This window comes from Dermacentor silvarum, chromosome 1 (genome assembly GCF_013339745.2).
Source record: "Dermacentor silvarum isolate Dsil-2018 chromosome 1, BIME_Dsil_1.4, whole genome shotgun sequence".
NCBI classification, from domain to species: Eukaryota; Metazoa; Arthropoda; class Arachnida; order Ixodida; family Ixodidae; genus Dermacentor; species Dermacentor silvarum.
In genome coordinates, this window is record NC_051154.1 from 438,983,483 (window position 1) to 439,044,860 (window position 61,378).

General features: G+C 47.3%; 1 protein-coding gene and 1 long non-coding RNA gene across 5 annotated transcripts; both read left to right on the plus strand.

The window, feature by feature from the left end:
- The first annotated feature begins 15,700 nt into the window (after positions 1–15,700).
- Positions 15,701–25,227, plus strand: LOC125942611 (uncharacterized). Of its 4 annotated transcripts, XR_007465260.1 has the most exons (5): positions 15,701–16,252; positions 17,201–17,286; positions 18,310–18,395; positions 19,412–19,497; positions 22,137–25,227. It is a non-coding gene; the product is annotated as an uncharacterized LOC125942611 (long non-coding RNA). The 4 variants fall into 4 exon arrangements; XR_007465259.1 differs by lacking the exon at positions 18,310–18,395 and having other exon boundaries at positions 15,708–16,252; XR_007465261.1 differs by lacking the exon at positions 19,412–19,497 and having other exon boundaries at positions 15,710–16,252.
- Positions 25,228–28,135: 2,908 nt separating this feature from the next.
- Positions 28,136–52,742, plus strand: LOC119448834 (uncharacterized). Its single transcript, XM_049664326.1, has 11 exons — positions 28,136–28,370; positions 29,970–30,028; positions 30,116–30,257; positions 31,667–31,834; positions 32,634–32,767; positions 37,999–38,084; positions 45,955–46,118; positions 48,807–48,865; positions 49,588–49,729; positions 51,335–51,505; positions 52,024–52,742. Exons 1-11 carry the CDS (start codon positions 28,230–28,232, stop codon positions 52,708–52,710), a joined length of 1,953 nt encoding a protein of 650 aa, XP_049520283.1. The 5' UTR covers positions 28,136–28,229; the 3' UTR covers positions 52,711–52,742.
- The last annotated feature ends 8,636 nt before the right edge of the window (positions 52,743–61,378 follow it).

The window sequence follows — 61,378 nt, forward strand, 5'->3', positions numbered from 1 at the left end:
TCCGTAGGAACCAATAAACATTTTGCGTGCTATGTTGTGCACAGGTACACATTTAGTGTTCTGCGCCTGCGAGCCGGCAACGAAAGAAGTCAGCCAGGGTGTCTAAAACGCAGTCAGTGGACAAGGCCGACAACCTCAGGCTGCGTGAGGCATTATCAAGGGTCGCGAAGAACCCCAAAATGACCAAGAGCGCTGCATTGTAGACAATTTGGTTGCTGGTGACGCCGGGTTTTTACCAACTTTTGCACGGCCAAGTTCAACAACAGGGCAGGAAGATGAAGGGAAGGAGATGGCTGGAACAGATACGAAAGTTTGTCCTCGGTCTGTATTTTCGCAACCCCAGAGCTTACTGCCACATGTTGAACTTCCTTGCTTTGACAACTTCCGGATCACTCCGAAAGCTATCGAAAGTTTTAATCGCCCCCGGAATTGTAACTGATGTTACTGATGCACTGATTACCACAACAAAAGACTGGCCTGAAAAAAATCGCGCTTGCCTTAAAATATTCGTCTTTGTTTTTTTAACATTTGTTAGTAAAGTTAGTGCTTTACTACTTGAATAAATGTTTTGAGACCTCACTGACATGCGATAAGTGAGGCCCATTGGTATCGATTGCAGTGTTGGCCGCTTATCGATTTAAATTGTACAGTGGTAACATTTGCGGACGGAGTGGCTGTTTCCTTTTAGAATCATCACGCTGGTTCGTCTTAAAGCAGTTTTCTTTTTAAAAGCACTAATATCTTGGTCAGTTTATGCGTGAGACTTTAGATAGCCGCCACCAAGCTAGAGTGTTTTAAGACTGAATTTTATCAGCTGCAGCGTTTCACTGGCATAACGGCTGCACGGATTCCATCGTTAGTTATCTGTCGCGTCTGGTGGCGTAATGACGTGTTGCTTGAAAAAAGTTACTAGCTAACGTGAAAATTTGTCGCTGTAACCGAGTACAGTCTGTTTGGGGACTACCCACGAAAGCGGATTAACCTTACAGTCTGTGGGCAGGCACACCAGTGAGTAAAAACCACTGTTTCTCATTTTCAACTTTGAACTTCTTCGCATGCGAGGCGCATAAAGCAGTTTTCTGTAGTGATTTCTTAAAAGTGGGAAATAATAATTATTATATGGTAATTGCCCTTCAAAGGCAATGCAACGATTCTCTTGTTATTTTGCCGCGTTTCTAAAGCTCCTAACATGCAGTACAGCATAAGTGATAAATACTTTTGGCTGTTTCTGCATAAATGATTCATGGAGAATAATTACCCTGTTCATTAGTGGCAAATGTACTTCCAGTGATACATTTAGATTAACTTGTATTTGAAACCTAATAAGATGACTGTTTTCATTACTAGTATCTGACAGAATCAATTGTCATCTAATCGAGGCTGGACTGAGCACCGCACACACAAGAACATCATTATGCGTTATCTCTTTGCCCTACTCAATGTTGTTAACATAAGTCCGTTATCTTTAACACTTCCTAGTTACCCTATTGCATACTTATGTAAATGCCTGTACCACAATGTCTATAGACCGTTCTAGCCCACTCCTGTAAAAATCCCTGATGGGATTGACAGTATCACAAGATAAATAAATAAATAAATAAATGCACATGCAAAACAGTGTGGTGTGTGCTTTTCTGTCATGGAGCCTTGTGTGCGCTGTTCTTAGTCAGGCATGAACCACTAACTCACCCACGCGTCCTCTATAGTAATTGAGGCTCTTTTTTTCTTTTGATTCCAGCCTCGAAGACGCTCCTCATATTTATTGACCCGTTACCCATTATCCCTCTCTTGCGCTAGCGTATTTCAACTTGCGCCTGCAAATTTCCCAATTTTGTCACCCCACCTAATTTTCTGCCGACCACAACGGCGCTTCCCTTCCCTTGGCACCCATTCTTTAACTCTAATGGTTCACCGGTTATCTGCCCTACGCATTGCATGGCCTGCCTAGCTCCGTTTTTTTTTTCTCTTAAACTCAAAGAATATCGGGTATACCCGTTTGCTCTCTGATCCACACCGCTCTGTTCCTGTTTCTTAACGTTGCGCCTAGCATTTCTCGTTATGTCACTCTTTGCGCGGTCCTAGTTCTCGAGCTTTCTTCTTAACCTCCACGTTTGCCCCTTAAGTTAGCACCAGTAGAATGCAAGGACTATACACTTTTCTTTTCAACGACAGTGATAAGTTCCGATTCATGATTTGGCGATGCCTGCCGTATGCACTCCAACCCAGTGTTGTTCTTGCGTAAATTTTCTTCGTGCTTCCTGGTGCGATATCACTGCATGTTGAAAACGAAAATTGAAGGAAGAGGCAAAGTATTTTTCAAATACAAGAAAAGTGTGAAGAAACTCACGTGGAAAGCCGCTTCACAAGGACCAAGACAGACCATTTTACCATCGTGTCGCAAGACGCAACGGCTGTTACGTCCCTAAAGTGTATAAACCCAGGATTAATTTATACCTCTGTCACTCAGGCACTTTGGCGAGCTCTCGAGTCCGATCCAGATCGGGTACTTGTACACAAGCAGTTTCGACCAGAATTTCTCACGATCCGGATCCAGTAGATTGCCATCCTAGGCTGTCGTCAGCATCTTAAAATTGCCTGAGCTGACCCAACTCGATCCTGATTGTTGAACCGTGCAACAGCTATCATTCTCGATCGCGACCGAAAAATGTTATCCCTATCGCGATTGATCGCCATCGAAAGTGCCCTTGTTGCACCAGTATTAAAGAACGACCGAAAGCCAAAGCGATTCAAACCGCCACTGCCCACCTCTCGCAGCACAACTCGCGGAGTCAAGATGCAACACAGAAGGATCCACATTTTTTAAGGAAATGGGCTACCTAATCATACGCCTGTGCGAACGCGCTCAGCTGCTTACAACTTGCTACTACAGAAATATTACAGATCAAGCGCACGTTGTCCGACAAACACGAGAAAATACAATGTATGTCGCACGTGCAAGTCAGCCGACGTTCAATGCGTCACTCAAAACACATCGAAGGAGAGCTGCAGCGATATTCTCATCTCGAGCAAACTGTCATGGCTAGCTACATTGTGAAGTAATTGACAACCGTGCCGCGAATAATAGGAAGCATTAAAGGGCCCCTGAAACGGTTTGTACTAATTAGATAGACGCGTATGGTACAGCTAGAGTAAAACATTAGTGCCCCAATTTAAGTGAAGCGTATCATAATAAGAGAGCTACAGACGATTACAAGTTACCCTCCTCCCTAGCCATGCTTTTCCTCCTCTACTCGTTCGCCGAATGCTTAGGGCTAAGCTCCGCCTTCACTGGCTCGGCGTCATGAAGTGACGTCCTGTCGTCTACTTCCAGTTGTCTAGGAGCCAACGCGCGAAGCCTCTCCAAACTCTCCGCTAGCCGCCTCGCCGTCGATGCCTCGTGAGAGCTATCCAAGCAGAGTGCGTTACGAGCGTTCTGTCGCAGCGCCGAGCATGCCCGGTATTCCGGTAACCGTAGGCGAGCTGGGCGTTTTAGCGCATGGTCGGAGGTGTCAACTACATGCTACTACCACTGTGAGGAACGGGCTTTAGCCTAAAGGTGAGCGGCCTGAGCTTCCTGCATGGTGTAGCCACCTGGTTTTCTTGTACATTCAAAATACAATCCGACGCTATCATGTCTGAAGGTTGTGGCTAAGTCGTACTTTACGATTTTTCTTACCGATTCTACTAATATTTCACTAACAACCCTGCGCCACGCGGAGGGCCTGCGTGGTCGGAGTAGCTCGGTATTAATATCTCAGCCGCGCACGCCGACGTCAGTGTTTCTGCGATATGGGGCCTTTGACGCTGTCGCGTTAAAAAAGCAGAACCTGCTGCACTCACATTGCACACCTAGCAGGCGTTCGTAGGCTCCCACTTGTCGCGTTTAATGTTCACCGTCCATAGAAGACTTCTTTTTCGATCCCTCGGAAATGAAATCATTCGCCAGCCATTTCTCGGAATTATTAGACCACTGCGGCATGCAGCACCCAGTCATATTGCAAAAGTCACAACATGGCTGGCAAGGCGTGCCACGGCTACTAACCACGCACGCGCACGGCGGCCATCGGAGGTGAACTGAAAAAATGGCGGCCAAGAAAACTGGTTTCGCGGTGGTTTCTTCGGTACGGTGGCTAGATGGGTAGGTGTGCCGACCGGCGCGTCTGGAGCGTAGTTCACCGCTTCTCCGCATCATGACGCAAAATTGGCTCTGTGGTCAGTAGAACGGTTCCGCAGCGCGCGTCGTCTGATACAGGGGGCTGGCAGTGAGCACAAAAAAAAAAAAACAAAGCCCGTATTGGAATAGTTGTATGTCGTCTGTTCGTGTCAGTTTCAAAGGTGAAGAGCTCCGCGTCTCTCGTGCTGTCTGCAAGTTCCTAAGCGATGTGGAATGTTCCAGGTCGGAAAAATGACCGGCGAGATTAGCGGCGGCATTGCTCCACCAAAGAACACCACCAAGGAGACTTACTGCTTCGCTCTGAACTGCAAGTCGGGCTTCAGGCTCTAAATTTGTGAGAAAGACAGCGGAAATGTTCCGCTTTCTGACAGCGGAAATGTTCGCCCCGGGCTGCTGAGAAGCTTGCTCATCATCGGCGACGTTAATGAGCAAGCCGTACACCGAAAAGGGTACGTCGATGAGCTCCTCGACATTGGAAATTTTCAAGACGCACATGAGGTGCTCAGTGCCTTCGACATCGAGCACCGCTGCACTGCTACAGGGAAATAAAAAGTGACTCTAGGCTTATATTCTATATAGCAGGCTATGTAGCAAGAAAGTTCCTGCAAAGAACCAAGTGCTCCGATTGCTCAGGGATATTACTGAATTCAACAGAATGAGTAGGTCAGGGCTGTTTCTCCCTTCTGAAGCACTAAAAAAACTGGTAGCATCTCTCGAAGACGCCTTCAAGCTGTGCTGTTTAAGTGAGTTACGAAGGAACAGTATCGCCGACTTTCCATCCTTTCTGCAGCTGAATCCTCCGAATTTGATCGGCTGTGAGCGGCACAAGAAAGAGCTCACAGACGATGTTGTGAAGTTCAATTAAATTACACGCCATTACTTCCTTGTCAAGGGCAAGAACATGGTGCGCGAAAGCAACAGGGAGAAGAGGAATCACCCGAAGCGGAGGCGTGTGCTGTTAATAATGTTATGATGTGGTGGACCAAAGTGGGGACCTTGCTGGCGCTAGGCTATTTATGTTGGTGCGTCTGCTGGCTCAAGTTATGAGAGCGCTTCTTGTATTTTAAATATATTTATGAATCTAGCCCAAGACGTATTGCTTTATGTTATTGCAACCAAACAGTGAACCATATGCACTTGCCAACACAATTCGTCACGTAACAATTTAAATACCGTAACTGAGGCAGCAATAAACACGATAGGTGGAATTCACAAAATTGAAACATTAGAACTCACTAAATATCACGTAAACACGTTTCCATACACCGTATAAAACCACTGCAGTATTGTTTTATGCATGGAAAAAATGCATCTACGTATTTAATGCAATGGGCTGGAGCACCGCGTTTATACAAATAAATATGACCAATCGCCAAGCTAGAAAACTGACTTCAGCATATCGTGTCTTCTTAGACGACAGTAACAAATTCCCCATTCTGGCTTTACCTACACTGCTCAAAATGGCATTGTATAGCGCGTACTTCACAGTTAGAGCAGAGGCAGCGATACTATCAAACACGCTGCTCGTCTACACAGCGCAGCCGATGTTGCGCGCAGCTCAGCCGTTATACTGTCCGCAGCGCCACTTCTGCGTCATGATGCGGAGAAGTGGTGAACTACGCTCGGTCGGCACACCTACCCATCTAGCCACCGTATCTTCGGCATCGACCCTGTGAAAAAAATTCAAGCAGAAACTCCTCCGGGAGTTGTCTAAGTATGCGTAAGCATTGTGGCACTTGCTCATCTCCACGCAGCCCGGTGTCAATGTCAGTGTTATTAGACTTCATCCGGACAGTACAAACGACAGCACTTCGGCGACCCAAACTGGTGTGGGCGGGGGCTCAAGGTGCATTAATAACGCAAGCAAAGTATTGCAGGTAGTGGCGCCATGTGCGCTGATGACGCTCCGATCCTCATAAGCCGTTATCGCTCTTTAGCTCCTCGTCCATCCGTGCCAAACCATTATGAACCGTGATCAAAGGACGCCGGCGGCAACATGGACCAATCAACCGTACTCTGGCACGGCCGCACGGACCGTATCTTGAAAGCGATCTGCACAGCGCGCAGGGATTGCCGACTGCTGATAATTTCGCGCGCTTTTTCGCCGCTTCGCTTGCGGTGAAGCGACAGGCGGCACGAAGAGAAGTCGCTAGCTGCTGCGGGCTCTATCTGGAAAGCCATCGTCTTACGCAATGGACGGACGGACGGACACATGGACATTTTTCTCGTTGGGTAAGCATATAAATGCTCACGCATTTAAATATGCCACCACCCGGCATATGCAAATGTGCACTACCCAAATGCAAATGCACTACCCGGCACGATGCAAATGTGCATCGAGGCCCCCTAGTACAGATCGTGCCAACGCCAACTCTTAAATGATTGCCGCGTGTGCGCGTGTGGATGATGAGTATGATTTATATAAGGGCAATGCCCACAATAAGGGATCGGCCAAGAAGGGCGTTCGCGTTCTAATTATGATTATCACTATAAGGAGGATTTCTATACAACAGTCCATACCCAAGCCCATAGTCAAGAAGTGGGCATTACAATGGTACATGCTACAACGGGGAATTGGCAAGAAGCAGGAGGTGCATTCTGGTTGCAGCTACAAATGGCGCATATATATATATATATATATATATATATATATATGACCTATAGCGCAAAGAACTAATGCAAAAATAGTGCATGTCTGCGAGTTATCTTTTTCATGTTATCTCGTCTTATTATTTCATCATGCTATCACTGTATCCTTCAGATGGCATTAGTGCTATGTATACTGCAATATAAATAATTCATTAGAAAAGCTCTTTTTGAAATATTTATTACTTAGCCACTTGCTTGGAGTGTTTTATTCCTTCGAGTTTAGGTTAATGAAGTGCATTAAATATTTCGCTTTAGCAATATTTCTTCCCACAACATACTTCACGCTTTGTTATTACACAATCTGTACCTCACATCGCTAATGAATTGTGCCGATGTGAAGCCACAATATTTTGGTAATTCTTAATTCAACTTGTGCATTTCCGTGTGATAAGCACTGACTTTTTTTTCATTTCCCAACAGCCATAGTTATAAGTGTATTCCTAAAATTTCTTGCTGTGGGTTACTGTAAGCTTGCTGGCCGCACACAGACCTTTTCATTTTTATATGGCATACTGGTATATCTTACTTTTTTCCTAGCATTACTTCAATTCTGAAAACATAAGGGAACCGCCTGCCCTTTTTCTTAGCCTTGTTCCGCCGTCTTTCCGAGGGCACATGCGAAATGTTTATGGAGGTGAAAATGCTGGCTTGTAAAAAATTTAACTCACACAAGCATGGCGTTGCAAGCCATAATCAAACCTTGTTACCTGAATGTTCAAAGTACAGACAGACAGACAAGAAACTGTATTTTGTCTTAAGGGACTACTTTGACGTAGTCGCGGGCCGCACCTGCACCGGGTGCGGAAGACAATGATCTTCAGCCCTTTCGCAGGCCCTTTGGACAGCCCGAAGCCGGACTTGAAGGTCGTCGCTCTTGACGGCGTCTTCCCAGTTGTCTTGCCTGTTGAAAGGCGAGTGGTGCTACGCAGAACATTGCCACAGCATGTGGTTAAATGTGGACCTTTCCTCGCCGCAGTCGGGGCAGCGGGGATCCACACCCGGAGCGTAGTGGCTCAGCCTCGATCGAGACGGAAATGAGCGCGTCTGCAGCATTCTCAACACCGAGGCCTGGGGTCTGCCGAGCTTCGGGTGAGGAGCCGGGAACTGCCTGCGTCCCAGCTGGTAGTGAGCCGTGATGTCGTGGAAAGTAAGCAGCCGGTCCGTGGTCCGGTCAATCCCCTGCGACACCGGGCCCCTCAGACCGGCGCGATTGACGAGACCTCGCCCCTGGTCGTGGGCCAGCTAATTGGGGTTGATCGAGCCGGGAGAGACGTTCCGGCCCATGTGAGCCGGGAACCAAGTGATGGCGCGACGGACCGTGCCTGCCTTGCGGCTCCTAAGTACCGCCGCAGCCTCGGCCGAGACTGAGCCGGCGAGAAAGGCCATCGCCGCCGTCCTGGAGTCCGTGAAAATCTGGGTGCGCCCGGGATCGCACAGAGCCAGCGCCACTGCGACTTGGATGGACGCTGCATTCAGGATATTGCCCTGGAGATCAACCACCGTGCCCGCGTACGAGTTTGATCGGGGATACTTTCGCCGCGTCGACAAAGGACGCGAGCTCTGGGTTCTGCAGTGCAGTCTTGATGAGTGCTCGGGCCCTGGCTGCGCGCCTGGCCTCGTTGTGTTGTGGGTGAACGTTCCTCGGGAATGTGGAGACTCGAAAGGCGTCCCTTTCTTCCTGGTGGAGGGGGACGGCGCACGACTCCGTGGCTATGGCGTTGAAGCCCGCCATCTCGAGTATTCGGCGGCCGGACTTGCTGGCAGACAGGCGAACGATCTGTGTCGTTTTCTGTGCTTCCACGATTTCTCTCAGAGTGTTGTGGACTCCGAGCTGCATCAGCTTATCCGTGCTGGTCGTCACAGGGATACCTAGCACTCGTTTAATGCTCTTCCTGATGAGTGCGTCAATCTTGTTTTCCTCAGACCGCGACCAGTATAGTGCGGAAGCCACGTAGTTGATATGGCTCATGAGGAAGGCGTGGTAGATCCTAGGAGGTTGGCTTCGCTGATGCCACCCCTCAGGCTCGTCACTTGTGAAACGAGTCTGAGCATGTTCTCCGTCTTCGCCGTCAGGCGCGCGATCGTTTGCACGTTGATGCCCTTTGCGTTGATGACCAGTCCGAGCACCCTGAGATAATCAACCCTCGGTATGCGCTGACCCGTCTTCGTTCTGAGATGAATTGGTACTTGATACAGCGGCGTGTCGAACTTGCGGCCCTTTATGTCGGACCGATACAGCAAGAGCTCCGACTTAGTCGGCGAGAGGACCAGTCCCGTGCCCTCGAGGAATTCTTCCGTGACGTCCAGGGCCTCTTGCAGAACCTGCTCCACCGCTGCGTCCGACCCGACCGCCCCACGTGATCACGAGAGAGCGTGATTGAGATTGACACCCCCGATTTCGTCGAGTCAGACCGATAGGTCTCTCATGGCGATGTTGAAGAGCAGTGGGGATAGCACCATACCCTGAGGCGTGCCGCGGGCTCCCAGCGCGTATCCGTCCGACTTGATCTCGCCCAACTTGATCGTGGCCTTTCGATCCCTGAGGAAAGAGCTGACGTACGCGTGAAAGCGTTCGCCGAGGTTCAATCTCGACACGCAGTCGAGGACGTGCTTGTGTTTGACGGTGTCGAAAGCCTTCGCGAGGTCCAGCGCCAAGACGCCTCGGACGTCTCTCGTGACCACGTCGACTATCTGCCTCTTGATCAGTAGCATGACCTCTTGAGGGGACAGCGAGGGTCTGAAACCGACCACGTTCGGTGGGAGGAGCTGTCGTTCCTCGACATACCTCGATATTCTGTTGTGGATGATATGCTCCGCCACCTTGCCCACGCAGGTCGTGAGCGAAATGGGTCGCAGACTGTCTATGGCCGGTGTCTTGCCTGGCTTCGGAATTAGGATCACTGTGGCTTCCTTCCAGGCATCCGGTACGGTGCCGGCCGCCCAGGCCTTTTTGATTTCCTTGGTGAGCAGTTCAATCGAGCCGTCGTCCAGATTTCAGAGAAGTCTGTTCGAAATTCCATCCGGCCCGGGAGCCGATCTTCCGTTGAGGCCTTGAAGGGCCGCTCTGACTTCCGAGACAGAGAAGGGGGCGTCGAGGTCCTCGTCCGCTTTGCCTCGTCCGCTTTGCCGCTTTTCCGGGTCCTCGTCCGCTTTGCCGGGTCCGCTTTGCCGGGCCGGGTAATCTTGCGGCCCGGACTGCCCGATGGGGAGGTAGCGACGCGCGACTTCGTCCATCACTTCGTTCGTATTTGCGCTTTTGCTAGTGAGCTTGTGAACCAGCCTGTCGATGGCCAGAGTTTGGTTTCTCTTGGACTGCGTGTCGTCCAGTAACTGCTTGAGGAGGTTCCATTTGCCTCCCCCGCGCATCTGTCCATCGACCGATGCGCAGACTTCGTTCCACTGCTGCTGGCCGAGCTCCTTGCAGTGCGATTCGATCTCGCGGTTGAGGGCCGCGATCCTCTTCCGGAGGTTTCGATTCAGCTTCTGCGTCTTCCATCTGGGCGTGAGGGAATTCTTGGCTTCGACCAGGTGCGCCAATCGAGCGTCCATGCGGTCGAGCTTGAGGTCCTTTTCGACGGTTTTGGTGACTGCAGCCACGTCCTTCTTGAGCTTCAGTACGAGGTCCGCGAAGGTCTCGTATTCTTCGTGGTCGTCCTTCCTTCTCTTGCGGAAGGCGTCCCAGTCCACTATATTGAAGGCCCTCTGCGGGGCCGCGCAGACCGGGAGGGAGATTTCCACAATGTAGTGGTCACTGCCTAGGTTCTCTTGTAAGTTATGCCACTCCGCTCTCGGCGCGTTCTTGACGAAGGCCAGGTCCGGGGTGGTGTCTCTCGAGATCGAGTTTCCCATGCGCGTGGGGTAATGGGGGTCGGTGATCAGTTCTAGGGAGCTGTCAGTTACTGCCTGCATGAGTCTGCAGCCTTTGGGAATGCTTCTCACGTAGCCCCAGGCTTCATGAGGCGCGTTGAAATCACCGGCCATAACGAGCGGCGTCTCTCTCGCCTTGGACGACGCCTTGGTCGTTAGGCTGTAGAAGGTCTGCCGGTTGTCCCTAAGAGAGCAGTACACATTGATAACGTAGACGCTGTTCTCGAGCCAGCTGTTGGGTATGATCTCGACGAGCGACGCTTCCAGCTTGGTGTTGCCAAGGCGCAGATCGCGCTCCTAGAAGGCACACGTCTTTGCAATGAGTGTCGCGATGCCGTGCCCGTTTTCGACTAACGAGGAGACGGCTCGGTACCCCGGGAGGGTAATTGTTTCCATTCCCGTTTCCTGTAGCAAAATGATGATGATGATGATGATGATGATGATGTGTGGTGTTTTATGGCGCAAGGGCCAGTTATGGCCAAAGAGCGCCATGCCAGTGTTTGTGAGTGTGCAGTGGAGCGATGAATCTGAGAAGTAGATGAAGTGTGGCTGTAAAGGGGCCTAAAAATAATCGCTGTAAAATGCGTAAAATATACATGCACTAAAATCATGGCAATGACTAATGAGGTGTACTTTGAAATGAAGAATGCACTGACAAAGAATGACACGATATTTAAAATATTTAAGATGTAGTAGTTGGAAAGAAGCACTACTGCCTAAACAGAGCCCTTGAATCACAAGGGCCTGGAGGCATGTGCTTATACAAAACTACCATCACAGCGGCATCCTCTGGAGAGAGGATGCGCTATGAATTTGTTGGGCTTACAACATGCAGTACCACGTCATTTAAGAAAGCGAGGACTGCTTTAGTGCTAAACAGTGGTTCCTCACCAAGAAACATACTGGGATGCAGAGGGACATGATAGCGGTAAGCTAAAGGGAAATGTTTTTTTCTATCTGCTTCGGCATCCCGACACTCCAGGAGAACGTGGAGGACGGTTAGCCTCTTACCACATCTACCACAGGTTGGTGGTTCATCCCCGGTTAACAAAAAACTATGGGTGCCAAATGTATGACCTATTCTGAGACGACAGAATAGGACATCAGTTCGTCGTGTTTTCGTTACGGGGGGCCAGAAACCTAACTGTGGCTTGATCAAGTGAAGCTTATTATTTGTTTGTGCATCCCACAGACGTTGCCAATGGCTTCGCAATTTCTTACGGAAGAAATGTTTCAAATCTGTTGCAGAAACAGCAGCTGTAGGATTAGTAGTGTGCGATGTTATTGACGTAGCCATTCGGTCAGCTAGCACATTACCCTCAATGCTTCTATGGCCAGGCACCCAGCATATAATGATATGCTGGTTAGATACATATGCTCTACACAGTACGGAATAGAGCTCAATGAGTGTAGGATTTTTCTGTTTACAGGGTGACTTCAAAGCGTTTACGACACTTAGAGAGTCTGTAAATATGATTGATTTTTGAAGTTTAGATTTCCTTATATGCCTCACAGCTGACAATAAAGCATATGCCTCAGCCGTAAAGATACTTGCTTCCGGGTGGAGTACACCGGATTCCGAGAAGGATGGGCCGACGGCTGCATACGACACCCCGTCACGTGACTTAGAAGCGTCTGTATAAAACTCTGTGCATGTGTACTTGGACTGGAGTTCAAGGAAATGCATTTTGATATGTGCCTCTGGTGCGTGCTTAGTGACCTCCACGAATGATGTGTCACACTCTATGAGCTGCCACTGCCACGGCGGTAACAGTTTCGCTGGAGCCATAAGACAGTGTTCAAGCAACGGAACACCCATTTCCTCACTAAGATTCCGCACACGCAAAGAGAACGGTTTTCTCGATGCCGGTCGATTTTGAAAGAGTGTGGCAGTGGTCATGTCGTTTATGGTTGAATAAGAGGGATGTTCAATGTTCGCGTGTACTCTAAGAAAATATGTAAAACTATTGTATGAACGCTGCAGATGAAGTGACCACTGATTCGACTCTACGTAGAGGCTGTGGATCGGACTTGTTCGGAAAGCACCGGTCGCGAGGCGGATGCCCAGATGGTGAACAGGGTCTAGAATTTTTAATGCACTTGGCGTTGCGGAATTATAAATTATAGCCCCGTAATCAAGGCGTGATCGGACAAGACTGTTGTACAAGTTCAGTAGGCATTTTCGGTCACTACCCCATGTTGCGCGCGACAAAATTTTTAAAAGGTTCATCGTCTTCAGACACCTTGCCTTCAAATATTTAAGGTGGGGGATAAAGGTGAGCTTTGAGTCTAGAATTATTCCCAGGAATTTATGTTCACTGCTCACGGATAGTTCCTCTTGATTAATCGTGAGATTTGGCACTGGTGTCATGCCTCTTTTGTTTGAGAAAAGTATGCACGCACTTTTCTTTGCATTTATTTTAAATCCATTTGCATCAGCCCATTTAGACAGTTTGTTTAATCCAAGCTGTACCTGCCGTTCGCAGATAGCAATGTTGCATGATTTGAAACCTATCTGTACATCATCGACATACACAGAATAAAACATGCTGCGTGGAATAACTGTATACAGGGAGTTCATTTTTACAATAAAGAGCGTGCAACTAAGCACACCCCCTTGTGGCACGCCAGCCTCCTGGGTGAATGTTCTAGATAAAACATTGCCCACTCTTACGCGAAACGTCCGGTTAGACAAGTAGCTTTCGACTGTGTTTAACATATTTCCACGGACCCCCATCGCGGAAAGATCTCGCAGAATCCCGAAGCGCCATGTCGTGTCGTACGCTTTCTCTAGATCTAGAAAGACCGAAAGTAAAAACTGTTTATGTATAAACGCATCTCTGATGTTTGCCTCGATGCGAACAAGGTGGTCTATTGTTGACCTACCTTCTCGGAAGCCACACTGGAAGGGGTCTAGTATTTTGTCATTTTCTAGGAAACAGATTAGGCGCCGGTTTATCATTTTTTCATACAACTTGCACAGGCAGCTTGTTAGCGCTATTGGCCTGTAGCTGCTAGCTAAAGACGGGTCCTTGCCTTGTTTAAGAATCGGGATGACTATGGCTTCTTTCCACAAGGAAGGAATATATCCATCCGCCCACATGGCATTAAAGAGAGAGAGGAGTGTTGTCAGTGTTTCGGGGTGTAAGTACCTAATCATTTCGTAGATGATACGGTCGCCACCTGGCGCTGAGTTGTTGCAACGAGCGAGAGATGCTTTAAGTTCGGCTAAGCTGAATGGTCGGTTGTAAGCCTCATTTGATGAACCTTTGCGATTAAGGGGCTGCCGCTCTTCGCGTTCTTTGAACTTCAGGAAAGATTGTGTATAGTGCGATTCACTCGATACATATTCGAAGTGTTTGCCTAGAGTATCCGCCTGGTCTTCCAGGCTATCACCTTGGCTATTTACTAAGGGTAGGGGATGTGACTCCCGACCTATTAATTTATTCACCCTATTCCAGACTTTCGTTTCATCTGTATACGAGTTTATGCTGGAGATGTACTTTTCCCAGCTCTCTCTTTTAGCACGTCTGCGCATTCTCCTGCCCTGCGATTTTGCTTGTTTAAAATTAATCAAGTTTTCGGCTGTTGGGGAGTTGCGAAACAATCCCCAGGCCTTGTTTTGCTTTTTACGTGCTTTTTGGCATTTCTCGTTCCACCAAGGCAGGCGACGCTTATTAGCTAGTTCATTAGTTTGTTGTATGCACCTTTCTGCAGCGTCAGTGATAAAACGTGTTATATACGCCACAGCATCGTCTATGTGAAGAGACGCAATGTCATCCCGGCCTAAATAAGTTATTTCTTTAAAAAGTTGCCAGTTAGCAGAGTTAACCTTCCATAGGGGAACATGTGGCGAGCAACCATCTTGTTTTGTTAAGCTTAGTATAATTGGAAAGTGGTCGCTCCCAAAGGGGTTCTTCAGAACGGACCACTGCAGGTACGGAATTAGTGTACTCGACACGATACTCAAATCTATGGAGGAGTATGAATTATGCGCCACGCTGTAGTACGTTTGCTCTTTCTTATTAAGTAAACATGCTCCCGAGGAAAAAAGGAAGTTTTCAATTAGGCGACCTCTTCCATCACAACGCGTGTCTCCCCACAAGGTGTTATGTGCATTGAAATCTCCGAGAACTATGTATGGCTCCGGAAGCTCATTTATGTAGTTTTGAAATTCCGTTTTATTAAGTGGATAGCTGGGAGGGATGTATATGGAACTAATAGTGATTAGCTTGTCAAACAACACCCCTCGGACAGCAACTGCCTCTAGGGGCGTACGAAGTTTTAATTCCCGGCAGGCAATACCTCTATCGACTACAATAGCCACACCACCGGAAGACACGACTGTGTCATCGCGGTCTTTACGAAAAATGGCGTATTGCCGGAGAAAGTTTGATTGTGTAGGTTTAAGGTGTGTCTCTTGAACACACAGCACCTTAGGATTAAACCTGTGTAGGATTTCTTTGACGTCATCGAGGTTGTGTAGGAGTCCTCTGACGTTCCATTGTATTATTTGTGTATTCATGTTGGAAGTGTTTTTTGTGCTGTGTGTTTAAAAAAGAGACTAATTTAACTTACAGAGCCCTTGTCGGGCCCTGTGATGCGGGCTTTTTCTTTTTTGGAGCGATCGCGAGATTCTCGCGGCTCCTTTGGCGCTTGCGGCGCTGTCTGGCAGGTTGTTGTGTCCATCGCCTCTTGCGAGGCGATGGAGCATTATTTACCCGTTCATTACATGCACCAACCACCCCAAATTAGCACTACACTAGATAGATTGCAGTGCACTGCATTGCAACACAGGGGCACTGGGGTTTGCCATCCCCAGTAGGAAATCGGACGCTTGTCTGGTTGACTTGCTTGCCTTTCCTCTCCTTGCTTTTTCTATCTCTTTGAACAAACTGCACTACCTTGTCGAGGAGGAAGCGTTATCCTCTTTCAGAGTTAAATAATTTGTCGAGCAATAATTTTACAGTTCCAGCAACTACAGCATAAACTGGAAAACGAAACCGAATCTGATTTGTTCTCCGTGCTCACAGAGCGCGTCACCAGGGGGCACCGTGCGCTGCGCCTCCGGTCTCGAAGGATCTAACAAGCGGTTGATGCAGCTGCGAATGTGTAGTCAGTCGGTTTTTATCGTTTTATGTTGTGCAGATTGTTAGTTCACCGTAAATATGTCTTGATTTGTACTCAAGAATGGAGCAAGGCCCTAAGGAACAGAGATTGACGCAACGGGAGCGAAGAACAGAAGCGATGGATGGTTACGCTGGTTGACTCTCGGCATGTTCAAAATGGCGAAGTTCCGAATTTGTCGCTGTGTGACGTGCGCGTGTGTGCTCGTGATGTGCCGTCATAGCGCGGGGATATTTGTGCTGAATGTGTTTCACTTCGTCTACAAAACTCTGCACGCAATGGCATCGAAGAAGTCGTGTGTTCAGGTGCACGTATGTGCATGCTTGGATACGGAAAGCCTGCCCTCAACGGTAGCGCTGAGCTCAGCCGTGTTGGCTCAGCGCTACCCCCTCAACGGATGTTCAACAGTCTACGTGCTCGTAACTTGCTGACGAGGTAAGCCCGTTGTCATCTTGTTTGTATGTGGTAAGCCGGCGTCGCGATCAGAAATACTGTTTAGAAAATGCCAGTAAACGGCGTCTTACGGCAAAAAGGACGCGTGAATGGGAAAAAGGATTACGTTCGGGGTAGATTATTCGTTGGCGTCACCTATTCTCGCACGGGCGCGTTACGTCGGATAGACATACTCACGACTGCGGCGCTCTTGCTGTATCAGTCATGCCGGATTATATAGCTTTCTCGCGCCTCTGCCATCAAAATAACATCACTGATTTTCCCGGGGGAGCAGTAGGGGCCGTAGTGGAGACCGTAGCTACTGTCCTGGAGCAGTATTTTCGCTCATGCCAGCCTTTTCGTATGTGTTAAGCTTCTCTGCAGCCTAAATTGTTTGCAGTTAAGGCTGCATGACATTATACTTGCTTGCATAAGTGTCACAGCTGTCATCCGTTCGTCGTTGGCGCGAAGTCAATCGACGGGGTATACAAGCCGGTTGGTCGTTCCGTATGCTCTCCGTGACTTTTCAAAACATATTAACTCAAAGAAAATGCCTAAACTGCTCCCCCGGGAAAATCAGTGATGGTATTTTGAAGGTAGAGCGCCGTAAGGCGTGAGAAAGGTATAATCTGGCATGGCTGACCTGCAGGTGCGGGAATGGCTGTCCGAAATACCGCGCCTGTGCGCGGAGAATAGGTTACGCCAAAGAGGAATTTACCACGTTTTATCTACATGGTAGTGCGGTCCCCTCGATCGCGATCGAAATTTTCTGTGTGACGATTATAACCTCTTGGTTTGTGATTGCTATATTCAGCACTTTTATAAAACAAAGATGTTGAATCAAAGGTAAACAGAGGTTTTACAAGTAAAAAAGAACATGAATTTTGTGCAATTGTATTGCACATATCCGTGTGATCATTGAAGCTAACACGAATTGTCATCTGTTTACAGACCTCCTTGCTGTTGCAACTCTGAGGACAATTGCTTCAAATGGGAAGGAACAACCAGCACTGCCAGCGCTATTTGTACATGAGGACGTATGTTCCTTCACATTTTTGTTAATGAAATCGGATCTAAACAATGCTGTAATTCCTCAAATGGCTTCAATCGTAGAAACAGTTTGGCAACTGTATAAAGATCCAGCTGCTTTTTTTTTAATGTGAACATGTTACCTAATTTCCACCACCTATTTATTCATTTTTATTCATTCATGCTACTGGTAAAGGCCCTCACATGGAGTGTATTACATGGGGGGGGGGGGCGATACAATCATTAATAAGTGCTGTACATATTAGGAAGAACAACAATACATGTATAAATAATAAAGAACAGCAATTAAATCAAGTCAATATACAAAACGTAAGGATGAACAAACGAACAATTTTGAACTGCTCTTGCACTCGATGTGAGGAGCATCTATGCTGCAAAAATGACCTTGCTTGGATTACACGGGTTATTCGAATAATGCTGGGTTGTGTTAAGCTTCTCTACAGCCTACATTGTTTGCAGTTAAGGCTGCATGACATTATACTTGCTTGCATAAGTGTCACAGCTGTCACCCGTTCGTCGTCGGCGCGAAGTCAATCGACGGGGTATACAAGCCGGTTGGTCGTTCCGTATGCTCTCCGTGACTTTTCAAAACATATTAACTCAAAGAAAATGCCTAAACTGCTCCCCGAGGAAAATCAGTGATGGTATTTTGAAGGTAGAGCGCTTTAAGCCGTGAGAAAGGTATAATCTGGCATGGCTGACCCGCAGGCGCGGGAATGGCTGTCCGAAATACCACGCCTGTGCGCGGAGAATAGGTTACGCCAACGACGAATTTACCACATTTGATCTACATGGTAGTGCGGTCCCCTCGATCGCGATTGAAATTTTCCGTGTGACGATTATAACCTCTGGCTTTGTGATTGCTATATTCAGCACTTTTATAAAACAAAGATATTGTTGAATCAAAGGTAAACAGAGGTTTTACAAGTAAAAAAGAAGAATTTTGTGCAATTGTATTGCATATGTCCGTGCGACCATTGAAGCTAACACGAATTGTCCTCTGTTTACAGACCTCCTTGCTGTTGCAACTCTGAGGACAATTGCTTCAAATGGGAAGGAACAACCAGCACTGCCAGCGCTATTTGTACATGAGGACGTATGTTCCTTCACATTTTTGTTAATGAAATCGGATCTAAACAATGCTGTAATTCCTCAAATGGCTTCAATCGTAGAAACAGTTTGGCAACTGTATAAAGATCCAGCTGCTTTTTTTTTTAATGTGAACATGTTACCTAATTTCCACCACCTATTTATTCATTTTTATTCATTCATGCAAGGCCCTCACATGGAGTGTATTACATGGGGGGGGCGATACAATCATTAATAAGTGCTGTACATATTAGGAAGAACAACAATACATGTATAAATAATAAAGAACAGCAATTAAATCAAGTCAATATACAAAACGTAAGGATGAACAAACGAACAATTTTGAACTGCTCTTGCACTCGATGTGAGGAGCATCTATGCTGCAAAAATGACCTTGCTTGGATTACACGGGTTATTCGAATAATGCTGGGTTGTGTTAAGCTTCTCTACAGCCTACATTGTTTGCAGTTAAGGCTGCATGACATTATACTTGCTTGCATAAGTGTCACAGCTGTCACCCGTTCGTCGTCGGCGCGAAGTCAATCGACGGGGTATACAAGCCGGTTGGTCGTTCCGTATGCTCTCCGTGACTTTTCAAAACATATTAACTGAAAGAAAATGCCTAAACTGCTCCCCCGGGAAAATCAGTGATGGTATTTTGAAGGTAGAGCGCCGTAAGGCGTGAGAAAAGTATAATCTGGCATGGCTGACCCACAGGCGCGGGAATGGCTGTCCAAAATACCGCGCCTGAGCGCGGAGAATAGGTTACGCCAACGAGGAATTTACCATGTTTGAACTACATGGTAGTGCGGTCCCCTCGATCGCGATCGAAATTTTCTGTGTGACGATTATAACCTCTTGCTTTGTGATTGATATATTCAGCACTTTTATAAAACAAAGAAATTGTTGAATCAAAGGTAAACAGAGGTTTTACAAGTACAAAAAGAACAAGAATTTTGTGCAATTGTATTGCACATATCCGTGTGATCATTGAAGCTAACACGAATTGTCCTCTGTTTACAGACCTCCTTGCTGTTGCAACTCTGAGGACAATTGCTTCAAATGGGAAGGAACAACCAGCAGTACCAGCGCTATTTGTACATGAGGACGTAAGTTGCTTCACATTATTGTTAATGAAATCAGATCTAAACAATGCTGTTATTCCTCAAATGGCTTCAATCGTAGAAACAGTTTGGCAACTGTATAAAGATCCAGATGGTTTTTTTTAAATGTGAACTGACATGCTACCTAATTTCACCAGCTATTTATTAATTTTTATTTATTCATTCTACCAGTAAAGGCCCTCAAAGGGAGTGTATTACATAGGGGGGGGGGCGATACAATGATTAATAAGTGCTGTACATGTTAGGAAGAACAACAACAATACATGTATAAATAATAAAAAACGGCAATTAAATTATAAGTCAATATACAAAACGTAAGGATGAACAAACGAACAATTTTGAACTGCTCTTGCACTCGATGTGAGGCGCATCTATGCTGCAAAAATGACCTTGCTTGGATTACACAGGTTATTCGAATAATGCTGGGTTGTGTTAAGCTTCTCTGCAGCCTACATTGTTTGCACTTAAGGCTGCATGACATTATACTTGCTTGCATAAGTGTCATAGCTGTCACCCGTTCATCGTCGGCGCGAAGTCAATCGATGGGGTATACAAGCCGGTTGGTCTTCCGTACTCAAACGAACAGAGTGAAAGAGTCAGAGTCGGGAGTAAAAAAAAAAACAGATATTTTTCGCCAGATAAGTATACACAATTAATAAAATAATAAAAAAGACACAATACAAACAAACCTGGGGCGCTATAACGTAAAATGATTCCAAACAGTTTTGATTGCAAACTCCTGATGTCACCGATGCAAGCATCGGGTGGTGACCCGCGGTGTTGTCTGAACAACTCAATCAAGCACTCTCCTCGTTTATAGGAGGTCACCTTTGTTCGCTTTCAAAACCAATAACATTGCTTATACTCAGCGGTTTTTCTTATCTAATTAGCTGACAAGAGGAGCACGCTCTAGTGGAGAGGCTTTCGATGGGGCCGAGCCAGCACAGTGAAAATAGATAACCGCATGAAGAGGGTGGTGCCGGCTTCTCCGATTGGTCCGCTTCGCCTTACTTAGCTTGCGGTGGCTGGTCGAAAATAGCGGGGGCGTGCAACGGAAGAATAAGAATGCCGCTAAAACGGATCCTCAGCAAGGAAGAGTTGGCAGAGCGATGTTGTATGCATGGCGAAAAGGCTCGATAACGTTTTACTCATACAGAAAAATGTTTATCATGCGCAAATAATTACATGCTCACCGGCAGGTACGAGTAGCGAGAGCCTGAGTGATCCGCGGGCAGCCATCTTTTATTCCTTTCGAAATGGGGCAGTCTGTGGCTATTAAGAGAAATTTTCCGTTTTATTCAGCATAATTCATTTTTTTTCGCATACACGTCACTTTGACGTGGTGAGTTTTCGCAGTTTTGTGAGGTCGCGTGACAGATAGGTGAAGTGGGCGTATCCAGAAAACATTGGATAATAGCAGACGGCTAATGGTGAAAAGGCGTCGAATCAGGAATGATTATTTTTCTTTTGTGCGGTTTAATCATGCATAATCAGTGTGTACACGTTATATCAGATGGGGAGCTGTCGCGGTTTTAGTGACGTGACGTGACAGACAGGCGAAGTTGGGAGTGGCTTGAAAATGTTTTGGACCAATCGTGGAGGCTGATTGCAGAAATTGGAATCAAAACAGTTTGGAATCTTTTTACGTTATAGCGCCCCTGAAACACAATGATGACGGAGAAATGTGATGAGCAATTAACAATACATACACATATGAAACAGGGCGCGGATCAAATATACAAGAATAACACATAACAGCATTTCACTAAAATAATGTTCAAAAGAAAACAACGATGTCATACGCGTGGCCGGGCAGCAGCAAGACCATAAACCGTGAAGTCGGCGCGCGAAGCTTTCCGGAAGAATGCTGGCGGGCCGATCTTGCTGAGGTGGCTGCAATTGCTGGGCTGGATTTCCTGGGAGTCTAGATTTGACGTCTTCTCTCAAGCAGGTTGAGCTAACTTAAGGCGATCTACCATGAGCTTCGTTGCAGACGTTGGTTTGTAGTCTCGTACGTCAACTAGTTCCTCGAAATTCCGACGTGGCCAGGCAGCCCAGGAGATACTGGACGGCACTAGCCCCCTGATGGCTTCTCAGCAGCACATAGGTTCAGCTTCTAGAATAATTAGCTGGGACCAAAACGTGCGCTTAAATAGCCTCTCCTTTCTCTAGTTCCCTATGTAGGGGAACTGCCGGTATGCAGAGTTCACCTAATTAATTCATGACTCCCCCCAAAAATCTTGGCCGTGCCCCTTTCAGCATGGACGAAGGATGGTAGATTGCCCTCTCTCCAAGGTCGAGCCCCGGCACTGCATGCACCACACGGACGCACACCTCTAGGTCCGTTAATCGGCGTGTCGATGTCTCGAAACGAGATGCAACCCCGTGGGGCCACGACATTTTTGACGCCCAGTAATCGGCGGCCTGTCACCTTCTCGAAATTATACGCCACACAGTGAGGACACGACGTTTTTTTTGGCAGCCGTTAATTGGCGTCAAAACCACTCGAAATCTCTCGAAAATATGCCGCTCCGTGACAAGCATAGCAACCCCTTTATATTGTGCTTACACAAAAGCATTAATATACTTTCATGATCAGTAAGCTTTCTTTGTTGTCATTGCAGGACGAGAGGGTTCCACTCACCCCCTGTGTGGTGTATTCTGGCCACAACCTGGAACAGGCAGAGTTTCTCCACCTCTGTGTCGACAAGGAGCGGCTGTTCATGGTCAAAAATGCGGAGGAAGGGGTCATCGCAATCATGAGTGCATTTTTTTATTGAACATAGTATATGGGCCTAAATACTTCAACACCAGTGCAGTACTGGAACGATTGTTTTTTCGTTTGAATGTAATAATGCCAAGTGGTTGTTACAAAGTTTGTGAACAGAGTTGTGCAGGCAATGCGACACCGAGGTTCATGTACGTTACCATACGAATGCTAGCCTGACAATTTTTTGCAATAGCTTGAGCAATAGTTTTGTGCAATTTTTAATGTATCATTTTCTTTCTTTTTGATCACGATAATAGCATGATCCAGTAACTTCCGCTGCTTGTGCCAACCACCTATAGACTGCACCTTTTTTTGTTCTGATGACTTGACAGACAATGTAATAGTGCCCAAGTGAAGGTCAGCAAAAAACAAACGGGGTGTACTGTAGTCTGCACGTACTTATCGAAAACGTTGCTGGGTGTTGCTATGTGCTGAAAAGAATATTACAATACGTCTAGTTCTAATGAGGTCTGCCTTAACATTAATGTGTGTGAAACAATTGTCAGCAGTTTTATACAAAGATTATAGCTTGCTTGCTCTTCCTTAACATAGTTTGTTTATGAAACCTATTGCCAGTCAGGGAACAATGTCCCAGCTTATAAGTACTGCATGATACAACTGTTAACGTTTGTATTCCCTTATAGGGCACATCAACACTGGCAGCCAGTGCTCAACTTTTCGTAACATGCTGCTTGGTCAATATTTTATATTTTGCGCATGTGTTGCATTGTGTAACCTACCCAATACAAGTGAAAGTTTTTGTGGTTTGACTGTCCTTTGATGAACTATGTTTTATGTTTATTATGTATAACTTAGCAGCTGAGGCCTGACATACTAGTCAAAACGCAGCAGAGTATCCAATTTTTATAAGGTTTTACAAGGTTTTTACAAGTTTTGGATTGTAAAACAATGTTGCGTGGAACAATTATCAGGCTGAAGTACTGTTACATTGTCATGAATACCGGCAGCCTTTGCTTAACCTTTATGAATCTGCTGGCAGGCTGTAGTATATTTAGCTCGTTTAGTTTTTGTACATGTGTTGCCAATGCCTCATCCGAGTGAAAGCTAGTCGCTTATATACTACATATACTGGTGTTTCTACAAAGAATTTACGTAATATTTAAATATAGCCGTTCTGAAGTACAAGGATGGCTCGTTAGAAGACAGCAATGCTCTCAGTGGTGCCGACCATGGGTGGATGGGTGATATCTGGTAATTAGTTGCTAATTAACAATCTAATATATCTTACTTTTAGTTTCAGCAGACTCATTGTAACCAGGAAATTAAAGCAAGCTCTCTGCACAAGACATGTGAACTTTTGGATCTGGAAAAATACAATTACCCGCAGAACTGTGGCGTGATGAATTTAGGCTGTCTGAGCACGCGAAACTGAAACTGAGATGCTGCTGAAACTCAAGGCAACATTTTGCTTACGTCGCCCAGCAGCGGGCTACCAGCACACTGCACGAATCCCTATTGCTGCCCACTGTTGGGTGATGTGAGCAGAATGCCCCCTCGAAGGGCGCGTCTTTGTGCTCACTGTAGCCTCGGGTACAGTTTCGCGTGCTGTGATAGCCAAAGTTCATCGTGCTGCAGTTGTGTGGGTAATTGCATTTTTTCCAGATTCTAAAGTCTATATGTGTTGTGCAGAGAGCTTGCTTCAATTTCCCGATTACGATGAGTCCACTCAAACTAAAAATAAAATGTATTTTATTTTTGTTATTTAGCAACTAATTACCATGTATCACCCATAACCTCGTGGTCGACGCTGCTGGTGGCATGTCTCCAAAGGAACCGTTGTTTTATTTCAGAACGGCTGTTTTTACATATCAGCAATGTGTTTGTAGAAACACCCTTACAGAGTTGTGTGATATACTGTTGAACAAATCTTATTGTGTACTCAGGTGAAATATGCACAGATGAAGAGCAGATATATACGTGGTGTCACCTCTAATAATGTACTATAATTTTTTTGTGTGAAGGCCACCACACAGTTTTTTTTTTGCAAATGGCTGCTCTGTTTTTACTCACTCGTACTCTCTCACTTGTACTCAGTATACATGTATATTATACCACAGATATACTGTGATCCATGTGAATTACTGTGATCAGTTGCAAACTATATATTGTTAACTGCAGTGATACTTTACAAATAATGTCTGTATTTTATTGCTCCTTGTATGAAATACAATAAAGTTCATTCACATTTTCTTTTCAAATTGTTACATATAGGTCTCATATATATGCTTCACCATTTAGTTAAGCTTTGCATTTTTGTACGAATGCAGCAGTGACTTCTTTTGCATGTCCATGGAGTGAAGCAGAATACATATTAGCCAGAGATCTAAGACATGCTAAATGTGATGTTTTTGTGTGTGTATAGTGCATGTGTACGATACGTATAACTTGTGTTTGAATTGTATAGCTTGAGCAAATTTAAAAAAAAAGTGATACATCTCCGATGACTGAGACCATGATGCATATTGAACTCCTGCATAAGACAACATGCACTTTTCAAAGCACGGCTCATGGAATAATATTTTAAATCTCCATATGCATTATACATATATATTGTTTAACTATAATTTAACTTAAAAAACATTTAAGTTCAGGCAACTGTAAGCAATATGCCATAGGTCTCATTCATCTATAAAGTGTTCCACTTTAAAGTTCGGTTCAAGCTATTTGACATCTGGTACAGGGGCTGTACACCCATCTGGCACCCTCCACAGTGGGTGTTAAATAAGGAAAAATAAATGAAGGGTGTAGCTGCCACCCTTCGGTTGGGGTGTTATCACAACACCCTACAGTTTCTTTACATGGGCACCCTTGTTTTAGGGTGTGCCGAAAAGGCACCTTGTAAAATAGGTGCTAACTTACACCCTTAGGGTGTCGTCTCTGCGACAAGCCTATTTACACCCTTCTGGGTGTAAAAACTTTTACTGTGCACCAAAGAATGTTCAACTTGGTGCAAAACACGTCAGCATATCGCATGCTCGACACAAGCCAGGCTTCACACCTCCGCAGACCAGCGCGAGCACTCAAACCTCCGAACGAACTTCTGCAGGAGGCAATAAATTTGCAGTGCCATAACCCCCACATGGGATGCAGCCGCAGTAAAGAAGGCACGCAACCGGAAGCGCTGCCGGTAGTGCGACTCGATCGCAGCGCCGTAAGTTTTCGCGACCGCCATGGATCCCATGTTCTAAGCGGAGCTGTGAAATTCAATTCGTTCTACTAACATTGGGTAGAAGGACGGCGCGCTTTCTTACCGCTTTCCTCGCTTGCGAGCGCGAGATTGAGCCGCCAACGTCGGCTCACCATCACACGCTTTCACTTGCGCATACGGCAAACGGCACGATCACGAGACGAACCCCGTATGTCCATTAAACACAGCATCCGTAGCAACTGCCAGAGGAGGTCAACCCTGCGCGCCTCCGCCCACCCTCTTCCTCCTCCGCGAAGCTTCGCCTCTTTTTTCCTTCCCTGTTTTGTTCAACGCCACCTAGACATTCCTCTACGGGGCTTTGCTTTGCCGCACGCTCAGCGCGCTCCTTCGTACTTTCCCCGGCGCGCGATTCTCTTTCCCACCTCCAAGCGCCTTCCTAGCTCCTTCGCGGCTTCACACTTCGAACATCGCCGACTCTAAGGATCGCCAAATGACGGCAAAGCATATGTCGTTGGTTAACCCCTTTCTTTAAATCCTTGGTTGAGATTACGTGAAAAACCGTGTACATTGTTGCGTTTGTGATAGCTAATTAGAAACCATTCATGAGTGTGAATATTCCATTCTGCTAAGTATTCATCAGAACATGCTTATTTACCGCCTTTCCATCAAACTTTACCCACCGTAGTGGCTTAGCGGCTATAGACGAGAAAAGGATCGCCAGACGACTCTACTGCGCCTCCTGACAGCGCCCCCAATGTGGAAAAGTCAAGCTGCGCGGTCACGCCGTGGTGCAGTCTCCGCTTTGTTTACACGGTTACGTCCGCGCTTTCCTTCGCTGCTCGTGCTCACGCCGCTCCGTTTTCGACGGCGGCCGATCGCCTGCTTTCGGAACAGCGATGCAAAGATTCAATCCGGTTTCGAGAAGGTTGCCGACGCCGACAGCTTCTTTCATGTCGGCAACCTCAAGAAAGGGGAGCGTCTGCTTCCACACGTATGGTGTTGAACAAATTGTCGACGGTGATGTGACAGTGAAAGCCAAGTGCGTGTCGCAGGCGTCCGACAACATCGTATACGACGTCGAGTTAGAAGTACACACCGAGTTCAGTAATTTACTCACTTTTATTGCTCTATGATGCAGTCACAAAGCGCTCACGCATGCTTGCAGATATGTGTAGAGACGGTGACGATTGCCGTTGGTTTCGTTGGTAGCTAGGCGCGCACGCACGGCTGCTCTCCTTTTGTCTCCCAGGGAGTGTCATCAGCACTTTGAGCACGGAAAGAAAGTGCAACGTGCATGGCAGTTACCGTAAAGCATGCTTGGATATTGTGAACCTAGAAAGCATGGCCAAGCAACAAACATAACGCGCACGCCTCGAGCGGCTGCTTTCCGATTTGCCGCTTGCCGACGCAAGCGACGACCGAGGTTTGCATTAAATACGGATTGCCACCACACAAAAGACAAGTAGCGTGCGGCCCCTTTCGTTACCCGCACAACTAGTAATTTAAGTTGCAACGTTTGGAAAAGGGAAATAATTATTGTGCTCATTCTTGCCGATCACGAGAGAACGGACAGCACAATCAAATAAGTTCGGGAGTTTTACGTGCCAAAACCACGAACTCATTATGAGGCACGCTAAAATGGGGGATCTCAAGAATAATTTTGACCGTCGGGGGTTCTTTAACGCACACAAAAATCAAAGTACACGGTAAAATGGGTGTTCTTGCATTTCTCCCCCATACAAATGCTGCCGCCGTGGCCGTGAATCGAGCTCGCGTCGTCGAGCTTAGCGGCGCAACACGTATGCATTTACCGCTAAGCTAAGAAGGCGGATGGCACTGTACGATTCAACTACGCGACAAGACTGAACAAACGGCGATGCGCTAAATACAGGCATATTAATATTTCGTTTTTTTTTTGTCGAACGGCCGTGATACTGCACGCGAATGCTAAAGTTTGTGACTTACTTTACTGGGCGCACTGCAGTTATCCAAGCTTGTCGTCTGTCCTTGTCGTACCACCTCCCCGGAAATCTGTAGAACTTCACGCGCGGCTTTTTCACCGATGTTTTTGTTTGGTGAAAAATAAAACACTGACTGACTGACAACAGAATGGCGCGCCACATTTTCCGGTTGATGAGGTCGCACTCGTCATCGAGAAAACAACGCGCACGAGCGCTCGCGCCGCACAGATCACGGGCGCGCGCTGGCACACCGAAGACTAAGCTTCGACACTTCCATCCGTCCGCTAGGGGAGCATTCGTGGCTGGTGACGCGCGGGCAAACTTCAGGTTGTCTCGTCTATGGTGCTGTGCACTAGGTCGCGGGTACATTTCCCGGACGCTGCGGCCGCATTTTTGTGGGGGTAAAATTCAAAAACGCACGCGTCCCGTGCATTGGAGCACGTTAAAGATCGCAAAGTGGCCAAAATAAATCGGGAGTCCCTGACTACGGTGTGCCTCATAATCAGATCGTGCCTTTGTCACATGAAACTTCAGGATTTCCTTTCCATCGCACTTTCAGTGTTTATCAGGCCTTTATCTTGCCCTCACGTGCAAAACGTCAGTGACACAGCAATGCAGCGCTGTTATAATGAAATGGTGCTCTCGTAAACAGCAAGAATAACGATTCGCCGACGCTGGATGGCGCTCGTGACGCCGCCGCATTGGTAACGCCCCCTCATGCGCCACCTTAAAATGAAGTGGTGACGCTCGGGCTTGCTCCCTTCATTCTCTGATCTGTTTTGCACCAAGGCTTGTCTTGACTTTTCTTTCAACCGCCATGACTGCTATTCTGTACAGCGTCCCCGCAAGTACCTCCTGCCTCTTCGTGCGCTCACTGGCAAAGCACATTGGCTTCGATATAAGTGTTAAGGACGTGGACTTCGCTAAAAACGAGCACCTCACCGAGGAATACCTGAAGGTCTGTGGGCCTGCTGCCGTTTCCGGTTGTATTTCTGACTGTTTCTTCTTTCAATTTTATATGGAATCGACTTCACGAACGCGTATATTCAGAAGGACGAAAGCCCCGATAAGTTACGAATCACGGGTTTAAGCATCGAGAACGGGTTTAGTGTACAAATGCGGTGTCAATACTGCACACTTGTGCTCCCTTCGACTTAGGTTTCTTTAAATGTTCCATACTTGAATCATTTAAAGGTGGTTATCTAACACTGCAAAATATCCAAGGTTACGCGCCTTACAACGCACGCTTTTCGGGTGCCAGGGGTTGGCGGCATCTTGCCGTATGCTGCACGATCTCGTGTTTTCTCTAATCTCATAGTTAAAGATCATGGCTACTGCATGTGGTTCTATGCTAGCTAGTTTACTCTTCGAAACATCGAGCCTGTTAGTCTTATCGCTCGTATACGAATAGCTACACTCTAGGTTACGTCTGGCTCGTGCAGTGTAAGTGTTTCTGTTAAACCTTTATTTCCTTCGTTTCTATTGGCTGCGCTCTTATCCCGAGTGGCGTTTTTTGTCGATTTATACGGAGGCTAATCTTTGTCCTGTTCAGGCCTTAAACCATACCACAAGAACAAGTTTTCTTATGCTATTGTTTTGAGCATTCGCCAATTCCTAGCCCAACAGCAAACTCACTCGATCTGTCCACTCGTCGTCTTGCTGCTTTCGCGTACCTTAAACACCTGTCTTCGTTGTGTATACTTTCCCGCCTTCATGACCTTTATTCGTTTCATTTTCGTCGCCTACAGTGCTTAGAGATTCAAGCGGGATAATCGAACTGCATGGCGGCCGGCGCGTTGTTTCGCCGGTCAGCACCGGTTCATCGCTGGAAGGTCCAATGTCGTCACAGCGAATCACGAATACTCGCTTTAATCCTCTACCGCAGTGCGCATCAGCTCGGTGTCGCCACTGACCACTAAATGCGCAAACGGCACCGGCAGCCACGCGCTCACAGTATCTCGTTTCAATCACTGATCCCAGTACATTGGCACCCACGTCACCAGTAAACTGCTCAGCCGCCTTCTACAATCTCAGCAAAAAAAAAAAGGGGGAGGGGGGGGGACAAGGAACTGATAAATTCACCATCGACTATCGTCTCTTGCTGTTGACTATTTTCGCGCACTTGCCCCAACTTTTTTCCGCGATCGCGGCTCAAACTTCGTCGCTTGCATCCACTGATGTAAAATAAGAAATGAAGCATCCCATTTCTACGTTCAGGCGCCTTGTACAAACTGTGTGGTATTCAGTACGCTTAGTATGAACTGCTCCACCTGCCAGAACATTTGCGCATGCATCTTACCGCAACCATGCCACGTTTTCACCTGCATTGAGGCATCTGCTCTCCCCTGTTTATCTCTTCTTGCGACATTACAGGATCTGCCTACTTCGGCACATAATTTTCTTCTTAGCTAACACTATGCCGATCGTACGCGTGCGGTTTCAACTTTTGACGTGTTCTTGCATCTGCTGTCTAAATTCTTTGCCGTCCCCTTAGATCTGTCGCCGCGATTGCTATTCTAATGTTTTTTAGTGCACTGACCATTGCATCTGCTTGCAGCTTAACCCCTTCCACAAGGTGCCCACCCTCGACGATGGAGGCTACGTCGTTTACGAGAGGTGGCTTAGTCCTTGCAATCTTCACTTCCGTTTTTCTTACTTCGCTACACAGTACCGTTACGTTCACTTCCACGTTTCTCTTTGCAGCACCGCCATCGCCTACTACATGCTGCGCAAGCACGCCCCCGAGTCTGATTTGTACCCCAAAAGCCTTCAACTCCGCACCCGTGTTGACCAAGTCCTCGCCACCGTCGCCACCACCATTCAACCCAAGCATTTGTCCTTTCTCGTGAGCATTTCACATTTTCGCAAGCTCTTTCCCCTTGCTTCTGAGAAAAAGCCAGCGGGCTATTCCTGAATTGCACCTACTGCACTTGCTTCCGCTACCTTCAGCTCATCGAAACGCACTCTACTTGCCATTACCTAGTGACCATTCAAGCACAACTCCGAAACCAACTGTATATACATCGGCTAGCGACCTGCGCTATTTGAGCCAGTGTAGCAACGGAGCAGAAACAAAACAACGTAAAAGAAAATTTTCGCATATTTTTGATACTATTTTGTTCCGGAGTGAAACCGAAATATATATCGGTTTTTGGTTCAAGGGGACACTCGGCAATCCGCAAAAGACGTCAGGCAACGTGACTTAGCGCTTATCTCGTGGGTCCGCATAAGTGCGTATCTCGGGCAGTGATAGTGCGAGCGATAGCTGGTCGTGCGCGTCATTAATCTGAGCCTACCGCTCCGTACACCAGCAGAGTGGGATTGTAGCAAAACCCAGCGCTTGCGCGCTGAAGAGCTTTCGCTGAAGAGCTTTCTACGGGTACAACGCTTTGTTACCAAAGCGTTATCGTTCGTTTATGTTCGGTCAAGTTCATTTTATCAGAAAACAGCGTTCTAGCATTTCGGTGGGTGCACTCGATGACGTGCTGCTTCTGAGCTCATGCTCAGTGCCTTGACTCAAGGCACTGAGCATGATCTCGGAATTCATAATGGCCCGAACACCGCGAAGCATGGACGGCCTCACCGAGGGTGAGAAGACTAGCAGAAGCCCTCGTCGTCGCCGAATCACACTCGTGCTACGGTGTCAAACCAAGCGCAGAACGGTTACCGCACCCATAGACAAATTGAGATAAAATAACGGAGAAATATATTGAGAAACATAAAAATTGAGAAAGCTATCCTCAAATTATTGAGAGAAATAGTTTTTTATCGTTACCGTTATGAACCATTACGGAACATTTTTGTTCGTTCCGTAGCAGAACTGAAAGAACTTTTCTTCAGTGAACCACAAGTAAAAACAGAACGAAACATTTCGTTCTGACACCCTAGTTTGAGCATTCTAGTGTTCGAGTTATATCGCGCTCTCCAACTATAGCATGAAAGGCTCCGAGTTCTGTGCAGCTTTTTTTTTCTCGCCTTGTCTAGAAAACTACTTTATGTAGGTTAGCCGGTACATCTAGCGTTTATTGCCCAGCTCTAAACATTAAATGTGCTGCCACTCCACTTTTCTCCGCTACTCTGCAGCAACTCGGCTACCCTCCTCGTTATTTAGCTTCTCTAACCCACATCTTCCGTCTAGTCTTTCACTTTTCTCAGCTGTGACTAGGCCTGGTTATATTGTCGTCCTGCATTTTTGACTTCTCCTTTAATATTATGGCATGCACCATGCCACTTACATTTTCTTCTTTACTGCAGCGTGACAGCTTCTGTGAAAACCTCAAACCGACTGGAGAAAGCATGGCCGCTTTCGAAGAAGGCGTTCTGAAAGGACTGGAGCTCCTCATCGGTGAAGGACCGTTCTCTGTCGGTGACACACTCACGTTAGGCGATCTGTTCATCGTCGCCAACCTGGCTGTGGCTTTCGTAAGCATGCCGCGCTCAGCATTCTAGGATTCGGAATGTTCAGGGCACGAAAGACGCCAATGTATATTTAATTGCGCATCCAGCTCTGTAAACCGACTGATGTCGTACCGAGTAGCCAGTTTAGGTCTGATTATTGTGATAGCGCTTATATGGACACTCCAGGCGCTGTCACCGTGATGTTCCGTATAAAGCCCAAGGGCGCTTTCATCGTCCCCATGTGCTGTATGTGCTACTGAAAGCGTGCGAGGGTGACCCGACGAGGGTGGCTCTATCTGGCGCGCGCAAGACACCGGGGCGGGGGGGTTGTTCTACTCCGGCTGCGTATGGTTCGGCAACGCAGGCTCTATCTTGAAAACCACCTGGGAGGGAGACAGAGTGCGCAGACTGCTGAGAGCTTCCTGCGTGCTATGTTAGCGCCGCTTCGTTCGCGTTGCAGCGAGACGGAGCGCGCAGGTCATTTCGCTCGCTGCTGCCACCGCGCTTTCTCGCTCCAGCGTTTTGACAGCGAGCGTGCGTGGTCATCGAGTGAGATTTGTTCATCTTTGCTTGTGTACGCGTGACTCCATGTTTGTTAATTTAGGTAGTAAGCGAATGTTTGCAAGTTTATACAGCAGATAAAACTACTATTCTTGCCTCGTATAGCTGTATAATCATTTGCTAAAGCAATCGATCTTCGCCTTTCGTGTGAAATTGCGACTTTTTGAGCATTATATTGTGCTTCGCTGCATACTTATCGCACTTCTGCAAGTGACTCGTTCCGTGTTCAGCTCTTTCATGTCCTTGTATTCTCGTTTTTCAGAATGCAGCAGTGGACCCTGAAAAGTTCCCGAAGCTTGTCGAATACTACCAACGTGTCAAGGCAGTGCTTCCGTACTTCCAAGAAATTTACGAGCCTGCCAGCGCTTCCATCAAGGAGCGTTGGGCTCAAGTGAAGTAAACTTCTACGTTGCCAAGCTATGACCTTAGAATTAATAAACAAATTTGACCCTTTTCTTGCCACCTCTCCACTCTGTCGTTCACTAGCAGACCCCTTTATGCCACTTCTGCCATATCCTGGGAACTAATGGCTTTTCTCCTACCTGCGAGATAATTTGTTATTGAATTGTGTGCCCTTGCCGCTTCATCCCTCATTTTCATCTTTATCACCCTGCTAGGCGTGCCGCCGGGCAAACATCTTATTTCAAAGGCGATATTGCCTGTTAGCGTGAGCAGCTGTCCTACGATGCAAGAACTCAAGGTGCAACACTAGTATCTGAGTATCGCGTAAAATGCTTGGGTTAGCGCGCACCACAATGCTATCGTGTGCTGGAGACGAAGGTGCAAGCTAGTTTTCTTTCTTTTTAGAATAGCAGAGCCGAACGAAATGCTACGCATTTGCTACGCCACATATATGTAAACGTTCACAAAGTGTAAGTAAACCAAATGCCCACCACAATGTCAACCGAATTCAATGCTACATCCGTATTCTCCACACAATATCGAGCAGTGTTGCATTGACCGATTTTTCTTTTTCTCTAAATGGTAGTCAAACCTAGGTTGTGGCGCCATCAATAGTACAAGCAAACATTCGTAATCTATATGGCCTATGAGATTTATCGGTACGCGTTCCCTGCCGGGCACTCCACTAAATATTTGATCTGTTAGTACAGCCGTTCTTAATTGTAAAGAACATAATTGATCTCAGAATTAGCACCCAGTTCATATTACTGGGCTGTCGAAGCATCATCACACAACTCTAAAGCAAATAGAAGCACCCACTGGGAACGAATCGGTGCAGTATGGAGACGATAAATTCGAAGCCTGCGCCTGTCGCCATATTTTGCACGCTAAATCATCTTTACGAATGTTAACGTCTCGTGCTAAATTCTAAAAATAGCAGGCGTGCAACGCACACGGCAGCCGTAGCGTTCTGCGCTTGCACAGCCTCATGTAGTTATTTTTGATGTGAACTTTGCTATAACGTCTTACGCTGTACTAAAACACAATGTCACGGTGTTGCCTCGCCAACGCAAGTTGTCGATTAGTGGCCCCATCGTCGACTGAATCTGCAGCACGTTGTGGCCCCATCGTCGACTGAATCTGCAGCACGTTGTCAAGATGGTGTTAGGACAATTTTAGCTTTCTGAAAATTTATAGGGTTTTACGTGCCTAAACCACAAGCTCATTATAAGGGACGCCGTTGTGGGAGACTAATTTTGATAACCTGGGCTTCTTTAACGTGCACCTAAATTTAAGTACACTTGGATCTAAGTACACGAGCATTATTATAATTCGCCACCGGGCCGAGATCGAACCGACAACTTCACACCCAGCAGCGCAATGACATAGCCACTATAGGCGACCACGGCAGGTTTAGCTTTCTACTAGTGTTGCCGATGCTGTGGGGGAGGTGAAATTGCATTCTGTACAACAATCTCTGTGCTTTTTATGGCTTGCGCGATCTTGATAGGCGAAGCTTTGCGTCCTTCCACGACAACAAAATTCAGAGGACGCGTGCTTTCACGGCCACGTATAGTCATGCAAAGCATGCCTTTCGGTAGCAAGGAACATTTCTCTGAGGTCAGAGATGACGGGTTATGTCGTGAATGCGAAACGTTTCCGGAAAAGTACGCTTCCCCGTTGTGCTGCTGGCGTTGCTGTGTGTGTGGGAAGTTTGAGCGCGGAGTGCCTCTGTGAGCAAAAAAAAGTATATATATATATATATATATATATATATATGTAGATCCAATGCACGTCTTTGAATCTAGGTGAAGTGGTTAATCAAATGCTCTAAATTGGCTCATATCCGCCGTGGTGGCTTAGCGGCTACGGTGTTGCGCCGCGAAGCACGAGGTCGCACGGATCAAATCCCAGCGGCGGCGGTCGCATTTCGAAGGGGGCGAAATGGAAAAGCGCCCCTGTCCCGAGCATTGGGGACACGTTAAAGATGCCCTGGTGGTCAAAATTATTACGGAGTCTTCTACTACAGCGTACCTCATTATCAAATCGTCGTTCTGGCACGTGAAACACCTGAATTCAATTGAAATTGGTTCATTTCATTCCTGTGTCCTTGGCGCGCGCGCGCATGTGGTACGCGCAGCCGTGCTTCGGAACGGGACACACGTGACGACCGTCTCGAAACCACTCGGCGTTCACACGGTAGAAGTATAGTTGCGACTGAGGCCTTGGTGGTTACTGCATTTGGGCTGCTGTGCTTTGGGACTGAGGTTTGATTTTATTTCTATTCTTTCTAGCCTCGTATTTTATCAGCTGTTGTAAGTTGCAAAATGAGCTGCATGTGTGCATCTCGAGCAGAGCAAATGAAACAACTTTCAGCGGAACGAAATGGCATGGTGTTTGTGGGGGGAAGATGACCTGTAATATATAGAAAGCTTCGCGCCAGCTCACGCTAACAGTACAATGCGTCGCTCCGGAAAAGAGATGAAGCTCTCACTTGAGGACGGAGGATGAAACAGCTGCAGCCGGGGACTTCGCAACGACTGGCCGAGGCCCACAAGACTGGAGCCTTAGTAACACAAGCAACCCAAGAGTCACTGTGTGCTCCTCGAATCACTGGGCACAAAATGGCGCAACAATTCGAAAAGGACCGCACTGGGAAAGGAAGAGAGGGGCGAGAAGGTGCCTCGGAACTGCTGTTCGCACTAGATGCGCTCAAGGAATAGGAGTCACTAGAGACTGCTAGCTTCCCCCCCCCCCCGGAGTGCTCCTTTAGAGTGCAGTGATTAGTGTTGTGTTCCTTAATAAAGGACGATACCAGAAATTTGACTTATACAGACTGTAGGTGTTTTACGCTCTATAGAGATGTGCGCTCATGACATTTTCGTTAGCTGGAAGTTATGACATTTATATTCAAATGTCGCCTGCGTTTCATGCATGGCCAATCCCTACGTGGCTGTATATATTGTTTTTGACAAAAACCGTTGGCAAGGTTATTTCGTAGCAGTATAAATCCCTACTTGAAGAGAGGCACTTCCAGTGTCGAAGGAAAGGCGTCAAATCCCCCCACCCAACTCCTCCTTGTTTCTTGAGCTTCATTTCTTTCCCTGCATGCAGCTTTCCTGTATTATTATTAAAAATAACAGATTGAGTAGTGTTTATTGCGGTGGTATTTACTACCATCCCTGATGTATGACTCGCCATTCTTCAATAACTACTGGAACATGTATCAATAAGACAAAAGGGAGTGAATAAACTAAAGCACGGGGACATCAAGCACCATGAGAATATCCGGTTTTATACACTTCGCTCAGCAGGGAGACACGGCAGAATAAAATGGGAAAAGACAGCAGAACACCATTAGAGGAAAGCGTGACTCACGTTTGAAATTAGAAACAGGCTGATATTGCGGGTGTTCGCACAGGCCAGCTACCCGAACGAAGCGTGCCTTCTTCTGAGCTGTCAGAGTGGTAAGGCCGCTATTGTGATGCCTATTTTCTGCTCCGACAGATCCGATTTCACTTAGCGAGTGGATCAGGCTGAGAGGCCCTTGCTCCTCCATTTTACTTCTAGATTGGCTAAGGCCCTAGGGGTGATGAACACTACTACAGAGAACGCTAATAGAATTGTTTAACATACGCAGTTTAGCCGCGTGTAACTGAGAAAAATTACTGGACAACTGAAGAGTGTCTGGTGGTCGTTTGGTAGGAAGTTCCGGTAATGCTTGTAGGAACATCCCTTCCGAGTCATGAGTGACCACCACTCTCTCTGCTGGCTTGATAATCTCGAGGATCCTTCCGGCCATTTCGCAAGATGGAGCCTTCTGTAACAGCAATTTGATGTAACAAATGTACACAAGTCCCGACACAAACACAGCGACCCAGACTGTCTCTCCCGCGCCGCCGTTGAAACCACCCCTAAAGATATTGAGGAGGACTGCGGTTTTCTTTCTGCTCTGACATCGCGCAACCTCGTTCAACAGCAACGCAGCCATTCAGAGCTGTGCACTGTGATTGAATACATAGAATTATGTCTCCCGCAAATTCCCGCGACAGTTCGCACGCCACTTGTCATATTTCTGTCTTCGCAATGACATTCATTACCAGAAAAATTTTCATCCTACCTAAACCGTTTATTTGCTCATTGTCCTGGCTGCACTCTGTGATGACATTTGACGTGCATACCCCGATAAACGGTCTTCCGGACATCTTGGTTTCACACGTACCTTGGCAAGGATCAACAAGCAGGGATACTACTGGCGAAAACTTAGCAAAACCATCCAGCCCTAGGTCAGAACTTGCCACATCCGCCAACGCCGCAAGCTTCCACCCGTGAGGTCTACAGTTACCTCCAGCCGCACGTCCCCCTCACGCACCCTTTGAGCAAGTCGGGATGGAGTTACTGGGCCAGTTTTTCAGATCTTCTGCTGTTGACCGCTAGATTGTTGCAGCCACCCACTACTTGACGCGTAGATGTGAAACCAAAGCCGTTCAGCGAGATATACTGCTCCCGATGTGGCTGACTTCTTGGTAAAAAAAATGTCGCATTTTCATCCGAAAGGTGAAGCATCAATTGCGATAGAAAATTAGTAGAGAGCTATACGGAGTAAGGATAGTAGTTTTATCAGCTGTATAAACTTGGACATGTAGGAGCACCAGCAACGCGCAGAACTGTTTTCGATGCCAACGGCGTTTTGCCCGCGTTCGCACCGAACGCGCGCGGCGTTGGTGACGGTTGCCGGTGCCTCTAGTGCCGGCTCGGATGTTTTCGACAAGATCAGAGCGCGACACTCGTCGAGCAGCGTCGGAAGTCTTTACCAGCTTCTCGCCTCGCAACGTTTTTATATAAATACGTATTTGGTGCCGCAGCTAAACATTGCCTCCCCTCCCTACCTCCCGTCCCCCCATAGTCTCTCGTGAGACGGAAGAAGTCGCGTTTGCTTTCTGTTTGTTGTGATTGTAAAGAAGGAAAGAGACGCTTAATTCTGCAGCCCTTCAGGGAGCACGGCGCAGAACGCGCGTGAAAGCGCGCGTCCCTCGCGCGCTTTCACTCGCACATACAGCATACGGCACGAGGCGACGATTTCTTCGCCGTTGGAGTTCATACGGAACCTCACGGGGACGGCGACGGCGAGCACGACGGCAGAAATCCGCTTGGTGTGTCCATATAATTGCTATCGCAATAAAACATCATGCTCAGCCTTAATGCCCCAGCTGTCCTAATCCCAGATCATGGCACAGCGCTCATAGCACAGATTTTCTGAGAGTTCCTACAGCTCACTACAGCGCAACTGCGTACCACCCGCAGACCAATGGTATAACTAAGCGGCTCAACACAGCGATAATGAATATACTTTCCATGTACGTCGTCACAAATCACACACACACACACACACACACACACACACACACACACACACACACACACACACACACACACACCACACACACACACACACACCACACACACACACACACACACACACACACACACACACACACACACACACACACACACACCACACACACACACACCACACACACACACACACACACACACACACACACACACACACACACACACACCACACACACACACACACACACACACACACACACACACACACACACACACACACACACACCCACACACACACACACACACACACACACACACACACACACACACACACACACACACACACACACACACACACACACACACACACACACACACACACACACACACACACACACCACACACACACACACACACACACACACACACACACACACACACACACACACACACACACACACACACACACACACACACACACACACACACACACACACACACACACACACACACACACACACACACACACACACACACACACACACAAACACACACACACACACACACACACACACAAGCACGCACGCACGCGCGCACACACCCACCCAAACACACACACACACACACAACAAACCAAAAGCCGGCAGATACCACGTCGTGTGGTAATCGATATTATGCGAAGCAGTGTGCGGGGAGCCTACCATGTTAACGAAATGACCATGAGAGCACCAAGGAGTAGGCGGCTGTGTCATGACCTACATGACACGCATGTCATGACCTTCATGTCATGAGTTCTCAGGAGTCCCTTTCGCTACGCCTAAAAGACCTTAAGGCGAAAGCCTTAGTTATGCTCATGGCTATATGACTTCAACCATCAACCTTTAGTCTTTTCCTTCACTTAGTAGCAAATCCGAACCCATTCCATTGTTTTTTGAGTGTTAATCTTTTTTCACTGTCATTCTCATTTTTGCTGCGTCATGCTGATCAGTATTACTTCTACCGCCATCCCTTACCATTCTTTTACTTAGTACCCACGTCAGAACCGATTTCAGTGGTTTCTGAGTGCTAATCTTTTTTCGCTGAATCATTGTCATTTTCGTTGAGTCATGCTCATGACTATGACTTCTACTATCATCCTGTAGTGTTCCCTTAGTTAGTGCCCCTCTCCAAACCCATTTCAGTTGTTTTTGAGCACGGCCGCTCGATGAAAAACAGAAGGTGCGGCCTGCCGCGTGGAGCGGATACTGCGTGGCGCGCCTAGTGCTCCGGGCTGCCGCCGCGGCGCCACCAGTAGGGCAGCCTCTGGGGAGACCGAAAGCGAGAGCGCCGGAATTATTGCGGTGCATGGCGGCTTGACGGCGCATCTGCTATGCGCTTGTTAGTTTTTAAAGGGTTACAATAAACTTGCTATAGCGTTAACTATATTGGTAATCATCCTACCGAATGTGCGTCGGCGATGCTTCAACCTAAATATAGCAAGTGTTAGTTTTATCTGAAATGGTTGCTCATGCGAGTTGCGATTTTTTGCGTCATGTTTTCTCTCTTTTGTTGCCGTTGCGCTGTTCACCCTCGATAATGTATGTTTGTGCTACAGTTATTTTTGCAACAGGAGAGTCGCTCATTGACAGGTGCGGTTGTATTTCCGCAATGATTGTTGCTCACACCTTAGAAACAAAAGCATTGTGAACATCAGGGCAGTCATAATTGCTTTATTGCACGTGCGTGAAAAAAGGATCACTGTGTTATTGGAATCACAGGCGCAGCACTTTCCTGGCCAGAGGTTTTTGAGCCAAGCGTACGAGACGCTCAACAGACATATTAACATTTCCTGCTAGGTTGGCAAGAAGCGCTCGTAAGAGTGAGACCAGTGAGACCCTTGAATTTGATGCACAGCCGCTCCTTTATCAACGAAGTGACGCCAATTTCACCTGTTGAATGGCCTACATATTTGTGGAGCGTTGAGCGACAAGGGAGATTTCTGGAGCTTGCATGCTCATAACCTTTTTTGGAGCATGCCTTCCAAATTACACATTCCCTTAGAATGACGTCACTGTAGTGGGGCTTCGTCGAGAAACTGCGGACTTGGTTTCTAACGAACTCGGCAGTCTTGTCACCTTGCGCAGCACCATTGAGCACCTTCATAAAACAGGCAATGTCCGTTTTATTTTCATAAAACAGTGCGCGCTCCTCAGCCTCATCCACTTTTTCTTGAAGCGCCTGCATGCAGTGCTCCTTTCATACGAGCGATCTTCGCTTGGAAGCAGCGCGTTTTTTTTAGCTTCTTCTGTCAGTTTAACAAGGTCGAATGTAGTTGGACATGATGCATCTGAAAATGATGCAATTTCCACACACGTTTCATTCCCTAGTTCGGAGTTGTTGGCCGTCGTAGCTTCAGTGCTGTCACTTGACGAGCCGTTTTGGCTAATGACAGGCCTGTCTTTTGAAGCAGCATTGCCCGAGCACTCGGCACGCGACTGCGCATTATCGCCTTCTATTTCCAAGCGTGGCTGCTTCTTCCTGGGAGCAGGCGTGCTCCTCGTGCTCATGTAGCTTGGATAACCGGGGAACACTGTCGGCACAGCCGTTCGCAAAAGTATCCTCAACTTCTCGGTCTTCTTGTAGTCCTGCTCCGTAAAATGCAAGGCGCACACGAGGGACCTGTCATTGGGCTGCCATACTGTTCACTTCCCGCCGGGTCCTTCACGGGAAATGTTTCGCAGCCATGCTGCCCTGCCTTCTGCGTTACTGGGAAACCGTGGTAGTGTATTTGGCGGGTCCTTCGATGCATTCGTGGAACACAACGGCACACCACAGTTGCGCGGCATTTTGCATAACGCATAAAACATCACACATGCGCAAACTGTCTTGCGTGACACTCAGTGCGAGCGATTCATGTGGAGAAAAACAACCACTATAGACGAGGCAACCTAAAGTTTGCCCGCGCGGTACCAGCCCCTGGCGGAAGGATGGAAGTGTCGTAGGTCGCCGCCGGGCCAGCGCGCGCCCGGGTTTTCTACGGCGCGAGCGACCGCGTGCGTTGTTTTCGTGACGGCGAGCGCGACCTCATCAATCAGGAAAGGTGGCACGGAATACTGCTGTGTTGTTGATTGCCACAAGAGCCTCGAAAAGTCTAAAGCCGCCCGTGAAGTTCTACAGAATTCCGCAGAGGTGGTACGAGGAGGACAGACGACAAGCGTGGATAACTGCAGTGCGCCGAGTCAAGTAAGTCACGTACTTTCGCATTCGCGTGCAGTATCACGGCCGCTCGATAAAAACGCAATAGTAATGTGCCTGTATTTACCGCATGGCCGTTTGTTTAGACGTGTCGCGTACTTGAATCGTACAGTGAAATCCGCCGTGTTAGCTTAGCGGTAAATGCATACGTGTAGCGCCGCTAAGCTCGACGACGCGAACTCGATTCCCGGCTACGGCGGCCGCATTTCGATGGGGGCGAAATGCAAGAATACAGTTCTTGCCATGTAGTTTCATTTTTGTGCACGTTAAAGAACCCCCGGTGGTCAAATTTATTCCTGAGACCCTCCATTACAGCGTGCCTCATAATGATATTGTGCTTTTGGCACGTAAAACCTACGAATTTAATTGATTGTACTGTTCGTTCACTCGCGATCGGCAAAGACTGGCTCAAGATAATTATATCATTTTTCCAAACGCTGCAACTTAAATTCCTAGTTGTACAGGCAACAAATAGGGCCGCACGTTCCTTGTCTTTTGTGTGGTGGCAATCCTTATTTAATGGAAGCTGCGGTCATCGCATGCGTAGGTAAGCGTCAGATCGCAAAGCAGCTGCCCGAGACGCGCGCGTTATGTTTGTTGCTTGGCCATGCTTTCTGGGTTCACAATATCCAAGCATGTTTTAAAGTAATTGCCACCTTGCACATTCTTCCTGCTTCACTCTTCCCGCCAAGAATCTTCGTTTCGTGTAGTAGCCGGCCATCAGTGTGAGCTTACTTTTGCTGCGGCGGGGCATTCGCCCGACGAGAAACTAGATTTGCTTTGGTGAGGCATATATCGCCAATTCTTGCACTCGTGCTGCTGGTCCCAAGGTAATCGCTGGTTACCGTGACCTGGGTTCACTTCGCGGAGCAGATTTTTCGAGTGATTTCTCATGACCAGTGTAAAGATACCTTGCTCAATAATGTAATGAGTTGCCATGACTCTAGCATTGAATAAGGCATGATATACATTAAATATTTATACAGCATGATATAAGGCATTATGCGCATATGTAGTACTTACATCGTTAATTAATTTTATTGGCTTATTGGTGCCTAATGCATGTATTCTTTCTGTTCCGACAGTGCTGATGCCACTCCCTGGGAGCCAAATTGAGAGCAGCCGTGTGCGCGCCCAGCGACCAACGAAACCAACCGCAATCGTCACCGTCTCTGCACATCTCTACAAGCATGCATGACCGCTTTGTGACTGCACCATAGAGAAATAAAAGTGACTAAATGACTGAACTCTGTGTGTACCTCTAACTCGATGTCGTATACAATCTTGTTGGACACCTCCGACACGCACTTGGCTTTCACTGTCACATCATCGCCCACAATTTTTCAGCACCACACACGTGTGGAAGCAGACGCTCCCCTTTCTTGAGGTTGCCGCCACGAAAAAAACTGTTGGCGTCGGCAACCGTCTTGAAATCGCACTGCAGTCTTTGCATCGCTGTTCAGCAAGCAGGCGATCTGCCGCCGTCGAAAACGGAGCGCCGTGAGCACGAGCAGCGAAGGAAAGCGCGAGCGAAACAATGTAAACAAAGCGGAGACTGCACCGCGGAGCGACCGGGCTGCTTGAAATTTTCACATTGGGGGCGCTGTTAGGAGGCGCTGCAGCGCCTTCAGGCGATCGTTTTCTCGTCTATCGCGACCTACCCGCTCAACGCGCGCTCCTTCCCGCCCACGCGTCGCATGGAGCCCTCCCTAAAGCCCAGCCCTCCCCTACTACTGGCGCCCTCCTAGCGAAATGCGGCGACAACTGTCAACTCCGCTTCCACTCTCTCGCCCATTGCCTGCGCCGCGACGCGGCAGGCCGCACCGTGTGTTTTTCATCGAGCGGCCGTGTTTTGAGTGTTAATCTTTTTGTCTGAGTCATTGTCATTTCTGCTGAGTCATGGTGATGACTATGACTTCTACCATCATCCTTTAGTGTTTCCTTCACTTAGTACCCACGTCCGAACCCATTTCAGTGGTTTTTGAGAGTTAATCTTCTTTCGCTGGGCCATTATAATTTTAGGGGGCTGTTTCATGACCTACATGACACGCATGTCATGGCATTCATGTCATGAGTCCTGAGGAGTCCCTTTCGCTACGCCCAGGAAACCTTAAGGCGAAAGCCTTAGTCATGCTCATGGCTATGAGAACCATCAACCTTTAGCCTTTTTCTTCACATTTTAGCACATCCGAACCCATTCCATTGTTTTTTGAGTGTTAATCTTTTTTTTCTCTTAGTCATTGTCATTTTTGCTGAGTCATGCTGATGACTATGATTTCTACCACCATCCTTTAGCATTTCCTTCACTTACTCATTTCTTTAGCATTTCCTTCACTTACTCGTCATACTATGCCAATTTTGGTACTTACGAAATTAACGAATTTGCGCACAGGTCCGGGGCAGTGGCCTTGGTAAACTCCGCGGTAATGCAGTTCCACTCAACGTAAAAGCTGGGGAAGTGGGAAGCAGTGATTCTCCGGTGTTTCCCTTGTGTTTTACTTGTGTTTATTTTGTTTTATCCTTCGTTTATTTATCTTGTGTTCAGCACTCCATCATCCGTTTTGACACCTGTGCTCAGGCACAACTGATGGAAAACCGCCACGCACATGGAGCCAAAGCCTTTGCTGCGCGTCACCAGGACGACATGAGATCACATTACAAGGTTTTTATGAGTTTCTGCTAATTAATGCGCTTAATGATTGATTATTTCTATCTTTTACATTTTTCTGAATCACGGTAGTTTATTTTAACCGGTTTTGATCAATTCTGCACTTGTTTTGATCCTGTTTTGCGCTTTGCCTTTGTTTTGCGGTTGTCCAGCATTAGTCCAGCATATATGCCCAGCATCAGACAATATGTCCACAATCAGAATGGGCTGAAATTTTGCCGAAAAGTTATAGCGTAACAGCCTTTTGTGAATACGGACCCAGGACGCGTATATACCACATTGCGGACTCTGTGTCGGCCACGGTGATGTCATTTGGGCGGAAGTTAAGCGCCGGTTCTCGCATAGCACGCATTGCCATTGGTTAGGGAGGAATGGAGCATAGCGTGCCTCCTCCGTACCTATAGGCATAGTCTCCAGATTTTTCTCTCGCAACTCACACATGCGCTCAAGCGTCGATCAAAGGCGGCGCAGCTCCAGCGTGTCTGCGCCCTTGACAAAACGGAAATACGCAGTTTACCCAAGGCGAACTCTCCCACCGTTTCCGAAGGCACCTTTCGCTGACGTCGATCACATCATCGGGTAAAGCTTTGCCTCTGGCGTTAACAACAATTCTCAAACTTTGTGATCCCCCGCATGTCCTCAGGCACGTCGTTTTAGAGTGCAGCTTTTAGGCTCCCGTTCCTGCGTTAGCGACGCCGTTGTTCCTAAACGTAACCGAGCTAACGAGCACAGCGAAGAATGGAAGAGCGAATGCGGAGCGCAGCGGGCGATGAAAGACGGCGATAGCGAAGAAAGCGTGAGGCGGAAAGCGGGGGAGAAGGGTATGGGGAAACCGTGAAAAGAAAAGTGTAGTGCCGCGCAATACGGGTGACGACCGCTACGAGATGGCGCCAGAGTAGCGCGCCGTCGTCTGTTCCCCGATGGCATGCGGCGAGCGCATCCAACGATACCATATATGGAAACAAAGCGCTGCATGAGCGGACGTCTGTCTGCGGCGGCTGCTGTGAATCGCGCCAAGCGTCACCCCCGCGCTGCCTCTCGCGATCCCCCGAATTGCGAGGCAGTCGCACCACACTTGGCTCCGTTTGCAACGTGCCGCACGAGAGAGATTGTCTACGCCAGCCGATATATCGTGAACTGAAAACACGTATAGAGCTGTGCGAACATTTTGAATTAGGAAGTATCGTAATCGTCGGAGAAAGTTCTTTTTTTAACTTCTTTTTTGTGCTGCTTCGACCATGACTGGAACTTTTGTGGCTGAGTTCGTCACTATTCTTGTGAGCCGAGGCACCAAGACGATGCTTTTGTGTGTGTGTGCGTGTGTGTGTACACGCGCTTTGCCGTTTTCTCTCACGCAAGCATACACTAGTGACGCCCATGTAATTTTCTAACGCTTCATTTTATTCAAGTAACACTTGTGAGAACGCTTCATGCGCATTTTCACGAACGATAGAAACTAATGACATCACAGCTCCTTTAGACAAATAGTGCAGGGTGAATGAGCCTGCAATATTTAAACGGTACTGCGCCTCTCTCATTATAGCAGACACGATTGTAGTATATAAGTTGAAGCGATTAGTGTTTTTCAAAGCGCACAGATGCTGTTTCAAAGCAATGGTTTCCCCAATCGCTTGATAAACTTTTATCACGCCGATACATTTGTCACGCACAATATACACTTCCCCGTGTTTATCACGCCTTATTGCTGCCATCATGTTCGCAACTTGAATGACATATGCAGCACGACACACCGGACACCATAGCATCCTCCTCTCATATAGCTAAGCCAATCATTCGGCGACGCTTGGGGGCGCGCACCACACGGCTCCGCTATAAACGCCCTCTCACACGCCCCGTGAAAAAGAAGCGCGTGCAGTGTCGTCTCTTCACATTTAGTTTTCTAGACGTGGTGCGCGAAGGTGAGCTCTGCTTTTTCGTTCATCCACAATGTCCGCCAACCTGTACAGTGTTCCCACGAGCCCGTCCTGCGGCTTTGTGCGTTCGGTGGCGAAGCACATTGACATCAAGCTATGTGTCAGGAATCTGGATTTTTCCAAAGAGGAGCATCTCGCCGACAAATACGTGAAGGTTCGTGGCCGCTGTCTTTACTGTTGACCGTTATATTTTTAAGTGGCGCGTCGTTTTTATTTATGTATTTTTTTAATGTCTCGCGTTCGGAGTAATGACGCGGGCAGTGCTCGGCTATTCAAACGCGGTAATCGGGCCGCATGGTGAGTGGCGCGTATTGCGCCTCGGTGAGTAGTCAAAACGCATCGCAGAAGCTCCGGCTTTCATTGTATACCAAAAGGTATCAACTAGGTGGCCCAAGGCGTCCTTTGGTAGCCCACAAAGCTCCAGAAGCCATGTACTTAGACTGTCACGTTTGAATCGCTTAGCACTGTAGTACATCCAGGAACCGTTGGTTAGCAGGCTAGTGAGCAGAATCTACTCGTTAGTTGATATAGGCTTGACATAAGTTAGTCCCAGCGCTGTAAATGTAACGGCCAATACCCACATGCATTTTTCGATGGCGCGATTCCTCCCTTGCTCGAGTCCCACCTTGAGAGCGATCTGCGATGCGGACAGTGTAGGCTCTCCGAGGGACGACAGCTTCGTGTGTGCTATGTGGTTTCATGCTCGCGATAACAGCAGCCAGCGTGCCGCCCCAAAGAAACTTCCGGTCACGTGCCTTATTCATCTGCTATGTTTTAACGCATGGTTGCTTCTTTGCCAGTTACATTTAGCAGCTACGTCAGTGGGAAAAACCAGAAGCCGTGCAGGGCCTATGTTTGTAATCGGTGAAAAGGTCTATGGAACCCATGTTTACCCCCTCACCCGCGTTCACGAAGTGAAACGTCACTAGGTTTTCGTTTATGCATTCATTTTCGGTTGCCGTAGCTGTCACTGACTTTATCAACATCTGCAAACTTCTACTCGGGGCTCAGATGGGCTCCAGAGATAAGCTGCTGCTGCTGCCATTTGCGTTGTCAGGCTGAACGTCCGTAGTCTCCAGCTTATTCATTAGTCGGTGAAAGATTAGCCACGTGCTAGTATTGCCGCACTGCTTTATCTCTGCACACTGTAATGCAACTTGCTTGCAGTCTTGGTCGATAGGCTTGCTTTTCTTGGGAGCTGGCATTGTATATAAAAACTAAACTATTGGGTTTCACGTGTCAAAACCACGATTATTAGTCCGGATTGATTTTCACCAACTGTAGTTCTTTAACGTTCACCAATGCCCGGTGCACGGACGTTTTTGCATTTCGTTGTATTTTTATTCGTCGGTTTCGTCAATTAAGTTCACTTCCATCGCAGGCCTAACTACATCAGAGCGGAATAGCTTACATGCTTCGGTACCCTGTCACTTCAACTTCGTTAGTCATTCACATATTCCTGGTCCATTCAGACCAGGGTTGCTCAGACTATATTGCAGTCGTGAAAGCACGGGCTTCCTTTACTCGCATCGCATGCCGCATTCATTTTAGGCTGACTGATTCTGACTCATTATTTTATCACTTTCACCTTCGCGCGGAGAAAGTCTACTTCACAGTGAATACTTCTAGTTATTCCAGTGAATACAATATCGGAATCCACAATTTTTCTTATCCTGGGAACGACCACCGCGCGTCATGTCTGCGCCTTCTAAAGGCAAGTGCACGCAATCGCGGAAAACAGCTCTGGCTCGAGAGAACGTCTTTTCTTTCGCTGGTCAGTTAAAGACGTCGGAGGCCCTGCCAGCAGTCTGCGTTATCCTGTTTTCAAAAACTTGCGGAACAGAGCCCATGCATGACTGCGAGTTCATCTGCAATGCAGTTTATATTCTTCCTTCGTGTTTCGCGGCCTTTTCGTCTTCCAGGGAATTTATTAGCACGCACGTTCTAGTAGCAGGAATTCGTGTGAACGATGGGGCTTCAGGGACAACGCAAGGCGGGTGCAATCCTGAGAGGTAAAGCATAGCAGACTGCGTTCGTCTTTCCATAAATTGTGCGCTTGCGCGTACTGTAGCCGAACTCTGCTTTATAAGGCGCTGACATGCTATGTGATCGCCGCTCGTGCGATAATATAGAAAACCCCAACAGCCATAACCGTTGGACATATAAAGTTTATTCCTATCCTATCCCCGGGTGATTGTACGTTCAATTGTGCTCGCACCACTTCTACAGCGGAGATTCATTTGCGCCTTCTTTGCGAAGGTTGCCTGCTTGCCCAAGCCGGTCAATCGTTAGATGGACCGGTTTGGGCAAGAGTACAACCGAGATGGCTCCAATGAATGCCGAGATTTGTTCCGAGTACGTAGAAGGCAAAGCTTCTGAAGAAGCATCTAGTAGAGCAGGAACGTCTTCAATACGCAGCGAAGCGTAGTTTAGAACGCGAGCGCATTCTGGCCGTAAAAGCAGCAGCATCGAGTGGCGGTGATGAGCTTGGTGAGCCATGTGAACATTTCGCCAAGCAACGGCTTGGAACGGGAAGTGCGTAATTTCTCGCAAACGCGAATCCAGGTGGCGTTGATATGCAGGGATGACATAGCAGTGGAACTACGTCGTTTTCATATGCAGACAAGTACTTTGTAAACACTTCGTGCGCAGTTATTTTCAGTGTGCAGCATGTGCGATAGACTGCTTTCTCTCGAATAGGTCTGCGGTGCCGCAAGTTTACGTTCAGTGAGGGGTTCCGAGTGAAAACCTGTCCAACTTCGTAGTGTGCTCTATAACATGCATTTTTTCCTTTACTTTCCCAGTATATGGCGATCTCATTCACCCTTTGTTTTCTTTGCAGCTTAACCCCTTCTCCAAGGTGCCCACCCTGGAGGATGGTGGGTTCGTCGTTCACGAGAGGTAATACACTTGCGCTGATGCAGGTCGGCCGGATCATGCTCTGCTTGCACTGAAATTTCTTCCGCATTTTCACAATACTCGCTTCACAGCAGAGACCACCGCATTGCCAGCAAAAGACGTGTCTGCATGTCATAAGAAAAAAAAACGTTGTCATTGACGATTTGCTCAATTCCTGCAGCCTCTATAAACGCTCCTTATGAGATTAATATTAAGCCAATCTTTCGCGTGGGTGGCCCTAACTCGTGCCATGTAGCTGGACTGCTGTCAGGTGCTATTTCATGCTATGCTTTACTGTACACCGGCTGCAGAGTTGGCGATTTCATGCCAATTCGTGGTTCAAATTGACAGAACGAAATAAAGGGGACTCAAAAAAAAATACCCACAGGACGCCCCCTGTGCGTTTGTTGCCTTTCCTATATTCACCAGGACCTGCGTGCTTCTGATCTCTACAGTAGCTTGTTCGTGTTTGCAACTGTACACAAATATCTGACAGGGGGAGACCACATGCAACTGTGTGCGCTTTCACTTTATTATGTTTTCTTTTACTGCCTAACGAATATTCTACTCACGCCTGGCTATGAGTCTAGCGTTATTTTATTCTTTACTCTTATTGTACGCGCCTGCTGGTGCCGCCGTATGTTCGACATTCAGTGCTCACTGATACTCTCCCGAGCTTTCTGAATGGTGTATGCCCAAACCTCCTGTCAACTCTTCTTTCACAGCACTGCTATCGCCTACTACCTGGTCCGCAAGTACGCGCCTCAGTCCCAGTTGTACCCACTCAGCCCGAGGCGGCGCGCCCGTATCGACCAGATCCTCGCCACCATCGCCAGCACTATTCGGCCGAATTTTGTGGAATTTTTCGTAAGCACTCAACATATTCTTATACACCCTTCCCCGTTTACTACGCGCAAAATGTCGGATACGGCATTTACCGAAATGTTCCCTTTCGTTTATTCGTACGTGTGGCCATTTGCATTAGCCTCTCGCACGGGTCGCAGTTTTGTCAAGGCTCTTCTTACGTCCCTGCAACGTTACGTTCCTACAGCGCGTGGGACTAGCAGAATTTTGCTGAATTTTCTGAATGTTTGCGATCGCACCGTTCCTCCATGCACCGTCCCACGTCCCACGAGATACCAGCAGTCGGTTCTGGAATGGCCACCAAGAACACGCGTTACTTGGGAATGCACGTTGACTTCCTAGTTCAGCCGTCTTCTTCGACTGTGTTGGCGTTTTGCAACACCTGCGATTTCAGGGCACCATTTTTTTTCCTATAGGAGCTATAAAACGACGTCATCCAGGTCGCCATAGTGTACTACAGCTAGCACGGTGAAAAGCTGTGCGTTATGTAGATCCTCGTATCTCTCGCAGCACAGGTTAAGCTGTGAATAGGACTCCTAAATGACGTAAGTGCCGTCATGTGAATACTTCCTATAGGCCTTTTTTTTTTCATCACTGTATTGGTGACTAACCATTATTTTAGTAGCGCAGTCTGCTACGCTCATATTCTCCGAGCGATTTTAGAACCTTCGCTTCTAAACCGCGAAAAGAAATCGCGCTTCGTACGCTACCGATGCTCGGCGGATATTTAGTTCATAAGAGTACCATTATTGCGTTCAGCTCAGTGTTGATCCGAGAGTATATTTCGTTATAAAGTCAGAATTTGAAATGGTTCTTCGTTGAACGCCTTGAATTTATAAACGCGCCGGAAGGGACAGTGGACAGATAGACAGCGCTTTGTGCATCCTCTTTTGTACCTTACCTTTCTTGCCCTGTACGCATTCGCGCAATCTTCCAAAGCGCTCGCTCGCCTCCAACTAGTTCGTTTTGTCTTTATATCAAGTTCTACAACTCGGAATAAGCGAAAAATTCTACAGTAATAAACAACTAGCCTCCTGACTTGAAAGTACAATGAAAGTATCGAAGCTGCAGGCATGGGTAACGTCATACAGAAAGAAAATGCAAGGCACATTTCACAACGTGCGTGAAGGAAAGCATTCCTAAAGCAGTTAAAATACTATAAAAGGACATGCACTGCACATGTGTATTTCCATCGTTAATCATATGCAACGTGTAATCTCTCGCAATGTTTCTTTATGCATTGCACCATTGACAAGCTATGCAGACATCGTTTGATACAAATGCTATTGAGAGACGTCGATTCTGTGATGTCACGAAGGTGATGTTTGACGCTTGCCGAGGGTGGAATGGTGACGGGAGGGGTGTGCAGAGAATGGCGACGGGAAAGAAAGTTAAGGTTTAATATTCTTCGCACGCATGTCGTAGCTGCACAGCACGGGGAAAAAAACACTTAAACACAAGGTGAGGAAACGACCGGACGAGCGCTCACTTCAAATGGAAATTTATTACACACGATTGCAAATGAAACATGCCTGTTCAAGTAACATTAACGTTCCTTTACGTAGTGTTTCGTTTATCCGATGTGTTTCGTCCTTTGTTTCTCTGCAGCGCCGCATCTTCTGTTGCAACAGTTTGCCCACCATATTGGAAATAGCCGCCTTCGAGGATACCGTCGTTAAAGGGTTAGAGCTTCTTGTCGGCAAAGGACCGTTCGCCGCCGGTGACAAGCTTACGCTCGCCGATCTGTGCATCATCGCCAACCTCTCTGTGGCTTTCACAGTAAGCACAACTTGTCTATACATTCCGTAATCTTATTGACACTCATGTGGGTTCACCATTGCTTCTCGCCGGCGGTTAATTCGGCTTGACGGTGCTCCTTCGATCTATGCGCCGTTCACATGGCGCTCTCCTATGCAGGAGTCAAAACGGACCATTGCTCTCTGTGGCTGGGACACTTCCAAAGCCAGTTCCAATGCGCATCCCCCTAACTTTTCCTTCATACGATCCCTACCTTCCGTTCCCACATCACTAAAATACTTCCTTGTGTTCGCTAGTAGATACAGGTGCTCAACTGTAACTCACCCGGAAAGTCCTTATTCTTCCACTACATCGCTTGTTACCACCGTTCAGAGGTCTGGACGTCAAAACGTCCACCCAGCGAAGGAATGTTCGGGCCTGAGATTGTTTGCTGTAGGAAATGCAATTCCAAGCCCGATGAACTATTCCGCTGCGCTGAGGGCGGTACGAGTGAAGTTATCCTGCCTGCCCTGATCCACAATTTTCTTACTCTTTTGCAGAACGGCTTCGTCAACATAACCAAGTTCCCCACCTTGGTAGATTACTACGGTCGTGTCGCAGAGGAGCTTCCCTACTTCTCCGAAGTATTCGGAGAAGCCGTGGATTTCATCCACCTGCGCTGGGCACAGCTCATTCAAGCTGCTCCAACGTCTGAAGAATCGGGAGGCGCAGAGCCAATTCAATCGAAAGACCAGGAAGAGTCAATTAAATCGAAAAACCAGGAACACCAAATGACGCTGGAAGAACCAATTACATCGGAAGAGGATGAAGGACAAGTGACACCGGAAGACCAGGATCGACGAATGACACCGGAAGAACCAATTAAATCGGAAGACCAGGAACAACAAATGACGCCGGAAGAACCAAATAAATCGGAAGACCAGGAACAACAAATGACGCCGGAAGAACCAAATAAATCGGAAGACCAGGAACAACAAATGACACCGGAAGAACCAAATAAATCGGAAGACCAGGAACAACAAATGACACCGGAAGAACCAAATAAATCGGAAGACCAGGAACAACAAATGACGCCGGAAGAACCAAATAAATCGGAAGACGAGGAAGAACAAATGACGCCGGAAGAACCGAATAAATCGGAAGACCAGGAACAGCGAATGACGCCGGAAGGATCAATTAAGCCGGAAGACAAGGAAGAACAAATGAATGGGGCAGGTGGTGAGTGAGTGTTGCTGAATATACAATCAAGCTAATAAAAGCAAGCCCGCAATCTCCGAGCTCCTTATGCTTTTTTTCCCCGGATCAGTAGGCATAACTTCTGCATTTAGCATGTTTGTCTGCCCAATTGCATGCTGAAGCTTTCTTGCGGAGACCACTCCACAATCCTTGCTAACAGCTAGTCCAGCACTTTTCCGACTGCTAATACACCTATTTATTGAACATTTCATATTCGAGGCGCCATAACTCTACCAAAACTAACTCTTCAAATTATTATGTGTTCCTGTTTCATAGTTCCGCAAGATGTGCCGTGAAATAAACTACCTGTCATTCATGCTGCTGCTGAATTCGAATTTCTAGGTGTAACATGGCACTCGACTTTAGCAAACGCGAAACATATGGCCACGTTATGCGTTTGTTCAGATTCGTTATCTACGCTGACAAACATCCTTCACAAAAGCAAAGCTTTTTCTTGTGTGTGTGTGTGTGTGTACCCTCCACGGCTTTCATCACCGTGGCTGCTGCGTGCTGCTGCTGTCTTGCCCATTAGCTCATGCTTAAAAAAATTACCTACGTGCTTCATGGTAGGATCCACCCACGGCTCCCCAGCACAGCAGCTCGATTCTGTAACCCAGGGCTGCGCAACATATGGCGCACGGCCGAATTTAGTCTCGTATGGTGTGCTGTTGCTGCAGTCCGAGCATGGCCATGCGGTGAGAAACGGCGATTCTGTCGCGAAACACACTGAGCGACATGAACCTGGGGCAGCGTCAGGGGTACTAAAGCAAACGCTACGTGCAGGCGTGCTTTCTCTTGGTGGGAGCTGACAGGAAAGGCGCCCGGCCAACGAACGTATTCGTCAAGTTAAGAACACTCAGACCGCTTTATCGGCGAAGCGTCCATAATTTAACTGATCCTGTGTTTTGCCAATAATATTTCCAATATATCGGTCGCTTCGTATGTGTTGCGCTCTTCGTATGCCCCTCGCATGTTGAGAAGCACAATATTCATATCAAGAAAGCATACAAACAAGTACTCCACCTTCCACCCAACAACGCCAATGTAAAGCGGGCCCAGCTAAGGCTTCATAATTCTCTCAACGTGCTGATCGAGGCTGGGTGCCTAGCTCACAACGAACGCCTCTCCCACATCGTGATAGGACGCCAAGTGCAGTAAACTGAGCATCTCTAACCTTGCAGGCTGGAGTCAAGCTCCCCATACCGCCGGGGATCCGCGACACTTTCCTAATTTCCCCTCTCCAGAAGAATACGCCCCCCGACTACAATACAGCACGGCAAGGGCTCAGCAACTCGGGAATAGGTACAAGTGGGCTTCGCACGTGAATTATGTTGATGCAGTGGACTACCCGACCCACTCGGCCATGGCACCTGCCGTGGTCACGGGCTTTAATGTGGATACCACAATAACCAGCTCCATACACAGCATTCATCCTTAAGAAGGCGAAGAGGCTTCTATTGCTCTCGCCTAAGCATCGACTGCTGCATCGCGCATCATCACTGATTCGAAGACGGCCCTACGTAACTACACCATCTACTCTTGTGCTTCAATGCATAAAACGACGTTTTGTTCAGAAAGTTACTGGAACGTCAATGCATTCCTCCACTAAGTTCGGGAATTAATATCTCGAAACTGGTCATCCTGAGAATTTGTTCCAAATGGATCCGCCTTGCCAACTCCACGGTTAGTTTGTAAATTGGAATATGAGGAATATGAGCCATAAGGTAATTAGTTAAAAACTTAATTAGTATATTATAGTTTCTCAGTCGATTGTGCATTTAAATTTTTTGTGCATGTCCGCCTCTTCGCGTAGACCAGCTCATGAACTAGAATTGTGCTCTGCCGCAGGCAACCTCTAGGAATTTCTGAAAGTGGTCGCTGAAACACCCTGTATATATAATACCCGTGCCACACGGGCAATGTAAAGTGCACTTTGAGCGAAGGCACTTCGCGGCTAGTGTCATTTGGAGGCTGCCACACGGGAACACTTAGTGACACTTACTGCAGAGCGCACTCGCCGGCGAGTGTGTTCGGTGAACGCACTTCGCGGCGGCGAAGTTTGTAGCGTCTTAGCAATGAGTAAAAAATAAGTAAAGTATTACTGAAAGAAGAGTGAGGAGTAATTCTCAATAACATGGTTTTAAATTGCTGACGTTACATGATCATAAAATGTACCACACCGCAAAAAACTACTCTCGCTCTCGGGTTGTTCACGACCACGCCGGGTAATGACTGCGCAGTTATGTGGCGGATCAAGTCGTTTTGACTGTTGCTGGTCAAGTTGCCGTCGTTACCGGCTCTTGTAAAAGTGGATTGTAAATGTTCTTTCTAACAGTAATAAACTGTTTTCGTGCACACATTTTTATAATAAAAATATATGCTTTCCCGTCTGACTCCCGATCGCCATGGCCATCAATTTGAAATAACACTTTTCTTTGTCGTGTAGCAGCGCGCCGCCAAAATGACACTGAAGTGCACTCGTTCAAAGTGAACTTTACTTCGCCCGTGTGGCACGGGTATAAGAAAGAGCACTTAGTGTAGCAAATTGGTCTGCATGCGCTTTACTTACGCGAAGGCGTTTCTTGGCTAGGTTGGTGAAAGTGCGCACCCAGCTGGCGTCCGCAAAAGGCGTCCGCGAAAGCCGTGTCCGGAAAGCACTTGACATCTCCCACCGGAACAGACGCCGGCGTCAACGCCTGCCGCAGCAGCAATCAGCGCGCGCTCCACTCCACCGCAGCAACAACCTGCAGCCGTGTTTATTGGCTAGGTAGGTGAAAGCGCGCACCTCTCGCATTGCTTCATTCTTTATAGCACAACTTGGCAACACCACTTTGCAACAGCCCTCCGTAACAACAACCTAGCCAAAACAAACGTTTTCATGTTCTCATCTCATAAGAATATGCTTAGGGATCCTCTTAAACTTGTTCTTCTAAACCCTGTTTGACGACTAATGAGACTGAGTCGGGGGAACAGCGTGGCGACGGCGCCTGTGCACGTGGCCTGCGCTTCTGTGGTTTTAACGTCACGCGCGTCGTAGGTGCCGGCATGGCTGCCGCAGCGGTAGCGGCGGCTAGATGCATGGGACGTGCGGTGACCGCGGCGGCGCTTGTGCTGAATGAAAAAAAAAAATGTGATTTCATAATGTATGCTGCCCATGTATGCTGCCTAAAGAGCGTCGCTCGTAATCCGTCCCTCTCTAAATGTTGCGGCCCCACGAATTTTTTTCTTTATTGCTTAGAATTTTTGCCTTGCTTTATTCCTAAGTTTAGGACACCCACAAAAAATTCGGCAAAAACACGACTGCTTACGTGTGAGAATGAGAAAGCATTATGGTCCCTTTGGCGAAAATTTTTTTTTCGCGCGTTCCTTGTCTGCGCAAACTCTCGCCTGCGTTCTAATTGCGCCTCGGTAAGGCCAAATCAAAGCGCGCTCGCTTGCCCGCGAGGAGTTCATAACTCGAAGGACCGCTCAGCGGCGCCAACTCCTCCCGAATGGCTGCGCCTTCACTTGCCCAATGACGGACACACCATAGGCCACACCTTTCGACGTGACGTGTGGTATGACGCGCGCACTAGCCACATCTTTAGTCAGCCAGGACATTGAAGCCGCCGTGGCGTCGGGGAAGCGTGCGCGTCTCGCACACCGGAGGCCTGGGCTCGATTCCCACCCACACCGAAATTTACCGAAATTTTATTTTTAATACTATTGATTTATTTCGTTTATAGCAACCTCCCTGAGAAATGTGACGTCTATCCGAGCATTTTTGACGTGTCTTTACTCTTTGCGCCGTCGGCCATTTTAGGTAGGATCGCTCGGTGGCGACGCCGATGGGGCCGGATTTTCGCGTAATGGGGCACATAATGCTTTCGCATTAAAAGAGAACGCACGTGTTCATTTAACGTACCAACGCGAACTAACTCTGAGATCAGCACAATGCGTTGGCGGCCTAGTTGGTGCGAATCCATAATTGCTTTGTTTAGCGCAAAACAACGGACACAGAGCGCATTGTCCTGTCGTCTTTCTTGTGTCCATTGTTTTACGCTAAACAAAGTATTATTATAGCTCCGAGATGATGGGCGCGTGTGTCACATTGCGTAGCGCGAGAGCGTGCCAGTTCCCTTTATGGTAACAACGCCGGTGTGAAAGCGGTGAATTTATAGCATTTGATCAACCGCTTAACGAAAGCTTCATTTCACATTCCAAGATGCGTGTAGGTTCTTCAAATTTATTTATTTGGGGATTAGCCGCAAAGCCTTTCCATTCGTTATACGACAAGCACATTAGTGCGTTACCTGTGTACATCGATGCCACCAGCATATTTTCTTTCTCTCTCTCTCTTCGGGGGGCATCTTCACCCAGTAAAGTTTATTTTCATTCAGTTGATTCCTTCCTCGTTGACTCGATTGTACACAGTGTGAAATCTGATTTGGCAGCTGGTCTTTAGGCCGCATCGCAGCCTTGTTTGCGTCGTCCGGCAAGAGTCCAAACTCTTCTGCTGATGCCCTGTTCTTTCTGTTTTTTTCAAAACTGCGATGTCTCGTCGGCTAGATGGTGACTTATCGCCGCAAATCTTAACGTATCGCTATTTGCTACGCTGAGTGTGATGCCTCCAAATTCAAATTTAAATTTAACTAATAGGCCACAACAGTGCTTTATATTTCGCTGGAGCAAGATTTAAGTGTTATTCTTCAGCAAACCAATTACTAATTGTTTACTATTGTAATTACTTTTAATCAAGTAAAATTTTATTGTGTTCCATGGTACGGACGTACAATCAGCCAGATATTTAGCATAGTGTGAACGCCGACCACACGCTATGTCAGCGGCTCATAGTGGTGAGATCGGCGATAGTACGCGCGCAGAACACTGTTCCGTGTAAGCGTTGTCTTCTACGCTCTTACCTTAAGGTGGCGGTCCCACTCCGGCGGTACGAGCACCTCATTTTCAGTACTTTTGGAGCAACCGTGGCGGCTCCTCTACTTAGGATATGAAGTTGTCGTATAAACCATAAAAAGCTTAATTCTTGTAGATTCCCACTACATATAATATAAAGAAATTGATTGATGTGATTTAGAAATAAATGTTCAAGAACAAGCATGAGATACATGGTTTTTGCGAACTGTGTCTCAGTTGTGACCATATTTAGAAGAAACTACCGCACTCACTGCATTGCGGCTTGCTCTGTAGCTTTAGAACATGTTTGTCTAGTTCGTAGACGTAGCAAAATAATTTTGAATTTTTACTTTTTGGGTAATTTGCTTTTGAAAATTGCCAAATATCGCAATCTTCTGTTGTAAACATCCCGGCAACTACATGCTCAAGGAAGCTAAATTTTGGATAAAGTAGAGTTCAAGGAATTTACATTTAGGACGCAAAATTTCATTTATGTTACTGTATTAGTTTTCCTAATAATGCGGCCGAAATTAAGCAATATTTGGAATTCTGGTTTTATTTTTGCCCATTCTTGCGGGAAGGTACTAAAGCTACGAAGCTGCGGTTTAAACTAATAAAGGTACATGAATGAAATTTTGCGTCCTAAATGGAAATTCCTTGAACTCTACTTTATCCAAAATGTAGCTTCCTTGAGCATGTAGTTGCCGGGATGTTTACAACAGAACATTGCGATATTTGTCAATTTTCAAAAGCAAATTACCCAAAACGTCAAAATTCGAAATCATTTTGCTACGTCTAGGAACTAGATAAATATGTCCTAAAGCTACAGAGCAAGCCGCAATGCAGTAAGTGCGGTAGTTTATTCTAAATAGTGGTCACAACTGAGACACAGTTCGCAAAAACCATGTATCGCATGCTTGTTCTTGAACAATTATTTCTAAATCACAATAATCAATTTCCTTATATTATATATAGTTGGAATGTACAAGAATTAAGCTTTTTATGGTATATACCACAACTTTATATCCTAAGTAGAAGAGCCGCCACGGTTAGTCCAAAAGTACTGAAAACGGTGGGCTCGTGCCGCCGGAGTGGGACCACCACCTTAAGAAATGCCCACGCCCTGCCGTTGTTATCCATGGGGCCCCGTCTTTCTCAGGAGTTGATAAAGATAGCTCGTGTGTACTGATAATTACTTACCTTATTTTTTATCTGGTGCATTCGCACTGAGTAATTAGGAAAGAAAAAAATCAACGCATATGCACGGGTTGAATGATGATGAGTGGGCGAAGCTCCGGAGGGAATCATCGGTAAACCGTGAATCTTCCGTGTAATTCGCCCAGTCTCGCCGCACTAAATCGAACGATTGACTTCCACCAATGACACGCGCCATATGTGACGTCATTCCTATTTTATAACCGCACCCTTCAATATAATTGCACCATCTCCCGCTTAAGGGGACGCTAGCACAACCGCAAGTAAGGGGGAGAGGACACAGCGTCTTACGCAGCCGTTTACACAGGCCGGAACGTGCGCCACGTTTGCCGACGCCATCACATGACTGCTGAGAGAGTATAACCCCCGTATTAATAAACGCTCCTCGACTTGAACTTGACTTGCCACCGCCTTCAACGCGTTTCGAACGCGCTGCTCAGGCGGTGGCGGTATTGTGCTCCGCCATCAATTGCGAATTGCGCGGTCGCGCGGCGTATCTTGAAAGTGATCTGAGTGGGAGGGGGGGGGGGGGGGGGGGGGCAGAGTCTAGGTGCGCTGATGGCTCATACCTTTGTGCCTGCTGTGTTCTCGCCGCTCAGTTTGCGGTGCAGCGATAGACAGCACAAAGGTCACTTCGCTCGCTGCCGTTGCCGCGCTTCTTCACGCCACCGTTTTGACAGCGAGTGTCCGCGGTCATTGAGTGTGGTGCTTGTCTGTGCGTGGTGAAACCATGGTTGTTAATTTAGTTAATAAGCGAGTGCTTACAAGTTTATACGGACGATAAATCTACTATCATTACTTTGTATAGCTGTTTATTATTTGCTATCGCAATCTATGATTCACCTTTAGGGCGAAACTGCGGCTTTTTTGTAAGTAGGACCTAACCATGTCATTGAATGTGTTCTCCTGAAGTTAACGACGCAGGAGACGAGGCTCGCGCTTGTGTGTGCATTGCGCGCTTGCACGAACTAAGGCCCATCTCGCCGGCTCTACTCTACATTCTACTCTCCATGGCCAGAAAAAGAGTTGAATGACTTCTGTTCTTTTTTTGAAGGGGAATGGTCTGTGTGATTTGGGGGGTGTGGGTGGTAAAAACGACTTCCTGGGTGGAGTCCGGTGCACCGTATGTATGAATTCATCCCGACGACATAGCGAGGAAACGCTGCTGAGCAGACGTAGCCTTCAAGCCAAACTAGGAGCAGCTAAACTAAGGCATGACGACGCGACGCGATGCGATACAGCGGTGAACCGACTCCGCGATCGTACAACTCAAAACCAACAACTAGAGACTTCGACGTGCTTGTGGATGACAAGGTCGCTGCTTTCTATACAAACGGGCAACCAAATACTGTCATGAGGCTGACGCCTCTAAGAAAAGCTTGCTCCGTGTAAAGTTTATCTTTTATAAAAAAAAGACGCTCAACAGCGGTTGACATCGAAGAAAAACATAATCTTCTGTGGCGCACTATACTGTACCATGTCCTTTGTTGTTCGGAGGGAGAGTTTCCCCTAAAAGCCCGTGTCCTTCTTCGATGTCAACCGCTGCTGAGTCCCATTAACTTTACCTATACCATCTTGCCCTGCTTTAGTACCCTCTTACTCTTACATACAACAATCTATTTAACCACTACATTCCTTTACTTTGTTTTCACACTGCTGAAACTGTCTTCGAGATCAGCCCATATTTTTCGTTGTTAACGGCACAGTTCCAGTTCTAGGCGCGCGCACTTTGTACGAGTGCATGTGGGTTTCATTCTTGCCTGTTTTGTCTTATTACGCTTTACTACTTTGTGCATGGCTCTAAGCTAACTTGGAGTGTCTTTGTTCCAAGCTCCATTTTGACGCATTTTTCATTGTCCTACGTGCACAGGAAGGCCTGAAATTGTCTAATTTAATAGATGAAAGTGGTCAGATACCGAGATCCTATGAACCCGAAGTCGATCTGAAGTCTGCAAACAAGCCGTTGTCTTCAATAATCATCTTGCTTGCTTTTTCTTGTATTAACGCTGCGTGCCCGGTACTTCCAATGTCCCGAATGACATACGCGTTATCCGCGTGACATAGCATTCTTGAAAGGAGAGTAGCGAGCGCAGAGTTTTGAAGAAAGGAAACGCAAGTAAGACCGATGACGATTAATGTTTAGGGACAAGACACACTTCAAAGGGTGTAAATGTTTAGCTTATCATCATCCAAGAAGCGTAATGAAGGACGTTTACACCCCTTCCGCGCATCAATGATAAGCTGGACCGGCTCTTTAAGTGCTAATCAATAGCAACAAGGAATGGATACTGTCAAATCGAAGTCGACGAAAGGGGACAGCGAAAAGACTGCCTTTGTAACGCTGGTTGACCTTCTTAAAATCAAGGTAATGATCTATAGGTTTTGTCTGCCCCATTGAAATTCAAGACGTTAATGGACACGATGGTTGCAGGCTTTAAATGACAGACGTGCCTAGGTTATCTAAACGGTGTCGGTGACTTTTCTTCAAACTTCAGTGAACGTCTTGGTAGGTTGAGGACTATATACTCGAGCCAATCAAAGTTGTGCGAG

Bases quoted from the DNA above. Each gene is read 5' to 3' on its own strand.
- LOC119448834 (XM_049664326.1), top strand. From the start codon at position 28,230: ATGACTGCTATTCTGTACAGCGTCCCCGCAAGTACCTCCTGCCTCTTC. The intron at 30,029-30,115 runs GTGGCTTAGTCC...TTCTCTTTGCAG, and splicing joins GGCTACGTCGTTTACGAGAG to CACCGCCATCGCCTACTACA. The intron at 46,119-48,806 runs GTTCGTGGCCGC...TTTTCTTTGCAG, and splicing joins TCGCCGACAAATACGTGAAG to CTTAACCCCTTCTCCAAGGT.